The sequence below is a fragment of the Colossoma macropomum genome, unplaced genomic scaffold, assembly GCF_904425465.1.
Source record: "Colossoma macropomum unplaced genomic scaffold, Colossoma_macropomum, whole genome shotgun sequence".
Lineage (NCBI taxonomy): Eukaryota > Metazoa > Chordata > Actinopteri > Characiformes > Serrasalmidae > Colossoma > Colossoma macropomum.
The window spans coordinates 14,796,058-14,868,146 of NW_023494808.1; the positions used below are offsets into that span (position 1 = coordinate 14,796,058).

Genomic DNA, 72,089 nt, shown 5'->3' on the forward strand with positions numbered 1-72,089 from the left:
AATCGTAGTTATTCCTATCAATAAAAATGACCACTTTGTCCCAGATTAATCATACAGGTAGAATGCTAAAGTGTTGTTAGTTATGGCTCAGGAGGATCTTACTTGTCAGAAAATGATTAGTAGGCCACATCCAATTGAGTCCTGTGCATGTGTGCAATCACGCCTAAACAAATGAGATTAAACTCAGTCACAACTCGCTGATTATTTGGGCATGTGACTCTGTGCGTATGTGTGTAGGCTGAGCATGAAAGAGAGAGAAAGTGAGAGAGGCACGCACAACAAACCCCCCTCTAAAAAATGTAAACTTACCACTGCACCTCCACTCAGTGATACTTTGAGCTCTTTCACTTCATATTCCATATATATATATATATAATCTTCCAACTACCAACCACTCATAGACTGCATCCCTTCATCTTTAATAACAAGGCTCCCACACCCCCTGCTGGTTAACACACCTTGTCTTTCATGTATAAAAGTGAAAAGGCTGGACGTTTGCAAGCATTTAACAAAATTAGGGAAACTCACCATTTAAAGAGGGCAATTTATAACGCAATTACAAAAACAGTAATATGGAAAACAAGAAAATACATTTTAAAGCACAGTATCAGGCTTGGGAATCTAAGGAACAATTTGTAAAAGACGGATAGTTGCATGCTTTAACTATAGTCATTGAATTTATCAAGATAAGCAATTCAGCTTCAATGTACGGTGTAACACTGTATTTTTGAGCTTTTTACAATTTATAAATTAACAACGAGCCATTTCATTAACAGCAGGCCATTTTGATTCCACTTTACAATATCCCTGGAAGTTCACCAATAACAAAAACCCACATCAAAACAAACAAAAGACCAACTGATGCTTTCCTGACAAACATTATATCTGTTTTCAGACACAATCATACTGTCAACTGGAGCTTCTGCATGGAAAATAATTTTTAGTCTAGGGCTTGGTGTTTGTCCACAGGATGGTCTGTAAAACTGAAATGGCGGGGTACAATAAAAATATTTTAATATTCTACATGCTTCCATGGTGGTAATTTTTTTTTTTAGTAGGTGTCATTTGCGGTGCCATATCTTACCAGGTTGCCTAGTCTTTTGAATTGTGTGTTTTGTTAATACTTCTGGCTCTGCACTGCCTCAGGCCTGTACAGTTGAGATGGTAAGGATTTACAAATTCAAGCTTATCTGAAAATTTAAAAATTACCTGTGAATAGTTGAGTCCCCAATTCAAGTTGATACTGAAAATGTATGATGTCATATGTCTGAGTAAAATGACATTTTCTTAAAACATCCATGTCAAAATTATTCAATTTATATTCAGTATTGCTGACTTTTATATCATAGCTATAAAACTGGGCTCAACACAATTAAGCCTTTGGGATCTTTTTAATGACACTTAATTTGCTTCAGCTTTGATGCATATATATATAAATCCCACCCACACCTTCAGCAAACATGGCAAAGAAAAAGGATCTCTCATAACAGCTAAGACTAAAAATTATTTCATTTAACCAAAAAGGCAATGACTACTAGAAATTATCCCAGAAAAACTTGTTGGAAGTATCATAAGTAAGTTTAAAAGTCATGGTACTGCAGCAAACTTACCTGGACACGGAAGAAAGAGCAAAAATTCACCAAGAACAATCAGACATTTGAACAGAACAGCTGACAAAAACTCTCATATTACTGCCAAAAATGTGCAGTATGACCTGATGATGGCAGGAACAAAAGTATTAGTGAACACGATAAGAAGAACACCATACAAGCAAGGACTTTATACTCAGACACCTTGCTGCACTCCATTCTTGGCAATGTCATGGAATTTAGGCCTGTGGAGTTCTGGGAGACAGTTTTATGAAGTGATAAAACTAGATTAGAACTGTATTGATCCATAGATCAGTGGTATGTGTGACGTAATAAAAGCAGGGCATATGACAAAAAAGAACACCATGGTCAAGCATGGAGGTGGGTCAGTCCTATTGTGGGGGTGTTTTGCTGCTGTAGGAACTGGCAGTCTTGACCGCATGACTGGCATTATAGATTCTTTGAAATACCAGGCCATTTTGGAGAAGAATGTGATGCCTTCTTACTTTCCAGCAAGACAATGATCCCAAGCATACGTCCAAGTCAGCCAAAGCTTGGTAGAGGGATCGGTCCTGGAATGTCCTTGAGTGGCCATCTCAGCCCCAGGATTTAAATCCCACTGAAAATCTGGAACATAATAGCACAGAAAACCACAAAATTCTAATGAGCTGGAAGCTTCTGCACTTGTGAGATGGTTAAAAATTCCAATGAAGAGATGGCAGAAACTTGTGAGCATCTACCAGAAATGTTTATTGGTGGTTATAAAGTAAAGGTTGCTTACGATGATGAGCCAATGGTAGTTGGCGCCCCCTGGTGCAGCAGCATTCAACTTAAATACAGTTACTTTTCTGTGTTATATGGAATGACAAAACCAACCTTTAGATCAGGGTAGCTGTACAAAAAGGTTTTGACCTTTTAATAAAGTAGGAGCAGTGGTGAAATTAGGATAATATTGCTTCAACCTCAGAGGTTGGCCCTGACCTTCTGGGCAACCTTCACTCTTTTGGAAACAGCTAACAATTTTTAATGCACAAAGAATGATTAACGTCCTTGTACGTACCAGTAAGAGAATTGTGTCCCGATATCAATATTTGATATTTTTCATGTATGTGTCATACATAAAATGAAAAAACTGAGACTACATTTACCTGGATTAGCATTACGGAGAAATTTACCATTCATACAAATACAGTACAATAAATAAAATTCAGACAGCACAGTTGCTTAACTGCGCTAAATGTCTGCTAACTTGTTGATCTTTTCTGATCTTCCCCTTCTATCAAGTTTGTGTTTCCTGCTTTATTAAGTCCTCCTTGGTTGTAACAAACAGTTGTTAATAAAAAAGGGGAAAAAATTCAGCTTCCATAATAAAATAAATACGTCACCAAATATTGGATTGAAATATCAGCCAATCACCTGCCAATATTGATGATACTGATATTATCGCATATTCTCTTTGAAATAAGGGAGAACTGGTACACAGTCTGTTGGATACCCTTTCCCAGATTCTTATACAGTGTACAAAGTGTTCTAATGTACCCTAAATATAAAAATATTGGCTGTTTTTAAACACCTAGCACAGAGCTATTTCAAGCTAGACAATTTTGGAAATATGACTGCAAAATTGGAATAGCGCTTGGAGTTCTGCAGTCCCTTTAAGTAGTAGAAGTCTACTGATAATGGCTGGATCTGTCCGAACTCATAGCAAAGCCGGTGTATGAGGAGCCTGGCCACTTCCTACGTCCATGACGTACGAACAGCCAATGAGCTGCTTTACTCTCCAACCAATCAGCACTAATGCCAGCGTTCTGTTGCCCAAAAACCGTTTGCTGTAGAAAAAAGGAAACATAAAGGTACGTTTTCTTTGCTTTTTTAGTGCAATACATCCTTCTAATTTCGAAATTTAAAGGAAACTTTTAACTGTTTAGCTCCATTTACCCCCATTCATTGAGGACTTGCTCGCGGGCGCCCTCTGGCGTTTTGCAGTCCTGTTTTTTTGACGTAACAAGGGAAATACGAAGAGGTCCAGCTCCTCATGAACAGACTCTGGTTCAGCGAAGATGTGCTGATCACCAAACAATAAGTACCAGCATATTTAACGTTTTGTTCGATACGTTACGATTTGTTTATCTCCCTGCGGCAGGCGTGACTGAACAGACTTCTGCTATGAGTCCGGACAGACCCAGCCATCATCAGTACACTTCTAGATCTGTGGTTGGTCCAACCTGACGCTGTGCTCTGGATGCTATTCCTTATTGGTTAATCGTGAAGTGTGCTGTGATTGGTCCAACCTGACGCTGTGCTCTGGATGCTATTCCTTATTGGTTAATCGTGAAGTGTGCTGTGATTGGTCCAACCTGACGCTGTGCTCTGGATGTTATTCCTCATTGGTTACTCGTACATTCGCCCCGCCCGCTGAGCCTATTTTAAGGATTTAAGTTCCCTGAACAAATGTGAATATGTTAGACTGGTCCTTGTTGAAGACGTGACAACAGCGAACCAATATGATTAACTGGCGGGTGAGGACTTTTATTTTCCTATATCATGTAAGAATATGGTTGTCGTCTGGGTTAACCGTGTTGAACACCGTGTTTTTTTCTTGGGAGCAGTTCGCTTCTCCCTCTTCAGCCCAGACGAAGTTTGCTTATCTGTAATAGGGTCGATGTGGTCTGTGAAGTGTTTTGTATGTGCCAAGCCTTATCATGTATTTAAATATCTCTAAATCTGTTTATGTCTCCTACAGTAACATGAGCTAACTTAGCTATATTACTAGAAAACAGCACCATAGCTTTCGTGTCCTGCGCTCTGGAACACTGTATTGACTTAAATATTTCAGCTCTGAAGATGTATTAATTCCATATATCGGTATAATGTCAAGGAAAATGCTTGAAAACGCTTATTACACGTGTATAAACAGCTGCTGTGCTATACCGGACGGCGGTTCCCTGCCCCCTCCTCAGATTATATTCTCAGCTGTTCTGGACATTTCAAGAGAGGCTCCAAGAGTCAGCAGGAATGTGTAGATACAAAAGAGTTTACTACTTTTATTTCGAGTACAGTTGGAAGTCTTTTTTAGCATACTGCTTCGTATTCTACCAGGACTGCATTGCCACATGTTAGCATAGCTGAATATTGATCATTAATTGATTCTGGTTGAATATGCATAGGCCTGTAGTTGCTCAGGTGTCTCTAGTGGCGATTCTCTCCCCCTTGTCAGATTATCCTCAGCTGTTCTAGATATTTCCAGAGAGAACATTTCCTGTAATAGTATTTTGGTACTTGTTCTTTATTTTTGACTGTTTTTGTTTTAGGCTTTGGACAATGTTCCACTACTCTTATACATCCTGGCAGCTAAAACCTTGCTGCTGTGCCTTGCCTTTGCTGGAGCTAAACTGTACCAGCAGAAGAAGGCAGAAGCAGCCCTGAAACAGCAAATGGAGATGAAGAGAAAACTCGCTCAGCAAACACAGGAACTCACTGACAACAAGAAGGATGACTAAATGCTGGGGTGCATTGGAGAAAATGGGTCACATGGTAAGCTTTATTGAAGAGAATTATATATGAAGCGAATCAAACTTTAAGGGAACTAACAGTGCCATATTGGTCTGTCATTTTATTACATAATTGCCTGATTACAGTTATTTTTCACAGTTGTTAGCATTCACAATCCTGTGTTTGTCACAACAAGCAGAATGTGTTTCCGCTGTTGGGTTGTAGAATAATTGAATTGTTAATTGAGATTGTTTACATAGCAGTTAATCTTCATCTAAAATTTCATGCGTACTTATTTATGCATACAACAACCAGTCACCTTATTAAGTAGAACTCTGTCTATTTTAGCAGGTCCCTTTACCATATAGGTGCACTCTGTATACCTTGTTAGCCCGCTTTCACCCTGTTCTTCAATAGTCAGGACCACCACAGGGCAAATATTATTTGAGTGGTGAAGCATCCTCAGCACTGCAGTGACACTGACATGATGGTGTCGTGTTAGTGTGTGTTGTGCTGGTATGAGTGAATCAGACACAGCAGTGCTGCTGGAGTTCTAAACTTTAAATGTTAAACTCACCTACCTTGTTGGTCCACCTTGTAGATGTGAAGTCAGAGACAGTAGCTTATTTGTTGGTGCCAGTTTGTGTTGGTCATCCTCTAGTTCTTCATCAGTGGTCACAGGACGCTGCCCACAGGACGCTACTGGCTGGGTATTTTTGGTGGACTATTCTCAGTCCAGCAGTGACACTGAGGTGTTTAAAAACTCCAGCAGCACTGCTGTGTCTGATCCACTTGTACCAGCACAACACACACTAACACGCAACAGTTCATATTTCTCCTTCAAGTATCACTGGACAAAAAATAAGAAATTAAGTATTTATTGTGTATAAAGTCTTTAGTTCAGATGTCTGTGCTATTTGAGCTTGAATGCTCATTTTTCCATTTTTCAAATGACTGTGCTATCACGTGCCTTTGCTGTTGAGAGAAACTGGGGGGGATGTATAATTATATTAGTGAATAATATATTTTAATACAGTTTTTTAATAAACTATATAGCATATAATTTAGTAATTGTGCATTTGTTGCTCTCACTAACAGTAGCTTTTCTTTTTTTTTTTTTCTCCCAGAGATCTGCACCTACCTGTGTTGCCATGCTTCACTCACACACAAAAGAAGTGGTGCCAAACTTGTAGAAGATTCTGCAGATAGGACTGCAGCATTTAACTACTTTACCTACAGCTGAGCTAATCAGTGTGGTGTGTTTTTTATTTTTAGTGTCTTATTTAATACTATTTAATACCTCAACTTTGTAAATAAAAACACTTTTTTTGTACAGGTGTACCAATTTGTTGCTTAAATTTCCAGTGAAAAGGTTTGGGTAGGTGCTCCAGTTTTGTACATTTATCCTTCTAAATCAAATCTAGTATAACCTTAGTTATCATTGGGCTTCAGATAACACTAGATTTCCTAATCAACATTCACTAGTCATCAAATGACACACAACAAAACACAAAAATGCATGCATGAAAGAAAACCTGATAATGTTCAGCCTGTTTTGTTGTTAGGCCATGGTTTTCCAAATACATCATAACACAGCAGTCACTTATTATTTTGGCCATTCTCTGTTCCTCATGGTAGACTGATAGTAGCCTAGAGAGCTTATGGAAAATTGGGTCTCTTAATAAAACACATTTTTACCACCAGATGTCAACATAAAGCAGACTGCTTTGTCTTGTGTTAGGTCAGTGTTTGTCTCTCCAAGCCCAAGAGCACCTCATCATTGTTTTTACCTTTTTTTTAACCAGATTTAACTAATCATATCATTTTCAATTCTTCCATTAAAGCATGTGTTGGAGCAGGTAAAACAATAAATTCTGTGTATTGAGAGTGAAGTGAATGTCTACAAAATTAAATATTAATTTAATCTTTTCAACACTGCAATCATTAATCATAAGCCAGGGGTGTGGCATTTTGGAATAGCTGAGCTTAGTACCCAGGGTCCCTGGATGGAGGAGACTCTCAAGGGCTTGTATATAGTTGATGGAATTATCTTCAGACATTTACAAAAGATGGGAAGAAAGTCCACATAGCATTTGCACAGGGCCTAGAAACTTGACGAGTACCCCACCTAGAATCATCACAACTTTGAAATGAACAGCTTTTGAATGGTATGAATATGTGCCCTGGTTCCATTCCATTCTGGTTGTTTTGATTAGGTTTCCCAGTGCAAACAAATACTGATATACTGAGGGATAAAAATGACCCTGTATGTAATACTTTCGTTCCACACACTTTGCTGTATTACAATTTAGTTTGACACTATTTACATTCCAGCTCAGACAGTGTGGGTCAGGCCTTCACACTTACGGCCACTTCAGCCCTGTAAAATCCTGGACGCTCTATTGTGACCTGTTTTTTTTGTACTAAATACAGTAGACAGGTGGCTTTGCTAACAATGCTATGTGAGGTAGATGTCAGTTCAGCCATTGAACCTAATCATCTCATCATGTTCCAGTGCTGCCTAAACATGTCTCTAAAAGTGCATCTTTTCCAAAAACCTCTTGTCCCAATATTGAGGCATATCTGAACCAATCAAACCCATTCTTTTTATAAAATGGTTAATATGGATTTCATTGGATTAAAATAATCCCTTCAAACTTCATATGAAAAGCTAACGTGAAATTACTTGAATTCCATGACACTTTGTGCTCAGTTCAGATTTTTTTTTTTCCTGGACAGTCAATCAAACTCCTAATCTTCATTATACTACAGGGCAAACTTTTCCTCGCTATATATTGTTTGTGGAGTAGTGCAGCTTCATTAGGTGTATTGCAAAGAGAGAGTCAAAGCAACCAGTAACTTGATAAAGTTAAACTGATCATTGTCAATAAATCTGGAAGACTTTCAATAAAACCAACTAGTCTGTGCCTCCTTTGGCTTTCATAACATTGTAAATTTGACAGTGCATTGATTCTGCAAGATGCTGGATGCATCATGCAGGAATGTTGGACCATACACTTGCTGCACAATGCAATCATTTCTGTATGGCTGTGCAAACTTGCACCAAAATTTCTGGCTTATCTCAAAAATGTTAGTCAAGGTTAATATCTGACGACTAAAGCCACAAATACATGCCTTGTAAGATGGGGATTTCTGGGAACAGTCCCCTTTTTTGGTGGCCTGTCCCCGGCTGGAGCTGTGCCCAGATGACTGTGAATTAAAAACACACCGGAAAGTTCTGAGAAAGACCTGGCAGCGGAGCAGATAGGCAGATTCCTTGTGTTGTGCCTGTTTTGGCCAACAGAGGGCGCTGGCTGCTTCTATCTACTAACCACTTTTACCTCTTGCTCAGGGGTCGACTTCACACTTGGCAAACGTAGGGAGCCGCCTAGGGGCCCCATGAGCCAAGGGCCCCATTAGATACAAAATACTGTATGTGCTCATATTAAATAACCTATTCTAAAATATCCACACATTTTTGAAAAACATGGACTAGTGTATAAGGTGAATAAGAGATTATTTACATTATGGAAAAGAAATTCTTTTGTGTGAATTTCAGAGGGTTGAGGGGGAAAATCTAATAAAGTGATCCAAGTGCAGCAGAAAAACACAAAAAGAGGAAGAAAAGCAAAAAGCTTGTTGCTACACTCCCAAAGTGACCTTTGTTGTTTTAGTCAGAATAGAGCACTGCACAGACTGTATACAATGCCAGTGTTAATGTTAGTTTCATTTTTTTATTTAAAAAACTGGTCACCTTGGAAATCTTGGTCCCCACATTGTAGGATGGTGCCTCATCCTGCTGGAATAAACTGTAGCCATGAAGGGAGAAAATTGGTCAGCAGCAATGTCCAGATATATGCTGTGACGTTCTTCAGTGGCTATCACTGGCCCTAATGTGTGCCAGGAAAACATTCCACATACCACCAAATTGCCACCACTGGTCTATACCGTTGATGACAACAGGATAGTTCCATGCACTTGCGTTGCTAGCGCCAAATTGTGATACCTCAGTCTGCATGCTGCAAAAGGAAGCTTCTGAGGTGATATCATTTCCCCTGCTAAACCAGTCCAGTGCCCACAGGAGACTTTCATGTCCTTTGTTGGCAACGTCAGCCTCTGACATGGTTTTCATCTGATGCACACCAGATGTGATTTGCCCTTCATTCATTAATAATAATAATAATGTTACATTTATATAGCATCCTTCACAATCCCAAGGTCGCTTTACATAACAAAGGGGGGAAAACTCTAAGACTAAGCAGTGAAGGAGGAAGAAAAATGCTCATGAAGGAAAAGTCTTTAAATCAGATTTGAAGGTAGGAAAAGAAGAGCCTCACAGAGGGATTGAGGAAGAAAGTTCCAGAGTTTGGGGACCACAGCACTGAAGGACCTACCTCCCAAAGTAGAAAGTCTGGTGCGTGGGACAGTAAGTAAGTTATTACAAGAAGACCTGAGAGAGCGAGAGGGAGTGTAAAAGGACAGGAGTTCTCTGAGGTAGAGAGGAGCAAGCTTATGCAGGGCTTTGAAAGTGAGTAGTAAAATTTTACACTTTATACAGGACAGGACCAGTAGTCAGTGAAGCTAAGAGAGAATGGGAGCGATGTAAGCTGAACACTTAGCATGGGTGAGAATGCTAGCTGCAGAGTTCTGAATGTATTGTGGCTTTTGTATAGACTTTACAGGGAGACCAACAAAAAGGGAGTTACACTAATCAATACGGAACATAATGAAGGCATGAACCACAGTTTGTGCATCATTATCAGTTAGGAACGGGCGAAGACGAGCAATGCTACATAAGTGAAAGAATGCAGTCTTTGTGAGGAACTTGATATGTAGATCAAAATTAAGTGATGGTTCGGTTTAACAACAGACCATCAATACTAACAGAAAAATTGGGTGATTTTGATAGTAAAGATTTAGGGCCAAGCAGTAAGACTTCAGTTTTATCAGTGTTTAACATGAGAAAGTTATCATGCATCCAGAGCTTTAAATCAGAAATACGATCAGTTAGTGTATTGGGAGGGGAATCTGAGGGGGTATCATCAGCATAACAGTGAAAGGCCATGGCTGAATGATCTGGCCGAGCGGTGAGATGTAGATTAAGAAAAGTAGGGGTCCAAGAACTGAGCCCCAAGGGACACCACATGTAACTGGAGAGGTGGAGGACTTGTGTGGACCTAGTGTGATAAACTGTTGTCTGTCTGTAAGATACTACCTGAACAACTGACTTCATCAGTGATACCAATAGAGAAATGACGAGAAATGAGAACATCATGATTAACAGTATCAAATGCTGCCCTTAAGTTGAGGAGAAGGCGAATACTGAGAGAAGCACTATCAGCAGACCAGAGAAGATCATTAACCACACACAGAAGAGCTGTCTCAGTGCTGTGGTGAGTACGGAAACCAGATTGAAATGGCTCAAAGAGTGCATTATCACGGAGGAATGTCTGGAGTTGGGAAGCAACCACTCTTTCCATTACTTTAGCTAGAAAGGGAAGGTGTGAAATGATTCTGTGATTAGAAAGAGAATTGCATTCAAACAAAAAAAGTTGTGGTCCATTTGCACAATTCTAGACATTCTCCTTTAACTTCTTTGATCTGCAAACTCTTTTTGTCCACAGGATCCCCAATCACTTGTAATTGCTGCTTTTTGCACTGTTCTCAATAAAGCTTTAATTGACTGTGTGATAAACACAGCTATTTGGGAGATGCATAGTGCCGACTATTATGCCATGTTTAAAGCCATTACCTCATTCGTTTTGCACATTTTAGAACTTACTAAACACTAAATGATGCTAGAAATGCTGGTCTGCCTGATTTATACCACACACTGCCATCATGTAGGACATGACTTGTTTGAATGTACAATTTGTGTGAAAGTGGGTTGTACCTAATAAACTAACAACTCCGTGTATATTATGGCTTAGGTGCAGTGCGAAAAAGGCCATACGTAATAATCCGATATAGTTGTAGTCTGGGGAAAAATAACTAATGTATGTTCATATCAAAGTTCATTATTAAATATTGAGTATGACTGCAGTAGTGACTAGGCCACAGGTATGATATTATGGACTACATGCAACCAACATGAGGCTAACAACTTACAAAACAGGTTTCCTTGAAAGCAGTGAGCTCTATACTTCTAAGGGTATATTTGCTTCAGAGTTGGATATATAATAATATGTATAATACATTAGTTTGATTATACATGGAGCAGAGGCACCAGTTTCGGTGGCAAGCAAGTGAAATGAAAAGATCTCCATCTGTTCCACTGGAATCTCATGATTGACAACACATATAATATAGGCAACTCCATCTTCACTTAGCCTGCCTGGTTACTAGCATAAACAATTAGCAAGCAATAAAGCAAGATGATTCTGAAAAATAAGTCCTTGGCTGGCATCAGTTTGGTCAGTACTGTTTTATTAACAGTAGGCTAATGTTCCCTCTAGCTCATATTCTTGCAGCCTAAGAATGAGATTACTTCATTCAAGATAAATCCTAAAGTGTATTCAACAAATATGGGCTACATTCAAATACAACAAATACTGTATATACAGTATGCTAATTTTGCTGAAAATCACAGGATCCATTGTAAAATTTTCTTTATCCTCTGACATTGGTGATGACAAATGTAACCTCTACAGACAGTAAAGCACAACAGAGCAATGCAGATAACATAGCCAATACTCTGCGACAAATACTTAATAATGTTAGGTGTACCACATTATAAGGCTCTATTCTTAAAGTGCATAATATTCAGAGGAGATTGTGGAAATTTCAGTAACAATAACAACAATTTTGCAAAGACAAGAGTCAACATAGACAGAGACAACAGGCTATACAGATAATGACAATTAGCAGGCCTACATCAGTGGCCCCTGACAGTGTACAGTCAACATCCAGACAAGAGCACGTTTTCTGTGCTAGACAAAAACTTCTTTTTTTCAATTCAAGTGGAAAAGAAATAAAAACAGGCTAGCACACCCAAATGTCACTTTCTCAGTTTAGGTACACCCAAGAAACATTTGTTAAATGAAATAAAAACAGTCAGACCTCTAAACCTCTGGTTCCATTGTCATTAACCAGTATGAATTCAAACCCATATGAGATGATGAAGATGGGTAAAACTCCCTATCAGACACTTGCCCCCTGGCAGTAGGGAGGACAAACTGCATGACTGTATCTCCTGGTGCTTGCCAGGACAGTCAACTAGATGAAATGTCACAGACTTCCTCATTCACTGCTTGACAGAGGGGGCATAATCTGGGCGCCGGGTCTGGATGATTTTGGGTCGGGCACGCTTCCCTCCCTCTGTTTCTTCCTCACCGCCCGAACTATCATCCTCACACACATGGACTATCACACTGGGAGTGGTGGTGGTTCCAGTGTGCAACTCGTACTGCTCACCTGAAAAGGAGTTCATAAGCTTAGGTACAGAACTTCAAGCAAGGCTGCCCAAATTGTGTCCCGCAAGCCAAAATCGACCTGTGAGGATGCTTGATTTGGCCTGCGAGAAAATCACTTAAACCCCACCCATTCACCCAATGAGAGAACAAACACATATTTATGTTAAACTTATTAAATCCTCACTTCCTACTAAAATTAATTATTTTAAATATTATAGTAACAAAATATAGTGTGATGCTATAAAATACATTTTTGAAATTTTGATTTGATACCTGCCTTCTTTATTTTCATACCACCAATTTTATCATTTATTTTAAAACCACTTTATTTTACACAAGCCCTCCTTCCAAAAAAGACCATGGACTTAAGTTGGTGTGCTATTAAAGAACACATCTGACAGCAATTTAATTTTAGCAATTTCAGCCATTTCAACAGTGGAATCTTTTATGGAACCAAAAGTGGAATATCCTGGAGAAGCTTATATGGCGTGATGTAATTTTTTAACTACAAAATTTTGTGCACTTTATTTCTGGATATTGACCAGGCCTAGTAGATATGTCCTATATGCAAGCTAACCTTGCCTATCTGAACTTTGCTTTTTTGCTTGCGTGGGCAAACGGCACTGATGAACAGGATTAATGTGAATAGTGAAGGAATTTATTGTGAAATGTGCTGTGTTATACGTTCTGTAGTGTGTGTGAATGTGCTGAAGTTGTATTTTAGGCTGCCTATTTTGTGTTTCTCCTTATATGGTCATGTTTGTCAAACCTGTTACTTGTCCTGTATAAACTGGGTCTAATCTTGGCATCAGTCCAACTATAAAACTGCATCAGCCCAGTGTCTTACAGGCTGGCTGGGAGTCTGGAACCTGCGCGCGCAACGAATAAACTTCACTTGTCCAGACAACAGATCGAGTCTCCAGGGTTTGGATTCATCAATAGCAACTTAAATGATACAGAAATAAGCAGTAAAGAAGTTGCTAAATGAAAAGTTTCATTCACTGGCAACGTTATTAGAAGTATTTACCTTAGAGGAGTACAATTAGACTATAGTTCATCTTTGTCCAGTCACAGTTTTTGTTTTGCCATCCTCTAGCCTTTCAAGAGTCAGTTTCTGACCACAGAGATGCTCTTGGCTGGGTGGTGGACACTATGCCAGCAAGACACTGCTATGGGCATGTCAGTGTTCTATTGAGAACAGTCAAGCTACACAATGATATCTGGTCACAATCAGTCCTGTTGTCAAAAACTGACCAATGACGCAGGAAGTAGAAGGCGGCTGACGAATTGTGCATAACAACAGCCATGGACTGAAATTACAGTGAGTAGGGGTCATTGCTTATTAGAGGTCTGAAACTGGATTTTTGTGAAGCTGCTTGTCTGCAGTGTCTGTTGTTAAATGTGCTATGCAAATAACAATGAAATTAAATAACACATGGCATATGCATTTTTTTTTTTTGTAAAACTCATGAAGTGTTGTAAAACAATTACTAACCCTAACCCTGTCAAAATAAATCATCAGAATTTCAAACTCTATAAAACCACTTAAGCAAGCAATTCTGATATCTAAAAACAAATCTAGCCTCATAATTGGTGAAACCTCTGGATTATCCCCATATCAATAATAGTACTATATGTTGTACCTGGGCCGAGTTTGGAGACAGCGCAGAGCAGGTCATAGTTAATGACAGGTGTAGCATCCTGAGATTGCTCCCAGCCCACTGGAGGTGAGGCAGGTGGAGAGATGAGGAACTGCTTCTCTGGCTTTGGGGGCTCTAGTCGGGGACTGCCTATATGCACAGACTGACAAGAGAAAGAAAGCGGGTGGAGAGTGATAGGAGAGGGAAAGATAAGAAAAGATAAAATTACCTATACATATTCTGCCAAGAAATCACAGGTCCTGTTGTGAGGGCAAGCTTTACAGAACATTGGCAAAAATCCCTTTCAACCTAATGAGAAGTTGCAGATCACAATTCCTCTGTCATAATATGTAAATTAAATAAATCTCTGTTTAGAGTTGCTTCATGAATTTAAAAGGCTGGAAATGACAACAACGAATCTGACACCATGCTAACTAAAGCTCAATTACACAACAAAAAAAAAAACACACCCAACAACACAAATACAAAATAAATATAACTGGAAACTAGTAACACACTCTAAATGTAAGCGTTTTGACCAGAACTGAGATGTTAACAGTAATTTCTCATTAGGCTGAAGCACTTGTCCAATGTGGCAACAGTAGCAATGAAATAACTAATTTGTGGGCGAAGTGTGGATATGTCAGTTAAAAAAATGGTCATGAACAAATCTAATTTGCACTATTTTGCTTTTACTCCAACTGTAGTTAACTTGCCAATACATATTTGGAAAAAGTTTGTTTTATGAGTTTTGTACTGGAACTATAAGACTAATATAATAGAGTATGATATCGTCGCTCTCAGAACAAAACCTCCCAAATGGTCACTTTACAGGAGAAGAAAAAAAATATTCTTAACTTGTGATGGAAGTTGTAATGTAATCTTTAAATATAAAGATTTAAAGTGACTACATCTGGGGTAACAGTAAAACTGTAATTTTGATTTTTCAGTGAATGTTTCCTTTAAGCTAAATTCAGCTGTACCATGCAGAGTACAGGACACCGAGCCAATATTCCTTTTCTGTCATCTGTTGTGTTGTCTATAGCCAAGCTCTCATGACTCACACTGCTATGTGTAACACTTCAGTGTCTCAGTGAGAAGTGATAAATCATTTAAAGCTCTCCAGTAAAAGCGGAAAATATCACTCATTTTTGCTTATGTATCTTTCCATGGACTATCTGACTTCTGCATTAATGATTGTCATTTTTGGAGCTTAAAACAATCTAAAATACCGGACCTAAGAGCCAAAACACAGCAGTATATTTTCAATTGCTTTGGGTAAAAGGGGTAGGATTTTGAACTTATAATTAGCTGTAGGTAAGAATATTTCTTTACATTTTTTGATTTTTTTTTTTTTGGGAGGGGCGTCTTTTTAAAGGAAATAATAGAGATAAACTGTAGCCCTGGAAATGTCCACTGATACAAGCAAAAATATTTTAAGGCTTGTATATATTTTTTATTTTGTTTTATATTTTATATTTGACACCACAAGGGTGGTGTCGATGATGAGTAGTTGTATACTAAATATTTAACGTAAATAAAAACAGCTTTCCACATTTCTCTTTGTGGACTACAACCCTTTAATTGTATGGTTACCTGGGCAAAATAGAGGCGCATCTCTTTGCCATTAAAATCACTCTTGTGGAGCTTCACTCTGGCCTCAGCAGCAGCCAGTGCATCAGTGAAGTTGATGCGGACACGGCGGAAACTTTTGAAGAACTGGAAAGACGCACCGGCATCAAATTGTCGAAAGAGCGCCTCAAATTGGTCCTGAAGAACAGAACAAGACAAAAAATAAGCATGTTACAGTTGCAATGCTATGAAATTTTATTTTTCGTAAGTGGTTTGTGGCTTGAAAGTTCGATTGGAGAGAAAAACCTTTAATTGGTATACAACTTTCACATCATGTGAAGATTCATTAAACCGTGGAAAACGTGAAAAAGGTTCTCCATTGTATTACTTTGTCAATTCAAAAAGTATTGTGTTCATGATGACATAAGACAGACTGTTTGGGCTTCCTCCAAAAACAGCACAGAATGCAGGTTAGAAAAGAAATTATGTACATAGAGACAATCACATAAAGATAACATAAAAGAAAAACACCTTCGACACTTTCTACTTAAACAGAAGCATCAAAATATTATATCAAACCTTTCTTGCCTTCATTGTCATACATAATCTTACCTGAGTCTCTGGCTGGGTGAACACAGCACTGTCCACAAGTGTAGTCACCAGACAGAAACGATTGCACTTCGTTATCTTCAGGTGCATGATTGAAGGAACGCAGTTTTACACAGATTTGGTCTGCTTTGGTGGGGAATGCAAAGCCAAGCAGGTTTCCCAGTACAAATGTAATTGAAGGTGTATTTCCAGTAGTGAACCTTTGCTTTTAGCCTGGTCCTTCTCCTTTTTTATTCTTTTAAGATAAAGGCATAGGCTAGTGCTGACTTACTCCAGTTCTACATTCAGTATGTATTCAGATCCATACGGCCTCCCACACTCCACGTGTCAGCTAACAGAAGCCTCTTGTAGGATATGTGCTGCTGTAGTAGGTCACAGACTTAGTAGTGTCTGTTTGTCTGCCTCTGCTTATAATGGAGCTGATACTGTTGAGCACCGCCCCCCTCCCTCCCTCCTCCCCTCCCTCTTTCAGCCAACTAATACCCATGATTCAGCTTCACAAAGAGGCTACAGTAACAACATTTGGAACACAGGCTTCTGAGTGCATTTCCTGATTATTTTCAAAAGGCTAGGAAATTTGAATAATGCATAACAGCCTTGACAAATGATTATGCTGGAGGTAATGCGTTTATCAGCAAACTTAACTTTGGAATGTTCTTGACTTGTATGTGACCGCACATGCCTCTCCTTTAAAGACTAAACTTACAATGTATTCTTTTACTTGGGAATACTGCACTTATTTCAAACTGTACTCAGTACTTCTAGATATGAAACATACTAAATAATCCATGTACGTGTTTCACTTTATTTTTCTGTCTGCAATTTCACCATTCTGTCTCTTCTGTTGGTTTTCTTTAGCCTTTTTGCTTTTTAACGTGCTTCTTATGATCCAAGTAGTCCCAAACACGCTCAATAATGTTAAGGTCCAAGTTCTAGGGGGGCCAATGTATTGTTCTCACAACACCAGCAGCTTCTTTGTTTGATTTGCAAATTTTCTTTATTTTTGTCTGTTTCCATTTCTCAGTAAAAGCTTCTTAACAGCTAGTGTTGTCTTCCTACAGTGGATGGACAGACAAACACTTGTGGATTTTTTCTGATCTGAAGCAAGAGTGGAGCTTGGCTTACTCCTATATCTCAAAGACACTCTTTATCTGCTGCTGGTGACAGCTTTGGTGGTCTACCACGTTTTACAAGGTTGTTAGGAGTCCCAGTGCTCTATATCTTTCAATCTTTTTTGAACTCTTGTTTTGGAAACTCAGCTCCCCTTTTCTCTCTCTCTTTCCTTGATGCTGACTACTTCAACTGTGGTAGACAGTGAGCCACTGGAAATTAATGACATCACTCTGCAACAGGCAGCTGCTCTATAATCTTCCAGTGAAACCTTTCTCTTCTTTGCCAGCCTTTTTTCATTCTTATGAACTGTTCACATTGGTTAACACCATTGTGATATCATCTAGACTTTTGCATCTTTGTCATTTTAATCTAGTAACCTTTCTCTGTCCATCTTCCATTACACATACATTTCCATTCGTCCTCACTCTTATTGGCCAATACATCCAGCACACTTGTTTTTGGGTGGAGGGTAACCTAATTTGAATAATATGTGTAATTTTTCTCTTTTTTCCATCTGCAATAAATGGGCAGTACTGATGACCAGTTCAGAATGAATGGGGATAACACAAAGCCAAGAGCCATTTCCCTGTATTTTCCAGTCCAGAGGAGAAATTAAGCAGACATTACATCATTATTACTGCATATCTTTCTATATATACACACACACACACACACACACATACATACATACACACACACACACACACACACACACACCCAGCAGAGGTAGCAATCACTTTTTGGATCACAGTTTTGAATCTCATTTTTAAAGCATATTAATTGATATATTATTTTAGCGAGCCTTGACTTTATTTGATTTGTTGCTGTAGTGATAACAAATGAAAGCTGAAATCCAAATTGCTGAGATTTCCCGCCTCATTAGTGGTGCCCTGTCCTGCATACTAGCACACTAAATGGCGTGTAAAAACAGTGCATCAATACTCATTTACCTGCACTCATTACTGTAGTAAGTAAAGTACAGAAGTGTGTGGTTTAGGACGCGGTATTAGATCAGCCAGTGAGACACATTCAACAGCTGACCTGCTGTGCTGCAAGTCAGCTGCTCATTAAACATTTCCAAGCAAAGGTTTAAGGTATTTGTTGATTAAGGATGCATTTATTGCGGTAATTAATGCCTTGACTGAGGTAAGCTGATGTTGGCGTCGTATTCGCCAACTTTCGTAATTCGTTCTACATTTAAGGCACCTCAGGTGTGACGGGAGCAACATTAAAGGTGGAACGGAAAATTCAAATGAAAAAGCTGCCGATTGGCTAATTTCAGCTTTATATGTGTCTATGAGTTTACTACTTAAGAACCTTGGCAGTTTTGGTAGCCACTTTAAAAAACTTCTTCTTTTCATGTTTTTTGTGGTCATTCGGATATATTTTGCCATTTTCGTTTGGTCTTAAGCTATCTGCAGGGTTATAACTGTAGTAATGGTCAGAGTTACAGCTTGCCTACCAACATGGCAATGCGGTCGTCTTAATGACACAGTCTAATAGGAATTAATGGGCAGGTTTTCCCCTTTGGGGAAATTTTGGAACACTGCTGTGAGGATTTGATGACGTTCAGCCACAAGAGCATTGCTAAGGTTAGGTACTGATCAACATCAAATCAGGTACTGATCATTCACATACTCAAATACACCCACAACAATTAACAGATGACTTTACTCAGATGTATTTGAGTAGATAAATTATCAAACTCTGCCAGGCACCGGTGTTCTGACGAAGTCTGCTACCTTGTCAAAATTTCCTACCATACCGCACATTTTTAGGTAGCGCTCCACATAAAACTGTAGGTAGGATATTTTGATGACCTAAATTACCCTGTCAGAAAATGCTAACAGTACTGAAATCTATAGATAGGATAGGACTGGAGTTGAACAACCTTGTATTCGATGATGCTCTATCACGTCAGAAAACGCAGTCCCATTTCCCTGCAGCCCAAATGCTGGGGAGCTTTATACTCCTCTTGCTGACACTTGGCATTGGGCATGATTAGGCTAATTGCAGCTGCTCCAGCACATCCAGTTTTACTCTCAGTGCTTTTCTATAGAGATTATACAAGCTGTGTGTGCGCGCACAATTGAATGCCTGTGTCAGCAAAACGTGCACCTTATAGAAGCTGAACTCACTAATTAGAAGGGGAGTCTCGATACTTATGGACATATCTAAGTGTATCTAAGCATGCGAGTGCAGAACCACATTTCATTCAGTTAAAATTCAGTGTGTCAGCAGGAGTCTGTGTCTTTGGTGTGTCCTGAGCAAGAGCCCATTGTGAACAAACCCTCACCTCTGTGAGGAAACGGAAAAATGGAAATATGAAACCAAAATAAGGAGATGGAAAAAATGCAAAGTCGCAAAGGCATCAAATGGATGCTAAACAAACTGTAGCAGATATGGGACAAAAGGTGTTTGGCTCTTTGACAAGCTCTGGGGATATTTTAAGCCACTGAAAACACAAACACCCAAGACATTAAAGTCCAAATGCATAACAAATTATGTGAGATTTACACTGTTGGAGACATATTAAAAAAAATATCTGCATTCGTCTCTAGATCACTGTATGAGTATTATCACTTTTTGTGCCCCATGCAAATTTAAATGTGATTTCTAGTGTGAGTACACACAACGCACATAATAGCTGCAACTTCACATTGATTTGTTTATTTTGCTTTGTACTGTATTGTATTATTTTGTACTGATTGCAGGGATATTTTCTAAAATATTCACCACTGGTCGAGGAGTTTAAAATCATCGCCCAAGAAACTGGTAGAGAGATAAGGAATAATTCCAGGTCCTCCAGCTAAGAGACTTGTATATCTTTTTCCTTATAAAGTACTTTAAAATCTTTCTGTTTGTGTTGTTTAGTCTTTTTAGACTTTGGATTTACTGTCAAAAGAATATAAGTGATACTCGAGTACTCATGATTTTGTGATTTAACTGAACTGTTTTGCTTGTATTTGGGAGTATGTTATACTTTGCTTCCGTGAAATGCAAGTGCCTTGACATGGGCATGTTACTAAGGCAGCATTGTTAAGGACATGACTGAAGACAGAGAGGCATTCATCTCTAAATAGGTTAAGCTAATTTTAATGCTAGGTCTTAAACATTTCAGCCAAAATCTATTCCTTTATTGCCACTGATTTTCTCCACAGTTAATACTTGAATATCAAAATCAGTTTAAATAGACACCCCTATTGAAGATAAATCACAACAGTCCTAATTCTTCTCACAATACATCAACAGAGAAACAGCAAGTTGTAAATAACCCTTTTAGTCCGGCACTTAAAAGGGTCATCCTATGGGGAGATCTAAAGAGTAAAGCTGGTTCTACCTGAGGAACTACTTCAGATAAATACATTTTTACTTTAATGCTGCCACATTGCTATACCTCTGTAAGTTAACTTATCTAAATATCATCATCCTCACCTTATAAGCACCTATGCTCTTTTTTTGCTGAACGTTTCTGAACATTTCTTCAAAAATACAAAGTGCAACGAAAAGTGCACCTTCGAGTATGCAAACTCAAAGCAAAACACCCATACAAATCTACTGAGGTAAGACGAGCAGCTGCTGCCAACTACAAAGCCCACTTCACACATATGTTCACCTAACATCAAAGTCAAATACAGAACAAAGAACAAAGAGCTTGAGAGTACTGCAGCATTCAAACAGGTGCCGTATGCATGCTTGGGGGCTGAGTCAGTCAGAATCAAAAGGCAATCAGACACAACATACAGGTAGAACAATTTCCACATGTTCTCTGCTCACAGATAATTGATCGCATTGGTAGAAAATACCGTTTCCCACTTCTATTAGGTCAGCTTCTCCGTCTGCGTGATAGTTCTATGCTGCCATTATTACACGATTAAACTTGATTGAAGATCTAACATAATTGATAGAAAGTACCTTCTTAATCAATGTTTTGCATTGAGCAATGCTGTGGCCAAAATGGATCCCTGTGTGTATTTTGCACCAATACCACTTATTCCTTACCGATACTGGAAAACCATTCCAGGTGCCTAAGACTAATCTGTTTTTGTTTATCATATAATTAGTACTAAGAACCATATTTAACAGTAAATGCAAAATAGTTTAAGACAGAACCAAACAATATATGGATAAACCTGATGTCTGTATGTGTAAGCATGCAGCAGCTCCTCTGACTCGGTAAAAACCAGGCTGAATGTTGTTTCACATCCGAATTTCTTGAGTCATTTGTCTCACACGTGTGTTGAGTAGACTTGTGCTTACATCTCAGAGCGAATACTCTGTAGTTTAGTAAATATCAGTCATTCACACTGCCAGTAGTAGCAGCTGAGCCGTTTCTCAAAAGACCGCGAGACCCTGCTGGTGCGTGATGCAGGCAGGGCTAGTGGACACACAAGCCCGACGAGCAGGCTGGTATGCTACAGGCTAAACCAAGATTAAAGGCTACTATTACCCCAAGAGACCGGCACTTCCTTCCTTATGTCTCTCTAACGTTCGCTTCCTCAGTAACAACCTGGACAAACATTATCTCAGACTGTAAGTGACTACACAGTGGGTGATGAGAGATTACTGAAAGAAGCATGGCTCAACTGTTGAGGTAAGTCGCTTAGGTAAGCGTGTTTTACACTGATTGTATGCTGTATGTCTAGTGTATTTGTGCTATCGGTGAAATAGGAACACCCAAAAATTAGGAACACCCAAAACTACTGCCCTGCCACAAAATACTGGCATTACATATATAGCCATTAGCATTTTTAAATGCTACTTGTCAACTCCCACTGCTGACTTGTTCTAAAGTTCCTACTACTGGCATGCATGCATGCATCAGAAATTGCTTTGTGGTACTGGTCACAGGTATTGGTAACACCATCGCCAATACCAATAATGTGTTTAAATGCAACCCTAGTTTTAAAGCCTTATTACGTACGTTTGACTTTTTTTGCCTGAATTGTAAAATGTTGTGGGTAACCTCACTTCTAGAGATTCTAGGCCTTCTGGGGATTATTAATTGCCAATATAATTAGAAAGTGATAGAGGAATCAATCAATCAATCAATCTGCAAATCGGCATACAATCTAAAATATACAATAATGTCTTTTACAAGCTTTAAATGACTGTATTTAATCGAGAACAGCCAAAAATGTCCATGTGCACAAGTGCTAGTTCAGCAGTAACACAATTAGAAACCTCATAGAAGAACAAGCAAAAATTAGCATTGTTGTAGAGATGTTTTAATATTTACAGCTCAAAATATAGGCCTAGATTGACTGGCCTAGTTCAGCAGCGGTAAAACAAAACTGTAGAGTGATTCTGAAGACACTACAATTTCTAGAGATGCACTAATACCACTTCTTCCCTCTGATACCAATACCTCATCCTTGATACAGAGTACCGATACCGATAATAACTCCATCTAACCTAACTAGCTTATAAGTCCTGATATTTATACTCCACATTTTAGATAATTTATTTTATTGAACAAGATGGTTAAAAACACAACTGAGTATTATATGAATAAACATGTGCTTTTTGTCACTACTTAATAAACAAATATTCATCCTGATATAGCACAGTACTAAGAAGGCAGGGAATCCACAGGCCTTATCTTTTTCACATAATGTTTTAATCAAACATATGGTTTGTTATTCTTCAGTTGAATCAGTTCTTGTTGTTTGTCCTTTTTAAAAATTCTGATTAATTAATCATCAAAGTAATCAGTAGATTACAAATGTAATTGATAGCGACATCCCTATTATAGTTCAAATCAATTAAATTCAATTCACAATGCTGTCACAATGCCGCTATACAAAACTACAGCCACCCACTGAACAAGTGGGAGAGTGCTGATGGCACATTAAGATTAAAAATGAGTTAAGATTAAAATGTAGAGAGTGAAAGCTGATGCCTATCAAGTTTCCACACAGAAGGACAAACATAACCTAGACTTGTGAGACAGGACACAACAAAGGCTAGTAATATTTTCCATTTGGAAACAGAGCCGAAGGTGTAGTGTTACAGGAACTGTAATAAATAACCAGCACTCAGTACGTAGCACTATTATTGCAGTACATTTATATTTTGACCAGGTTCAACTTTTATAAAAGACAGTTAGGTGACATGAAGAAGCCATTAAATTTCACTGTTGTTCAGATATATACATTTCCTAAAGCTTAATATCATTAATAAGTTACAGTAAGGAGTAGTAATAAAGAGAACATTTAGATTTTATCTTAAATGTGAGGTGAAAACAGAATCTTGGATTTTATCAAGTGTTCAAGCATGAAGCATATCTAAATCAGTGAAATCTATTCTTTTCATTTACATCTTGTCACTTGCATCTGCAACTGCTACTTTCCTCTGTCTTTCTGAACCATCTCTCTACTCTATACACATGCAGCTAATATAGTAAGCTTCTGTTTTGTATTTATTCCACTGTGCAACGCAATTCTTGACCAGCTGTCCTATTAGGATGCTAAGAGCAGGCAGAAGAGGTGGAAAATCATGTTCCAAATGCTTGACTACTCAAAAGAATGTTGTGTATACAAAGATATGCATGACATGCTTTTCCAGAGTGTAGTGGAAAAAGACAAAGATGCTTAGTGCTTCAAAAACAACTAAGATAGTAACAAGTCAAGCAGTTCAGCTGTGATAGGGCCAGCCTTTTTAGTAGCATAATGAAGGAATGATGACAAGAGCTAGACAAGTGTTTATACATGCAGTGTTTTAAGCTTTTCATTTCCTTAAGAGATGCCAGAGAGGAAGTAGATTTAAATGGGGAATGACTAACCAGCTAACAAAGCCCAGGTGCTTTACAGTGACAACCTTTCCTTACTTTCAGTGGTAAAAGATGTGATGAGCATATTGAACTTAAAAATAGTTTGGTAAACATTTATATGGAAAGCACCTGGAGGGGTGTGCAAAATGACAAAAATATACAATGACCCGCCACTTCATTAACTACACCTTCTTGTATGAATGCATTGTCCATTTTATCAGCTCTACTTACTATATAGGTGCACCTTGTAGTTCTACAACTGCAGACTGTAGTCCATCTGTTTCTTTGCATACTTTTAATTGCCTTTTACCCTGTTCTTCAATGTTCATGGATTTCATGCCCCAGGGGCTGTAGATAGAGAACCTTGTGAACCTTGTGAGACAGCACAAAGCACTCTATTAGGCTCTAAAAACTTTACTGACGCTAACAAAGTGGCAACGATTGGTCAGAAATGATCTAAACCAGGAAAGAACTTGCTCGTCCAACCCAACCAATTCTTTAAGCCTATCAACTAAAATATCATGCTCAATGGTGTCAAATGCTGCACTCAGGCCCAACAGCACCAGGACAGGAACAAAGCCACAGTCTTAAGCCAACAGCAGATTATTAAACACTTTGGCTAGTGCTGATTCTGTGCTATGATACTTCCTGAAGCCTGACTGGAACACATCATGCATCCTATTCCTACTTGGAAAAGAACAGACTGTTGGACAACAATTTTCTCTAAACTTATGGACAGAAAGGTCCTGTTGGAGATCAGATAATAGTTGGAAATATTTAAGGGGTCAAGAGTCGGTTTCTTTAGAGGTTTAGCTACAGCAAGCTTGAATAACTTTGGAACAGGGCCCAAGCTGAGTGACAAATTTAGGATGTTAAGTAAGGCTCCCCCAATCACTGATAATAATTCTAGGTGCAACTGAGACGGAATTGAGTCCAGAGCACATGTTGATTGTCCAGAAGACAGCGTTATGGAATGGGCCACCACCCAAATAATACCTACTCCTGACAGTTGAAGAACAAGACAAAGCATTTACATTTACGGCATTTGGCTGACACTCTTATCCAGCGCAACCTACAATCGTTTTACACAGGTAGACGAAGGTAGTGTTAGGAGTCTTGCCCAAGGACTCTTACTGGTATAGTGTAGAGTGCTTTCCCAGGCCAGGGTTTGAACCCCAGTCTATAGCATAAAAGGCAAAGGTGTTACCCACTACATTATACCAAAAGTAGTTTGTAACTGTAAAACTACAAAGTGCACCTAAATGGTAAGTGGAGCTGATAAAATGGACAGTGAGCGCAGAAACATGAAGGTGTACTCAATGAAGTGGCCAGTCGGTGTAATTTCACAACAATTCGATAAGTTTTCATGGTACACAATAGGCATTACAACATAACCACAAGTTAAAACAAACTAAATAAAAAAAGCCAGCAGTGCCACTATCAAAAACTATGATTTTATTCAATAGACAACACCAGAAATTCTTATGATCGCTTTGTAATTAAACATTTAATTAGTCTTAATTATTCTTTAATTCTGACTTTATCTATAATATTCTCAGAAAAGCATACAGTGACAATGTCACATAATTAATCACAATAACAATAAATATTGTCATACTCTCCTCAAACAATTAAAAGAGACTTAATTCAACAGGAGGCAACCACACATGCAGCCTTCTGAAGAAGTAAATATACTCCATGAAAGGTTTTTTTTTAACATATTTGGTGCTAGAGATATCAAACCTCATTTAAACAGTGTTGATAAATAAAGGTCAATTCAACATAATTTTGTCATCTTTTATATAATTGAAATAAACAGTAATGCAATTTTCTTTTGTCTTTTCTTTTTGTACAGTCCTATGTCTGGAAGATCATCTACAAGAAGAGAAGATTTAAATCCGCTTCCAACTTGTCCGGGCCAGACTGCCCCAGCAAATTTAACCCAAGAGCAGAGCATGAGAAGCTAAAAGAAGTCTCTTAAATCCCCAAGGGATCTGCAGGTAGCTCTCGCCACCGTTGATGTAAAGGTGGAGGCATCCATCATTAGAAAAAAACTGCACAAATTTGACCTACATGGGAGGTGCGACATGATGATGCCTTTGCTATCTAAAAAGAACATCAGGACTAAAGTTTGCTAAAATCTAGGCAAGGACTAGGACCTTTGGCACAATGTTCTACGGACAGATGAGTCAAAGATCAAGTTGTTTGACCACAGTACCAGAAACTCTGTTTGGTGGAAACCAAAGAGAGCATCTGATCAAGCATATAGTAATGGGCACTGTGGGAGTCACCAGTAATGAATCATAAAGCAGAGTGGTATACAGAGTCTAAAGATTTGAGAATAGTTGCGGCTGCATATCTGTAAATCACACCACCATAATCCAGAATAGACAATGGCTTCTTTCCTCTTGTATGCATTGGGAAACACATTCTGTTTCGATACAGGAAGGTTTGCCTCAGTTTACATGTAAGCTTGTTAAAATGGTATTTAAAAGTGCATGACTGAAATGGGCCTTTAAGATTTAAACAAATAGCATGTAACCACATTTACACTGTTGTATCACTTGGTCCTCACAGCCTCAGCCTGGCTCTTTAATCCTGAATTTAATTTTGCTGCTGTGTTGCTTACATCATACTCAATATTCAGAATGAAACTGCTCTCTTTGAAATAGATTTTTTACAGCATGTTTTTAGGCCCAAGCCATCTATTTCTGAGACTGCCTAGACGGATTCATCCACAAACCTCAGAAAGGAACATGATGTGCATCTTGAAAAGGAAATGCTAGCGGATAGATCAATGCCTGAGCTACTGCAGCCTAGCCAATAGACATCACACTTTGGTCTGGAAGTTTAGTGTTTCTCTTGCTTTTACAAATTTAGTCTAACTTATCAGCTACATATCAAGCAGTTCGCAAGCCGAATTCACATTACAGAAGGAAAAACACTAAAACGCAGTGCTGTGGAGTTAGACACAAGCCTAGTCAGTGATTAAACACAGAAACACACATTTCAATGCATAACAAACCACGGCTTTCTTAATATAAACACTATGGAAAGAAGGAGAAAAGAAGCTATAAAACACACCAGCCTGTCCTCTAGGGCAAATATGAGCTTGCTTGGTTCAAAGCGAATGGCCACTGACCTCATTGTGACTGGAAAAAGCATAGCAGGGGATTTTGTTCACTAGAGCAATTGAGGTCAAGGATATTTCTAGAGCTTTGGTATGTATAATTCTTATAATTATACGTCCCTTTCTACCAAAACAGAAAGCATGGCACCAATGGAATAGCCAGAAATTTATACTCGGTGTACAAAACATTCGGGGTGGCAACCTTATAACCTAATCTGCTACCACAAAGTGTATGTTCAGGTTTGAGTTGTAATGAAGCTATTCCAGAACAAGCTGACCTACTGCAACATGTCTATTCCAACAGTCAGTAACACACAAGTGCACTATATTTTATATATATATTAATATATTATTAGTGACATTTTATCTTTTACACTGCCAGACTTAAGCATTTTATGGTCAGCTATTAATTTACACAGGACAATGAATGTAATCCACTAATGCCCTAATGTACTAATGTGTTTCATAATTATTTACACACCTGTGACCTCAATATCAAGTTCATGCACTTTCACTAAAGCATAAGCATGATTCACCCATCTTCACACAAATTGCAGCCTCAGTTCACCTTTTTACAGTTGACACAGCTTAAGTCTGTGGGCTGATGCAAATATTATTGTATGTATATTTTTCATGTACATACAGTCATATGCAAAGGTCTGAACACTCCCCATCAAATGATATGTTTGTGTTGATTTTCTAAGTGACAATATGTAAACACATCCTGTATAGGAACAAATTTGAATAAGAATAAGACATTTCTCTGCAGATTTTAGTGCACAAATCCTATTTATCTGTTCAAAGCTGAGAAGAAATACGTTCCTTGGGATACATTTACTATTTTAAAGTAACAGGCAGCAAAATCCTCAGATGAGTCAATCAATGGGCATAAACCATATACCGCTTCAACTTCTCTGGAGCAACTCAATGGAGAATCCAATGCACTGTGCCAAAGAAAACGTGGATCAAGCAAATCAAAGAAGACCTAAAGAACCAACAGCTTTATCTCCATCAACCAAGAACATTAGCTATGAATCATAAAAGATGAAGAAACATTGTCAACCAAGTTCAGAATCCTGTGTGTATCCAGCAGTGTATTGGTTACGAGATCGCCCCTGTCCAGACGCTAGCTAGGAACTGATGATGATGAAGATGATGATGATGATGATGATGAGTCAATCAAACTTAATCATAAGTTAATAAAAAACATTTATATTTAGTGTGTGACACTCTGGATAATTAGCGTGACACACACTCATTTGCAAGACAAATCAAAATCTCCATTTCAGCTAGGGGGCTGGACATTTACCAAGAGCAAAACCTTAATGAGTTTGTGTTCAGTGAGAGGAGCCATGGCTCGCTAGTACAGAAAATATGTTTTTTACTGTTATAAACAAATTAAAGCAACAAAATATGAATTTACTACATATCAGATTGAATGTGTCTTATTGCCATCTTTTTTAAAATAAGGTCACTTTTATCATCTAGCTTGTTCAGTGTGTGTCTATCAAACTTTTGCTTTAGTTTGGTTTGTTTTGCTCTAATTTAAACATGCTAGAAGAGTGCAATGTGCAGCTGTATTATCTACTTGGTATTGGCAGATGTATCTGATACAGATATAAAATGACTCAGATTGGCGTTGGGGACAAAAAAATTGGCCTGGACATCCCTATTCTGAAGTTCCATTACTGAAGACTGTAGGAATCTGGCTGAGGTTTCAAACAATTATCAGAAGCACTCCAGATCCACAAATGTTGACTTGCCACACAATGAAGCTTTTATAAACGTCCACACCATCCCCTGTCTTAAAGTTCAATTACTTGAATACCTGCATGCTTCTTTTTTACATTTGAATGTACTTGAGGATCAATCTTACTTTTTTGCATTTGATGATTAACTGCATGTCATGGCTGTTATGAAAACTTAAACTCAGTTGAGCCTAAATAACAAGATTACTGAAGGGTAGAGATTATGATAATTTTGCAACTGATATTCATTTGGTCTGTTATTGAACAATTTGTGTCATTCTGCCGCAGCTTCACTGTAATGGTAGACAGAATGGTTAAAAATATGAGGCATCTTGTGTTACAATAATATGCTGACTCTTGCAGGCGATGTGGGGTATATTATTGTTACTCCGCTTAATGGTGGGGCCAGTGTGACAATATTTATAATTATCGTGACAATGTATGTCACTTTATGTCCAAATAAGCTTTCCTTAGCATATATGGTGGCTACCAGTATCTTCATGATTTATTATGAAGACACCATAATTAGGCCTGTTTAATTGGAAATAGTACAGCTCAGTATACAAAAACTACATCAAAATCATATTCAAATTCGACAGCATTTTCACATTTTTTGTCCTATCAAACCTCAGTATCTAAATATCGTGATGCAGACCATGTATCGTGAAATTATATTATCGTGCACCCCTAACTCCTCATGGGCGTCATATTTGGACCAGTACCTGCTTCCTATGTCCACGAACAGATGATGATGATTCATTTCACAGTTAACCTGTAAAGCTGTCACAGAAGAACAGCTACTGCCTAGTGGGTTGTGAGGTTTTGGTGACTAAGCGGTCTGCAGCAGGTCACACGGGTTCAACATTAAAGACGGATCAGGGTAGCTGATGTTTACCGAGCCGCAGTGGCTTACCTTTAAATGTCTGGCGTTGAAGACCTCTTCAGGGACTTTGCATGCGATAAGCGCGTTGGGCTGCTCGTTCACCTGCACCTCGGCTGTGGCCGCCCCTTCTCCCTCTCCGTTTTCGGGCTCCTGCATGGCAGATGGAGACACGCTCGGCGCTGCAGTGATGATGTCTGGCGTCAAACGGAGCGGAGAGCTGCGCTCATGCCGTGCTGCTCCTCCGCTAACAGCCCTCCGCCGCAGTGGAGCCGCGGTGTTGTCGTGCGACAACAAAGCAGTCCGACATCAGCTTTACTAATGCACATTACAAGACGCCCATGCAGCCTGAGATAACAGCGCAGACCAGTTGCTGTGATTATTGCCCTTTTTTGCGTGTAATTGTGAAATGTTTTCAAACTTTTAAAAGCAAAGCCCAATTGGATCGTTTTTCTAAACCGGAAATGACGCCTGCTACGCTGGAAGGAAAACAGCTGATATGACGTTCTGGTTTCCGCTGACGTACGAACACTGTCAGACCGCGTCAGTTGGTCAGTCTACCTTTTCGATGTAATGAAAAAAGGACGACGAGTAGTACTACAAACTGACCAGCGCGACAGAATTCGGCCCAGTGTTGGGCGGACTGTGCGAATGAGGTCGGTTTTACTACAATGACCGTTGTGTTTACTACAATGACCTGAGTATTTCAGGGCTGTCAGTCGACGGTGGCTCAGTAAGTGGTTGTCTGGCGCCCTCTTTTGGCGGTAATCTTTAATGTACTGCAACCTCTGCTGGAAAAAATAAAAATCATAGAAACCATTGAAAGTTTCTGTTGGCTCCTGGTGGAGTCCATTAGTCAGTATGTGTTTTCCTGATGGGTTGTTATCACAGTGTAAAGGGTTTAATAGGTGTCCAGATGCCTTTGATGTAGAGGTGGGCAATATGGCAAAATATGAATCACAATACTTCATTTTTCCGAGATTTAATATGTTGGAACAGACAAAATACACACACACACACACACACACATATATATATATATATATATATATATATATATATATACTAAAATACTACTACTAGTACTGCTACTACGGCTGATGATGCTAATAATAATAATAAACCTACAAATAATGTTTTTTATTCAGTGTTTTACAAACTGTACTGCAGTACATCCAATTAAACAGTCTAAATTATACTCAATTTGTAATGAAACATGTCAGTGTTCTTTAAGTACTGACAATATTCACGACTCTCTCAGAAAAATGTATTGTGACCTAATGTATCACAATAAAGATAAATATTGTTATATTGCCCACCTCTAATTTTATTTCTTAATGGGACCTAAAGGTGTCCGACAGAAATTAGTAGACATTCTAATGGTTCCAGGCGTCTTTTTCAGCAGGGACAACCAACCAAGTAAACGAGAATTGCTGCCTTGTAGCTAAATCTGAAACTCAGGCTTGCTTCTCAGATTGAACAGGAAAGTCAAAAAGGCCTACCATATGGTTGTGCTTGTGCTTTTGAGATTTGTGACACAAATGAAGCATATCCCTTCTTTTTCTGCATAATTAAATAGTTACAGCATTACAATGTACAATATTACAGTATATAATATTAATGTGAAATGCGCCATTCTAGATAAACTTTGAGTCTTTGTTCACATTGGTGGTGACGTGAATCAGACGTCAGAAAAGGCTAACTCAGAGAGAGTTATTATATGAAATGTTTACAAATACATTGGCTAATGCCTGAGATACTGTTTTATGTCAGTTTTGGCCTAAAATGTATTTTTTTAAACCATTCCTGACAGAAAGCTTCATGCAGGTCACAAAATACTCCACACTATTATCAAAATTACACATAAAAGCTGGTCGATTTGGAAAGTAAATAAAATGGTTATATAAGCATTTCAGACATTGTAACACCTGGTTTCTATCATGACTCTAAAGAAAAATATTAGGTATTATTAGGTAAGGACCATGCTCTCAGACCAATCTGAATCACTTTGTTTACTTGTTTACTGACATTGGTAGCTCAACAACTGAACTCTTCAGAAATTTGGAAAAAATAGTGGAAATCCCCTTTAAGTGTCAGTATGCATGCAGAATATTTCAGAGCATGTGGTATTTATTTTTGATGCACTGCAACAACCAAACAAACAGTTGTTTCTGCTCCTAATTTCAAGGCTGTTTCCTCATCACTGATGACTTTGTTTCCAACAAATCACGAAAGCAGAAACAGGGCTCATGCCACCTAAACACACAAGTGTTAATTTATTTTCGTCTTACAAAATAATGTCTCTGGGGTGAGTGGGCCTCCAGGTAGGATGCTGCTTATGGCCTCCAGATGTTTAGAAACAGCCCTTGACTATTCTGAAAGTCAATAACTTCCTTCTAAAGTTGAACAGGACAAGTACTTAAGGGTTGTCCTTGTGGTCTAATTCTGAGATTGACACAAATCTATATCCCTACATTCTCAGAAAACTACTACTGGGACAGTCTCTCTCTTGTCACTTGTGTGGTATCTTCAATACCTTTACTTAGAGAACATAATTGTACCACATTTCATTTCAGTTACGTTTTTTAAAGTGCATGGACTCTGTACACACTGTCTTGACTCTAAGCTTTTATTTTATTGTTCTGTTTTAAAGTATTAGGTTATGAAAACATACAAATACAAACCTTTCCTCCAGGAAAAAAACATATACAAAGTACACAGTTAGACCTTAAGAGCACTGTGAGGGTGCACAGAATGAATCAGGTTCCTCTGAGACATTCCTAGACTTTTCCTTTAAAGAGTGAGGGCTTGCAGATTGTCTACCATGGCAAGTTGGTTAGGTGGAAGGCGTGTCCTGCTCTTTAAACCGATCAGCCTGGGTCAGCCTGGCTCCCAGTGGAGCGGATTTAGGAGAGCCAGCAAGTCATGTGGGGATCAGGATCCGAAATTCACCATAATCCTCCGGAGAAAAGGGGGGTAGGTAGACAGAGAGAGAGTAAGCCCTAGTCTGTGCAGGAAAGGCTCAAGGACTAGACTGGAGAGACATACAGTGTAGTACAGGACTGAAGTTACACAGTTTTAGTGCACTCTCAACATTCTGTAGGGATTCTCTGTTTGCATTATGGCCCAGGCCAAAAGTGACGTGGGTCTTGACTCTGAGATTTCTAACGACACAATCATCCACTCGACTGTGGAACCTTGTACGGACCTGGACCACCGAAGCAATGAGGAGGAAGAGGAGGAAGAGATTGAACTAGCAGAGGAAGTGGATGAGGATATTGGCATGGGAGGTGAAGATGGCACAACAGAAAAGCAGACATGTGGCAATGGAATGTTTCCACTTGGCCAACAAGAGGAATCTAAACTGGCCCTAATCATAGTGCATGAAAACGAGGGTGCTTGGGGCAAAATGGATGTGGAGAGCACAAATGATGCAGAACCTAGAGAAGAAGCTCCAAATGAGGAACTTAAGGAAGTGGTAGAAAAGACAGAGAAAGAGCTGGAACAAGCTGAACACAGAGTGAGTGAACTAAAGGATGAGACTGAACCAAAGGATGAAACTGAACCAGCTGCTCCAACTGAACTATATTCTCAGGTAGCAATACAAACTCAAAATGAAGCACAGACTATTGCTGAAGTTTTGCCTGTAACCAACAAGGAAGGCGAAGAACAACCAGTTTTAGTTCTAGAACAACAAATTCAGGAGGCAGAGCCAAGCCCTCTACAAAAGCAAGAGGACAGGAAGTCAGAAATTCTCAGTGAAAACGCAAATGAAAAAGGTTTGGTGAAGATGGAAGAGAGGTCAGGTATTCAGGAGCAGGCTGAGAAGGGACTTGGGGCAGAGACAGAAGTGGAACAGGTGATGGCATCCTTAGAGGTAGGAATGATAGAGAGGCAGACACCAGAAAAAAAGGACAGGCCTAATTCTTTGTTCTCTGTAGATGAAGCAATGCAGAAAATTGATGATGGTTCAAATGTAGTTGAAGGGCGCCTGACTGAGGCCACTGTTGATAATGTACAAGAGGATAAAGTAGAGCAATCTGAAGGGCAATATAATATTCCTGCAGCAAAGGAGGTTGAAGAAGAAGTGGTGGTGGATGATCAACCAGCTGTGTCTCACTATTTTGATGTAAAACAAGTGGAAGATAACGAATCTCCACAGCCAGAGAAACAAGTTCCTGTTTCTTTGAATACCAAGGTAAGTAATGTTGAAAAAGAAATATTACAATTGCTAGTAAAGCAACCAGATTTGGCCACCAGTGTTGAGGTCAGAGATATCCCAAAGGGGCCATTACAAGATTTGGAAGAGGTTACAGTAATAAGTAGAGATGATGGAAAGATTAAAGAAGAAAGACTGAAACCAACTTCATCCAGTGATGGAGTTGAAACAAAAGAGGGGAAAGTGGAAACTGATCTTGAACAACCTTTGATTAGTCATCTTGGCAAAGAAAAACATAAAGAGAGTAAAACTGAGACGGTTGATGATGAGGTTGTATGTGATAAAGTTAGAAAAGAAGCAGCTATACCAGAAGTGTCTTTTTGTGAAGCAGGAAAAAACTGCCAAGAAACTCAGAAATCACCAAAAACCTTTCAAAATGATGATGCCTTTGAGAGCGATGGCAGACACATGCCTGAGACAAGACAACCGGCCACTATAGGTGAAGTATCAGTAAAGGACAAGATTGGTCAGGAGGAAGAAGCTAATGTCACAGTTCAGCAGAATCAGGACAGCATTAGTCCTGTTGCTGAACCTGAGGCTACAAAGAACGAAGAAAAACCACCACGACAGGTGGTTGAAAAGATGCATGATGATACCGGTCTGGAATTAGCTAAAGAATGTGAGGAGATAGTAATTGAAGACACACCGCTGATGGTGGATAGACCAGAAGAAAATGAGGAAGAGAAGGTTGAGATGGATGTAGTGAAAGAACAGGACAAACTTAGAGATAATGAAGCACATAAGGAGGGAGCAAACTGTAAAAACATGGAGGATCAGATAGGCATCATAGTGGAAAGAGTGACTGAGGATATAGGTGCGCTAAAGCAGGTCAGTGGGGAGGGAGTGTGTAATGAGATAGAGCAGCCAGGGAAGGGAGTGTGTAAGAAGATAGAACAGCCAGGGCAGGTCATGAAGGATGAGCTAGCCTCTGTGGTGGAGAGGAGGAGCAACAAGCTAGTGCTAGAACAGCTGATGAGAGTGATTGAAAGTAAGCAGAAGGCAGCAGAGGGAGAGAGCACAAAAAAAGAACAGCCAAGTCCAGTCATCGAAGTGATATCAAAAGCTGCACAGGGGGCCGAGTGTAAGGGGATAGAACAGCCCCAACAGAAGGCTGTCATTGAGGATGAGCCAAAGAAGAGAGGCCGAGAGGGAGGGCGTAAAGTGACGATACCTGCTTGGTTGATTGCCAGCGAGACCTCGGAGGTACAGGAGCCCCCTAAACCTACTGGCAGTCGCCCTAGAAACATTAGCATGGAACGTGAAGGAGAAATCGGTGTCAAGATTAAAGGTCAAGAAGTCATGGTGGAGAATGGGGTCCCTGGGCCTGCGCTAGTGAAGGAGGCAGCTCAGCTGAAGAAGTTGCCCCAAACTGTGATGCAAGAGGAAGTTATGGATCCTCCAAAGATGAGTCCAGCTGAGCGGATGGAGGAGAAGATTTACAGTACTGATCCTTCTGAATGGGAGATCTCTCTCTATGTGAAGGTACTCTCAAACATTACAGTTAAAGAGTAAAATCATCAGAGTAAAATTTAGCCTGTTAATACACACTCTTGAAGACAAAGGCGCCAAAAAGGGTTCTTCGCCCCATGCCATTATTTTGTAAGAACCATGTTTTGTTCCCTAAAAACATTTCAAAGTATAGATAATTTAGAGAACCATTTTTGTAAATGATATGTGTGAATTTAAACTTTATAAAGAACCTTTTTAAAGTTTAGATATACTTCACATAATGTAAAGGTTCCAGGAAGAAGTCCACCCCTGACTTGATAAAGAAGCATTACATTATATAACACACATCTCTATTTCAGACACAATTGTTTTTGGAACCAAAAGTGGTTCTTCTATGGCATCACTCAAAGGACTCTTTGTGTCACCTTTATTTTTGAGAATATAGAGTTAAATTGATGAGGATGGTGGCGTAACTGCTGGCAATGCAGACAGGTCATTTGCACTATGGCTTGTGTTGTGTAACGTCTTAGTTGGGCCCCTTATATCACTACTTACACAATTTTACAATTATAGGTAACTCCGATAACTTTAACCATTAGCCTATGTTAGAGCACCATTTTCATTGAGATAGCAAAGAACACTCAAATTACATTTATTTTTATTCATTCAAGATCATTTTCATAAGAGGGGCCTATTAATGTTTTTTGCACTGGAGCCCTTAAGCCCATTGATGATACCTGCTGTATAATTCGCTATTCCAGAAAAAAAGATCAGTTAATCAAAAATTTTTTTGAAAAACTAAGAAAGAATGCTCGTTTTTATTGTGTATTTCAGTTACATGCAAGATGCTGTGACACATCCCAGCAACAGTCAAATACAGTTTTATAGAGACAAAGTTTAACATAGCAATAAGGCATTATTTAATTATTTAATTATTTAATATCATGCTTTAGTTGGAACAGAAGTATTTTTTATGTCTTTAGTGTCCATATTAGTATGCAACCATTTCGCTGTATTGGTTGTTCCTCTTACTCAGTAGTACACAACAACATATTGTTGTTGACACTGTGTTACTGTCTTGGTCAGTTGTCATGCTTATTTGTGAGTCAGACACTAAACTACCTTGGGGGTTTGGGGTATCCAGCCAAAAAAAAAACCTGAATTACATAGTTTAAACCAGGGGTGTCCAATCTTACCCACAAAGGACCTGTGTGGCTGCAGGTTTTCACTCCAACAAAGCAGGATCTCACATGATCAGCAGTTTAAGGCTGAAACCAACTGATTAAACAAGTGGAGTCAGGTGTGCTCCAGCTTGTTTGGAGTGAAACCCTGCAGCCACACTGGCCATTTGTGGATAAGATTGGACACCCCTGGTATCTATAACTATATGACTGGCTTCCCAGATCCAGATTAAGCCTAGAGACCAAGGCTAGACTTAATCAATGTATAAGAAAGCAGCCTATATAGCTTAAGACAAATTTTTAGTGGCTTAGGATTTTAAGTAGAATGTAATAACATAAGGTCTTCACTTGATTTCTATCCAGAGTTCAAGAGAACATTACTATCTAGCCTTTGAATTTTTAGCTGATGGGCTGTTTTAACAGAAAAACAGAATGATAGCCTTCAAGTTAAAAGCTATTTATAATTAACTCTTTTTCATTTGAATTGCTTCTTACTTCTAAGTTGGGCTTCGTATAATAAGTGTATAATTGGGTTGTGAGATATATTATATTATTTTGGACTCCTTGTGTTCCCCGATATAAAATTATCTTGCTAATTATAGAATATAAACTGTTACAGATTTCTTTTTTTATATACATACTTTCATACATGTGCATAAGGGCTATCAAAAACTTTATATTGTCATAGATCATTCAGATTCAGTATAGTTGAAGTGAGCTTGATGTCACAAGTGGAATGTGTACTGAAATGTTCCATTCAAGTGGAGGAACTTCAGTAGTATTTACATCAAATTGCTGTTTTTCCTTAAATAATAAGACATTCACAGTTGAATTAGTCTTGCATAGTTGTTTATTTTGTCTTATGTGGGCAGAGATAGTTCTCTTATGTTCTTAGTATCCAAGCACTTTTCATAAGTGCTGCCACAGCGTTCCATTCATAATAGCTGTTATTTTCGCAATTTCTACATAGGTGTCACGTTTGATTAACTATGAAAAATACTAAGCAGACTAAACATACAGTCTACAATAGGTGTAAAACAACTAGAAGCAAAAGCTATTTAGAAAATATGATGATTGCTTTATTATATTCTTTTATGTTCAGGATAATGGCATAACAAAACTAGGTGAATGGTGGAGCATCATTTGCCTTAGATGGAAAGGAGTCATACCATGTTATTCATTGTATTTTGAAATTTTAATATAACCTTTTCAAAATGTTAAATGGCATTGAGCCATAGAATAGAGTATCTGACGAATTATCTGCACCCCTGTTTATTCTGGTTTTGGTGTGATCTTTGAAACTGAATATGATTAGTGTCTAACTTTTGTTCTAAGTGTTTTGAAATGTATTTTATTTTTATGACAACACTGAATGGAAAAGCATAAGTATACAAAATATTACTCAATCATAGTAATAATAGTATCTGCAATTTGTTACTTTCCACCCTCACTTAAAATACAGCTAACTCAGCGTATTCCTCAAGCACATTTTACATTATGCACTTTTTTGTTCGACTAGATTTAATAAATACACTAAACGTGTACTAGAAATCAGCTGTTATATTATGATTGTTGTGATACACAAAGACCTACATCTTTTATATAAGAATGTACATAAAAAGCAATTGGCAGAATGAATGAAATCAATGAATGTTTGAAGCTTAGAAGCTTAAGGAGGATCTGTGATGGTTCACAGATCAGCATAGCAGGTCTTGAGAGTGTATTTTCATGTGATCTCATACTAATCTTCTTATCTCATCTTGGTAAGACATCCATCCAAATCCTGGCCCACTTTGACTAATTAACATGTAGGGAGAGCTAGGTATGGAAGCGCACTCCCACTAGGTAGATTAGGAATGCTGATTCCTGCAGCAGTATGTCAAAATGTTGATGTATTATCTCAAAATAATGACTTATTTGCCCAAAATAACTAGTTTCTTTTTTGAATTTTAAAAGTGTATTGTTTTTACATGGTCATTATTTTGAGATATTAAGTCAACAATTAGAGAAAACAAGTAATTATTTTAACATAGTAAGTCATTATTTCATGATACTGTGTCATTATTTTTGACATAGTAAGTCACTATTTTTTTATTTTAAGTTGAACATTTGACATACTGCTGCCAGAAACAGAACGAGAAAAAGAATAGGCAATTCTCTTCTCCTCTGCCTGGCAGGAATGGGCTTCAGCATTAAGCTTATAATGTAAAAGTTATTTATAATGAAGAGTTTTTACGCTGTAATATAATGACTAGTGCAGGTCATTTTTCCAAGATGCGCTTTGACTTTTATCTGACAATATACACACAAATACTGTTGATTTAGCTGATGGTTTACTTATGTTTACCTGGGTCAAACTTTGTATCACAACAGGGAAAATTCAAGGCTAGTTATGTTGTAAGTAGTCAATGAATCAAAGCTAATGTTAATCGGTCATTGATTCTGCACTCAACCTCTACAAGGTTCTCAAATGTCTCTTGTCTTAGACATAAAGTTCTTGGCAGCATTTACATTAGTTTGAGGTTCTATACACTTGGTGGAAAACAGTTAAAAAGAACTGAGTTGTTCTTCTATGGCATCACTTCAAATAACCCTTTTTGACACCTTAATTAGAATGTACTGCAGCGTGAGTAATTATTCATTAAAGAGGAATTCCTCACATTTCCCTGAATTTCTGAATAGTTCATTCACTAAAATGTTAACAAATTCATTTAGAGTGGAGAAAGAGTAAGAAATTATGCTTTGTAAACAAACTTAATGACACAAATTTCTTTACAAACGTTGGCAATGGGAACCAGGGGTCACAATGTCTACAATGTAAATATAGCCATTTCATTTACTATCCAAAATGACTAGTGAACCTACACGTGTCTACCGATTTTTAATATGTAATGTTGATAATGGCACGAAATGGCACTATTTGTCACAAAACTGTTGTAAAACAAAGTCTCAGTCTTTAGGCAACATATTCATATGCATTTCAAGTAAAAGCTTCTGTGAACCACATCTGTGAACTATTGTGAATCAGCACGTTTCTGTGGAACAGAGCATTTCACATCAAACCACTCTGAATGGTTGTTTCATTTAAAATATACTTATTGCACATTCTACACTTTAAACATGCTCTGTCTTCAAGAAAACACAGTATGAAATTTAATTTTCAGCCTGTAGGGGTTCCTTCCACCAGTTAAAAAATGTTAGAGCTAAATTCCTGTGAAATGAAAGTGGCTGAGCAGTAGGGTTTTAAGCCTAGTAAAAATGTCCTAATAAACCTCCCCTTGGGTCTGTGCAAAGCGGTTCCCAAAACAAAGACGTCTATTGTCTGAATTTATTTGTTTGTTTATTTACCTATTTATCTTATTTATTTTAGCTTGGAGACAGAACTGACATTAAGGCCTCCTTTACAGCCTTGTTAGCTGTTTGGGGTCATGCACAAAACAGCCTCATCCAACTGTCACAAAGTAGTGTTGCTTAAGATGAACGATGAATCAATGCAATTAGATGACTGTTTACATAACTTGGAAACTATGTTGGCTGCCAGCAACTCTGCTTTAAGAACTGTACACAGTTCTGTACAGTTAATTTATGTGCCTTTGATTTGGTTGTTGAAGATCAGCCATTGAGAAGTCCCATTAAGTGTCCTTGCAAAATGCTCAGAAGAGTGCAGAGTTAATCTCTCTATTGCTCTGCATGCCTCTAAACTAATCTCATTAAGATGTTTGCTGGTCTGGACCTGTTATGGGATGGAGTGGTTGATTGTGGGGGTGGGGTCTAACCCTTTACATAAGAGCTCCTGCTAGCAAAGGTCTATGTGTGAGTTTTGCTGTTAGCAGCTATATTGAACGGGAAAAGCCCAGGTGTTGAATTAACTTTTACAGTATTCAACTGTATTTATTTGTGTCCTGCTGGATTTACATGGACACTTTAGGTGTTACTTGAACACTATAGGTGTTAAGCCAACGCTGAGGATTTTGCCACGTGCTCAAATGAGCTTGCCACTGACACATGGATAGGCAGGCACTGATTGAGATTTTCAGCCTCTTATGACTTAAAGGCATTTTGAAAGAGTTAAGCCGCTGATCCATGATGAGCCTTTGTTACCTCTAAGTACACAACACATAAAGAACACATAGTATTTTTATGAATCTGAAGCATGCTTTCACAGAATAGATTCTAAAATTATAAGGAAAGAAAGTCTCCAGTGCCCCCATTTGGTGACCCTTGGTTTGACATAGAATGGCTCATTTAGCCACCCTCCCCCATTGCTCACTGCACCTGTTCTGTACCCTAGAGTTTAGTGTACCATTTTTAGACTGTCACTGCAGCTTGCTTAACCTTGAGCGTCAAGGCCTCACAATCATTTCTTCAGCCTCCAGTGATCGTAAACTTGTGTATTTATGATCTTTTCCAAACACTGTTATTGCCCATTTCAGTTTTAACAAGCCCTCGTCCACTTGCCCTTGTCATTTCCCTCAGGGGAATCCCTGGGTGCCATCTTAAGGGTGCCATTACTTTATTAGTTCAAGTGAAGGGTGTAAGATGAGGGATTAAGTGAACGCAAGTGTTGACTTCAGCAGCAGAACTTGCCCAAAAAACACTGTGATGTGACATATTTCCTTTTTCAAACCTGAAAATAATAGCGGCCAAAGCAGTAAAGTACTTTAAAATGCTCAAAATTTCAAACACATAACATTCAATTGCTGGGCTATAAGTTACAAACTACTCCATCTCTTACACATAACTGCTGATACAACTTCATCAGTTTCATCTGCTAGCTGGCTAGTAAGCATGCTAAAGACTAACAACAACAAAAAAGAAAAGCGCTACACTACACTTCAAGACCAGGTTACTTACAGACAAAGCAATGATTCACATATTTTTTTTGATGTTCAATTTTCTCAAAAAATGTTTTGCATTGCAAAGTTTGCATGGCTAACGGGCTAGTACGTTCAGTTTGAATCCGCTCCTCACTGTTCTATCCTCCCCTTATGCCGTGAGTGGCCTCTTGTGTAATGTAGGTGTGACACAAACTTTAGGTGTGATACAAACTTTACATCATATGGATGTTCATTATGTTTTAAAATAATTCTTACACATTCCTTGCACATCTCACTTACAGCAAAGATTGTTTAAATGACCCATAGCATTGAAAATAGAATGGATTTTTCATCACTTTCTTGATATTAAAGTGTTTCATGTAGTATGTAAACTTTCAAAACATACTTTTCACTCCTCAGTTTTTACAGTCCAAGTATGGAAACCTGGCTGCAAAAACATCCCATTTTGAATTTACTGCTTCAATGATATGACATATGATACAAAAAAAGCATATGGTCCCAAAAAAAAAAACAAAAAAACACACACACACACGCGTGCGCGTGTTTACTTATAATAGCCTAGTCAGCCTACAGGAGTTTAGCCCCACCCATTCTTGCTCAAGTAAGGAGTGTTTCAGGCCATTTTGCTTTAACATGAGGCACAATACAAGGCAGCCAGTTAGAACAGAGCTCAATTATATATCAGTTTAAAGACACAATAACAATGGTCAAGAAAAAATGAATTATATATCATTTTTGGTATATAAAACCACATTAATGTTATAAGTGGACATATTACATGTTAACGTGGTAAATGTAGGATATGGGCCCTTTAATAATAAACCATCCTGCTAGGAATTCTGGGTGACTACGCCCCGTACTCTGTTATTGTTTGTTGTTATATACATTGCCTGAGACATAATTTTACAATAGTTTCAAGAGAAAGTTTTAGCCTAAAACATTTTTATCAATCCTGCATTGTAGAGAGGTCCATGAAGTTTTACCATTGTTTTAACATTATCAATGCTACATATATGGTCACAGAAGACATGTAGCTTTGCTGTTCTGGAAAGTAAATATAATGGCTATATTTGCACTGTAGACATTGCAACCTCTGGTACCTGTCACCACCACTGTAAAGAAACCTTTAGAGTTGGTACATTTCTCTGCAGTGCACCATTTCACATTAAAATTATGAATATGTACATCTCAACAATTTATTTATGTCGAAATGTTTTAAAATCTGTGGAATTAAAAGTAAGTTGGTGTAGCTTTGAAATTGCATTGTTGCAGTGTAGTAAAAGCAGGCCTATTACTAGGCTGTGATAGAGCTCCTGTGTGTCTATTTCAGTGCAAAGAGCTTTGAATTCCACTTGCCTACATGAAATGTTCACAAGACTGTAGCTCATAAACAAGCCAACTATTGATGTCTGTATGCAATAACAAAGACCAAGTGTTTTATTCAGGCATCTAGCTGTCTCAGACAGCATATTTTAGCCCATTTCACATGGGAGAGCATTAGAGCATTAGAACATACAACATAGCAACAATAAGAAAAATATATATTTTTTGGACATTGATCTTTCATAGTATAATAGAAAGGATGGGAGTCTTAATTTTTGCAAAATTGAAAAACTATTCCATACGGAAATGGTAAAATTTGGGATCTGTAAAAGGTCAGATGTGAGGAAGAAACAACTTTAGTGTGTCCTCTAATGACTTTAATTTTGAAACCTTGAACAATGGCTTGGTTTGATATAGCAGCTAAAAAGTTTGGATTTCCCACTATTGAACTGTTTGTGAAGGTAAGACGTTCCTTATACTGAATACATTAAGTAAGACAAGGGTCGTTTTTATGATTTTTTGCCGTCAGACATGCATAGGCTTATTTGACTTAAATGAAAGGATGGACAAAAATGGTTTGCAAGAGTTTAAATGGAAAGAGATGCTTTTCCCTGGGAATTTGTCAAATGGTAATACACATTAAACCTACATAATAAAGTGGATCTCAGAGGAGCTCTAATGAGAATCACTTTCATCCCCAGTTTATTGAAACATCTAGCAAGTTGGGCACAAAATGCACTACATTTTGCTCTTGCCCTTTTTTCTGAATGTTTCATACCACTGTGACTTTAATCTGTTTAGACTGATATGATTACAGAGCATTTCTGGGTACAGTTACAATGAGTTAAACTTTAGCAGAACATTAAATTATCAAGCTGGCTATATATATTTTTGAAAATTTGTATGCTTTTTTGACATGACCTAAATCTCTTTCAAAAACACAGAGTCTGACAGTTATTTGGAAAATTTAATTAAGCCAATTGTTATAAGCCTATGGTTACAGCAGTGGGTGGTCTGACAGGAGGCTAAGCTGTTTTATACTGCCCTCTGTTCACATAAAGGTTTTAAGAAATTTAGGAAGCTGTGTTTTTTCTTGGGGTTACCGCTCAAAGTAAACCTAAGTAAATAAACAAGCTAGAGATCCTACACAACATGTTATCTCTAAAAGCTCAAAATGTCTAGAATGAATAAAAGAGTATATTTTTTTTTACTCAAACACAGAATCATCTGGGCATGAAGAACTGATTGATATGTTGGCATATAGGCTCACACAAATTTACACCCAGTTGAATTTATTGACTATGACTTGAAATGCAATATCTGGGAAGGTCTCTCTGAGCTGAGTGTTATTGCTTGATGGTATATCAGGGTGGTAGGAGGGGGAGGTGAAACTCCTTTCCTTTAGTCACTCCTTCTTGATCAAAGATCACAGGAAACCCAAAAAAGTTTTCTTTTAAATGACATAGTGAATCATGCTTAATATGACAAGAACAAAAAGGTCAATTTTCAGATTTCAGGTTGACTTTAAGACATGACAAAAACATGGCAAAAATGTAAATTATGCCTTTTTTACAAGACTGTACCCACAACAACATTCCATTAAATTCAAACCATAATAAAATATGTAATCTTCTGTTTATGATCTAAAATTTGGGATTACCTTAAGCACCTTAAAGCTTAGGATCTGACTTCTCACGGTTACCTTTTCACTGAGATTGTACTGTATTGAATTTTGCAGGCAGGAAGTGATGGAGAAAGTATTGGAAACTGTCCTTTCTCCCAGAGGCTTTTTATGATCCTTTGGCTAAAGGGAGTCATTTTCAATGTCACTACTGTGGATCTCAAGAGGTAATTTCACTTTCTCTCTAACTGTCTCCAATTTTGCAAAAAATCTGAATGAACACTCTGTCCCAGCGATATGAGCAGATCCTGTGACTTGTGGTGAATTATGTTTGTGAGAGCTTTGTTAGATGTGCTGATTGACAGATTTGTTGATGTGCATCGTGCAGGAAACCAGCTGACCTGCAGGACCTTGCCCCAGGCACCAACCCACCTTTTATGACCTTTAATGGTGAAGTACTGGTGGATGTTAACAAGATCGAGGAATTTCTTGAGGAAAGGCTTGTGCCACCAAGGTACTGGGCAAGATATTAAATTCTCCTGTTCATCCAAATCTTGAAAGATTACAGTGCTGTTGTCATGAAAAAGAATGCTGCTTCATTGCCCAATTTTTGGTCTTCTGATTTACCTTGCTTCTAAAGGTACCCAAAGTTGGCTGCCAAGCACCCAGGGTCAAACACAGCAGGAATAGATGTATTTGCCAAGTTTTCTGCATATATCAAGAACCCTCGGAAAGAGGCAAATGATGGTAAATAATTATGATCAGCAAGATGGCTAGCCATTCTTTTGTAATCTTTAGTAGTCCAGTTTTCAAAGTTTTCAAAAAAGTAAGCAAATAGTACTGGGCAAAACTCAGAGACTCCGCTTCATTTAATAAATTTCCAGTCAAAACTGCAATTAAGGTATGCGCTTTTCAGCATCAGGAGAAAAACAGAAAACATATTCAACTGAAAATTGCACAGAAGCCTCAACAACTAAATATAATTTACATTTTTTTCAGTATTCAGAGTGCAAGAATTTAGTTTTATTGCAGCTTTCATACTTTTTGCGAGACTTGCTTTCAAAGAAATTGGCAGGGATATTTTTTTTTCCACAATTACAAAGTCTTAGAAGTTTGTTGTATTTTGCTCTTCTCACAATCCAAGTAATCCCAAATGCATTCAGTTATCTGGGCTGGCTCTGGTCTGGGCTCTGGGGTGGACAGTCCAATGTTCTGAGAACATTAGCAGGTTCTCTGTTTGTTCTTTTTGTCTATTTCCTTTTCCCAGTATCAGCTTCTTGGCAGCTACACATACTTTCAGTCTCATAGCAATCTTGTCTCAGTGAAAGGATGGATTTTTTTTCAGATCTGAAGCAAGAGTGGAGTTTGATTTTCTCCCATCTCTCAAACATTAAAGCTTTAGGTACTATTTATCTTATGTAACTTTGGTCTTGTACAATTGTTAGGAATCCAAATTTCTCTGTTTCTTTTAATAATTTACGCTTCCTTGTATTGTATGTATTGGATATATTTTCATTTTCTTTCTCTTATATAAGGGGATTATCTTTTATCTAATTCCTTCAGAAATATCTCTTGAAAAATAAATAACTTGTACTTAATAGCCATATTGACTGGAAATAAAGTAAACCATGAGTGGTCAAAGACTTTTGCATAGTACTGTATATGTCTTTGTTATGTTTTAGAGTCTTGTTCTTGTTTATTATTGCTTAGGCTTGGAAAAGGCTCTATTGAAATCTCTGAAGAGATTGGATGAGTATTTACAGTTTCCTTTGCCAGAGGAGATTGATGCCAACAGCACCGATGACCCAGCACCATCCACACGCAGCTTCCTAGATGGACCAGACCTGACTCTGGCTGACTGTAACCTACTTCCAAAACTACACATTATCAAGGTATTTAATCCTATTCTCTGTGATTACACCACAGAGTGTTAAAGTGGCAATCCCCAGCACCCACTGATTTAATTCATGAATGGCTTGACAGTCTGTCAATGAGTTGGATCATGTGTTTTGGTGCAGAGGATGCCTCTTTCAGCTGGCTCCCTAGTGTCCATTACATCAGCATAATGGTAATTGTCTTGAATATTTTTTATGAATATAATGAAAAACAGCTTTTTCTCTGTAACTCTGATATCAGATTAACTAAACACTAGACACGGTTGGCTTTCTGTTTGTGAAATGTTGTGTTGAGCTGCTAGAGACCAATGAGGGGTGAGGGGAGTGAGAAGAAACCGAAACAGACAGCACAACTACAGCTTTCTTGATATCAAAAATCATGTTAAATCCAGTTCGCTTCTGTTTTTGTGGGGCTGTTTTTATTCCAAAGGCTCTGGACAACTTGTTTGGATACATGGTATCACAGTCTCCATCAAGTACCAGCAGATGTTACATCAAAACCTGTCTGCCTCAGGCAGAAAACTTAAATTGGGCCAATATTGGCACCCCTGTTAAACATGAGCAAAACAAGCTTTAAAACATCCTTTATTACTTGTCCTTTTGATCTTTTATTCAAAATACTAGCAAAAATATAAGGTTTTTTGACATACAGTGACAGAAAGAACAACCTAAATCTTACTATGAAATAAATATTTGTCTTTATACCTATGTGTCATCCCCACTGTGAAGTATGGTGGTGGATCCGTGATGTTCTGGAGCTGCTTTTCTTCCAAAGGCACTAGACAACTTATTCGGATACATGGTATCGTAGACTCCATGAAGTACCAGCAGGCATGTTACATCAAAACCTGCCTGCCTCAACCAGGTAGCTTAATCTGGGCCGTGGTCTTCCAGCAGGACAATGATTAAAAGCACACCTCAAAATCAACACAAAAATGGATCAGTGCCCACAGAATTAAGGTTTTGCTAAGGCCATTTCAGTCCTCTAACCTAAACCCCATAGAAAACCTGTGGAATCAGCTGAAGAGGAGATTCTACAAGTATGGTCCTCAGACTCTAAAGGTCTTTAAGCATTATAGGAAAAGACTCAGAGCTGTTAACTTTGCAAAGGGAGGCTACAAAAGTATTGAATGAATGGGTGCCAACAACTGTGGCACGCATAGATTTGAGGAAAAAAAAATATTTAATAAAAAGATTTAGCTTTTATTCTTTCAATCATTGTACTTTAAATAAATGTTAGATTTTGGTTAATATTTTAAATGAAAGATCAAAAGGATAAGCAATAAAGAATTTTTATGCACCCCATTGTGCTCATGTTTACCAGGGGTGCCAAATTTTGTGGAGGGCACTGTATACTGACTGGGTACATCGCCTCCAAAGTTACTGGTTTTAGGTATTTGATTTGGACACAGTAAAATGTATTGTAGGACATGTCTAGAAACATGTTGCAAATTCATATCAGATGTCTCCAGTATTTGTATGTTGACTTTATATATATTTTAGATCATGCACATCTCACCTCAGACATGAGGAAACGTGTTACATACAATTCTGATGTTTCTTAGTCACTGTATTATTATACTTTGTCTCAGATTGTTGCGAAGAAGTATAGAGGTTTCGAGATTCCAGCTGATATGAAAGGGATTTGGCGCTACCTGAACTCTGCCTACCAGAGAGAAGAGTTCATCAACACCTGCCCTGCAGAACGAGAGATTGAGTTTGCCTACTTGGACGTCGCCAAAAAGATCAAATAAATTTGGCATAAACAGATGTACACTCTTAAAAATACAGTTGCCATAAATGATTCTTCAGAGCGATGCCACAGAAAAAAAAACACTTTTGGTCCCCAGAATTAGGGGTGTAACAACACAAAATGTATCATAATGTATCATAATGTTTTGTTGTATCATAGGTAGTAAGTTAGCTTGTGGCTACTCTATTAGCCGGGGGCTAACATATTCACTTGCAGCTAGAGCGTTAGATTGGGCTCTTGTTTAGTGTTTCTGTACTTCTAAGAAACTCCACAGTGCCATTCTAAATCTCAATTGTTGTTTTATGCTCTAATAGTTTGAAAATGGAAATATTAATATAAGGCAGAGGTCACCAACCCTGGTCCTGGAGATTTACCTTTCTGTGAACTGTAGTTTCAACCACAATCAGCTACACCTGCTCCAGCTAATTCATTTCTTCAGAAGTCTGGGTCAGCTGAATTAGTGTTTGGAAACGGAGGCAGCATGTTAGATGTTAGAGAGTAGATCTCCAGGAAGAATGTTGGTGACCATTGAGACAGGGCTGTTTTAAAAAATGAATCAAGGCACTATGTCATATCAAACCCCATTTCTTGTGAATTCTGTGAATTGTTATGCCCATACAAAGAACTTTTCAACTGACGGTCCTTCAAACAACCACTTTGTAAATGAGACCACATAATTCCACATAATGTAAAGAGTCTTCAACAAATTTTCCCAGAGCTTTATGTCCAAGAACCATTTAGGAACCTTTATTTTTAAGGTGTACATGTGCAATTTAGCGGCACGGTGGCACAGTGGGTAGCGCTGTCGCCTCACAGCAAGAAGGGCCTGGGTTCGATTCCCGGCCGGGTGACCAGGGTCATTTCTGTGTGGAGTTTGCATGTTCTCCCCGTGTCTGTGTGGGTTTCCTCCGGGTACTCCGGTTTCCTCCCACAGTCCAAAAACATGCAGTCAGGCCAATTGGACATGCTAAATTGCCCCTAGGTGTGAGTGAATGTGTATGTCTGTCTGTCTGCCCTGCGATGGACTGGCGACCTGTATCCTGCCTTCTGCCCAATGACAGCTGGGATAGGCTCCAGCACCCCACTGCGACCCAGAAGGATAAGCGGTTTAGATGATGGATGGATGGATGGATGGATGGATGTGCAATTTAGATTACTGTGTGAATTGGTATGTGTGTATGTGAATGAGAAAGCATGAGTGAGAGAGTGCACTCACTGCTGGGGCTACATTGTTAAAAATACTATATTGCATGTTCTGATTAGTTAGGCAGTTTCTGTAGGCATTTTTATGTAGAGACTAAGGTTGCTGTCTTTTTTCATAGTCAATGGCAGGGCCAAGTTAAAAACATTAGGTTTTGCGTATAGTACTAAGACTTGTCAAGTGTCATTCATCTTGTTATTTTTCTTCCAACGTACTAACTCAAAGTACAACGCCTTGATCTCTGTACAAAAGTACTCTCATGACCAATAAATCTAGCCAATTGATGCATTTGTCTCGCTATTTGTTCTGTTTTAGTATTTGCCTGCATATTTTTATCTGAAGCTAGAAGTAGGTGCAAATGAGTATATATATATATATTACTTCTATGGTCAGGCCTAGACAGTCATGTATGTTTTCTACTTATATTTCATGATAATTGTCATGCATTAATGCAATAACTTGGTTCATTTTCCTTATTACTCTTTTATATTAAGGTGACAGCTCTACTGTATTTCGGTTTCTGAGAATTGATTATTTCTTTGTGTTCTACTGTTTTGTCTATTAAATCTGAGAGAGAAAAATACTTTTTTTATTACTTTGCAAATGCTTGTTAATACCTACTTCAAGTCTGTAATCTTGTTGGAATGAGCTTTGAAATGGAGACTTTAATTAAACCGATTAAAAACATTTTCAAAAGCGTTTTGTGTATTTATTATCTTGTTTCCTTGACCCTCTAATCATGAGAGTTTGAGCTTTGCTTGCAGTTTCTGTCCCATTTCAGTCCCATTCGCTTTTATTCTGCCTGTATCAAACCTAGTGTGGAAAAAGAGAAGAGAAGACAGGACAAAAGGGGAAGAAAGGTCGGCAGACACGTTGGATCCAAATCTCTCATCATTCCTCTACTTATCCTGCTGATTTTCTCTTTTTTTTCTCTCTCGACTGGCTCTCCCATAGACTTGGAGAACCTTGTTAACTGGTTGTCGAGGTGACCGTGTTAGCAGTCCTCTGAACAATCAAATCACTTTTAAAGCCATAATATCAACAGCTTGGCTTTATGGGTTACTAAATATACTTTGTCACCACAGAGACCTCCACGAAGAGAATCTGGGCTAGAGCTTGAGCAAACATTTAGAAAATATAAAAAGGGCTGAACAGGAGGAAAAGAGCGGACTCAGTTTACACAACACATACCTGACCTCTGTGAACCTCTCAAAGTTCCTTCATCATGTCACAATGATCACCAAGAAAGGGATGTACAAAAATAAAATTCTCTTTATTATCGGGGCTTTTGTTTTTGCATGCTTGTAAATTTTTATTGGATGTCATACAGCGGTCACTTGCAGATGGAGGGGGGTTAAAAAGGTTTCGTGCAATAAGCATACACACGTCACGGGAGGTCAAGGGTTAAGTCATGTTACTGATGTGTCAGTGTAAAGTGCCCTTAGAGTTGCTTGCTTATGAGCATTAGATGTTGGCAGAAAGTGTGGACAATGGTGAAGCTTTAATTCTGAGAGCAGTATTTCCAGAAACAAACTGTAAAAAGAAAAAAAAGAATAACAAGTCAGTATAATTACTTTGCCTTAAGTGGACATAAAAATCAACTATACTAAGTTAGCTATGCATGCAGCTTATCATATTATGCACGCTGTTACCTTAACGACCTGTACAGTGAGCTTAATTTTGTCTCACCCCTTTTGTTGGTTTTCTTGGGAGTTGATGGTAAGGACTTTTTGAACGTTTTCCCATTCAGGAGTTTGGGATCGGCTTGGTCAGTGCTGGTCCTTGGTGACGTGCCACTGCTGCCCACAGATGGCACAGTAGTTGATTTCAGGTTCCCCTCTGTCACTACCTGTAATGATGACAAAAAAATCAGAAAAAATATTTTAAGTTATTTAATAACTTAATTAATGTTAGAATAGTTAGGTATCCATTAATGTGTATAATCAATTTTACATGAACATACCATTTTACTCTTCTTTCCTGAACTTCGACCATTACTATTACCTTGAAACAGACCAGAAAAGATAGTCTTACTCTTTTGTACCTGGTGAGGACGAGGTGCAAGCCATTGGGGATCCAATTTTGTCACATGGCAAATTAGATAATGCAGTTTAATAGTTACTTTATTATCAATATATTCTCAGTACAGCAAAATTATTTTAACATCGTCAGGTGGAAGTATAAGAAGACTGTGAATCAGAGTTTGGGTTTGCTATAAAAAAATTGTTCTTCAAGCTCCCCCTTTTTCTTTACCTCTAGGTATGATAGTAATGCGGCTGCTCAGTGTGCTATTCATCGACCTATGAAGCTCCTCAAGAGCACTCAGCATCTTCCTTATCTTCTCTCGTCTATCTGGGCTGCTACTGGACATACTCATCTGCGCCCTCTTGGTCGCTTGCAAAGTTTTGCTTTGTTTATTTGAATGAGTTGTCACAGGCATTAGTTTCAGTCGTCTGTAAAAACCTTCTGTTGTGGTGTGCTCCTTTGTTTCAGAGTCATCCATCATAGAGTGTATCTTAAGGCCTCCATCAAAGTTGTTAGTTGCTGGCACAATCTTCTCTTGTTCATCTGAATCGATTGTCACTGAAGCAATTTTCAATTGTCTGTCTAGACTGTTAGTTGCCACCATGGTTTTGTCCATATAACTTGGACTACTTGTGGTTTTGTCTAATCTATGTGAAGCTCCTACTGTCTTTCCGTGCCCATTAGAAAACATCGTCACTGGTCCTGTTTTCAGAAGCTTAGCAAAACTGCCTGTTGCCGTCATCCCCTTGATATCTGGACCACTTGTCCAAGGGTCTGGTGATTTTTGGTCACCTTTGAATAATAATAACTTCAATAAATAAGTCACAGGGCATCAAACAAAGTAGTTTTGATATATGTTTTAAAATTATATTCAACACAACCGTTCACTGCTATTACATATTACGTGCCATTAATAATAATGGATTATTGGAGCTTAAAAGATTTCTAATGTACCCAGAAAAAGGAAAACAGGCCTGGTACTCAGTACATGGGGACAGAAGTCAAAATATCTTGAAAACTTTCAAAAGAACTTCTGAACCTTTTCTGTTTCACCATACTAGAGGTAGACAAAGACAAATTGCTTGTACACACTCATAAGAAGAAATGTACATACAGCCTTGCTGACGGTGGCAGTTGCTATGGGAAATGGCAAGACAGACCTGATGGCGTCACAGGCTAGTTTGTGGTCATGAATGCACATCATGACCTGTTCTTGCTGAAAATGCCACTTCATAAAAACTGCTTGGAGAGAACCTTTTTCAAGGTTTTTTACAAATACTCTATTCAAGCCATGTAATTTACCTTAGGTTCTTTATTAGTACTCTAGAGCAGGGGTTCCCAAACTTTTTGCCTTGGGGGAGCAAAATGTGTTGTTTGTGGTCGGCCAAGGACCAAAAAGACAATACACAAAAAAGAAGGTAGGTAGGTTCATTTCATAAGATTACACTCTTGTGTACAAGAGTTACACATTTTGTAACTAAAATACTTACTAAAATGCTTCATATAATTTTAAAACGTAAATAAGAATTTAATAAATTGGTATGTATGGTATGGTATAAAAATATTTTTGTTCTCTTATTGGGTGAAGAGGTGGGATTTGGGTAACTCTCTGGCCAAATCAAACATCCTCACGGTCCAGCTTTGGTCCTCCCATTGGGTAACCCTGCTCTAGAGAGCCTTTGAAAGATATACTGCAGTGGCCTTATTCATCTATTATGTAATCCACTCCAAATCTTAATCAATTAGCCAGTTTGTGCCAAGAAGTCTCGTTTCCTGTCCTGGAATGATAGATTTATGATACCACACCACAATGAAACCTTGGGCCATTTAAGGCCATTCAACATCAGGCACCAGTAGTATATTTGATGTCTAGGGCCTGTGCCTCTCCCTGGCAACAAAACTATGTGAAAATCAAAATACTACCACCTCATATGTTGAATAGCCTTTAATTCGCTAAACTATTCTCTAATCTTGAAAGTAATGGTTAAGGATGAGAACTGATCACTTAGGCAGGCAATGCTTTCATTGGACTTCTGTCCACAAGTACTAGAAAATTATTAGTAGATGTTTCCAAGAAACTTAAAAAAAATTAAGATCTTTCAGACTTACCTCTATTTAATGGCACCTGTTGATGATCTGGTGCCTCTGAAACCCATGGTGCAGCATCCATAGCTGGAGCTGAAATCAACAGTGTTACTGCTGTCATTAGTTTCAGCATCTCTCTCTTCTGCATGTCTGCGTCGTTTAGATATGCAAGTCTAACTTTTTTAACTTAGGATCCTCTAGCTTCCTCACACCTGGCAAAAGCACTGTCTACAGCAGAGTCTAAATTTTAGTTTTTATAGATTCTGTTCTTAATATCTCATCTGTTCGTGTGAAACACACACTTGCCACACTTGTTATGCTGATGCGCCCCTACGATCAGAAGGCTTGTCGAGTGTGGGGGCTATGTCAGTGTTCGACTTCGCTTTCTCTATCAGCACGCAGGCTCCATCAGGCATTTTAAACCAGACACGGCCTGGGTGTGGAGTCACCACCTGCGTTAGCACCGTCCAATCCGGCCATATGCCCCTCCCTGCCTAGGCGGGGCGTCGGTGTGACATTTAGGACTGTGTTTGGCGTCGGGGCCCTCCATTGTGAAGAAGGCAGCAGGCAACGGGCCCTTCTGCGTCAGAGGCCCTTTCTCCTTCAGCCCCTGTGCAAACACATTAAGAAGCGCCTTATCATTGCTTATACAGCAGGGCGCCTGGTCACTCGGTCTTCCACCTCCAAATAGAGAGTCAAATCCAAACAACGTGTGATGCATGTGTCCAGCAGATAAAATACATGCATCCATCTATAAGATTTGATCTGATTACCATTGACTTAAATACATGCTGTATGTAGTAAAATGAGTTATTTCACATTACTTCACCTATTTAATTTATTTATGTGAAACAACGAAATTCACACAACCAAAATTCCAAACCTGTACTGAAAATAATTTTAGATTGGCCCTGTGGGTTCTACACTGCACCAAAGAATATGAAAAACCAGAGAAGTGATCGCAGTAGATGAGAACTAGAGGTTGTGAACCAGACAAGCTGCAGCATACTAAATGCTCTGTAGACGAGGAATGCCTTATGGAGGAAGGCCTATAAGAAGACCATTTCAATAGCCCAGTCTGAAGGTTGAACAAAAATTTCAGCAGTCTCTGCAGTGAAGAAGAGTCATATTATTCCGATGTTGTGAAGAAGGTATCTGCAGGTTCTGGTGGTAGAGATGTTATGAGATCATAGAAGTTTTGTCTAGGTTTATGCTGAGATTGTCTAGATTTTATGCTGAGGCCCCTTCTAAATAATTGGTATGCTTGGTAAAAATGAATAAACAAGGACACAAAAAAGTATTCTATTGTAAAACTGTTTCCAAAAAAGTTGGGATGCTGTGCAAAATGTAAATAAAAACAGAATGCAATAATGTGCAAATCTTTCAAATCCTATTTTTAATTAAAAATACTACAAAGGCAACATATCAAATATTGAAACTGAGAGATTTTATTGTTTTTTGAAAAATATATGCCTATTTTGAATGTAACTCTAGCGAGACATTTCAAAAAAGTTGTGACGGGGGCATGTTTACCACTGTGCTGCATCACCTCTTCTTTTAACAATATGCGTTTGGGAACTGAGGAGACCAATTCCTGTAGTTTTGAAAGTAAAATGTTTTCTCCATTCTTGCTTGATTTTAGCTGCTCAATGTTTCATAATGTGCCAAATGTTTTCAGTGGGTGACAGGTCTGGACTGCAGGCAGGTCAGTCTAGACATCTAGAATCTTTTATTACAGAGCCATACTGTTATTATACTTGCAAAATATGGTTTGGTGTTGTCTTACTAAGATAAGCAAGGCCTTCCCTGAAAAAGATGTCATCTGGATGGCAGCACACATTGCTCCAAAACCTGTATATATCATTCAGCATTAATGGTGCCTTCATAGTTGTGCAAGTCACTAATGTCATGCGCACTAATGCACCCCATACCATAACCAATGCTGGCCTTTGAAGTGTGCATTGATGACAAGCCGGATGGTCCCTCTCCTATTTAGCCTGGAGTACACGGCATCCATGATTTCCAAAAAGAATTTAATTTCAATTCATCGGACCACAGGACACTTTTCCACTTCACCTCAGTCCATCTTAAATGAGCTCAGGCCCAGAGAAGGCGGCAGTGTTTCTGGATCCCGTTTATACATTGTTTCTTCTTTGCATGGTAGAGTTTTAACTTGTATTTGTGGATGCAGTGATTGACTGTGTTCACGGACAATAGATTTCGGCAAGGTTCCTGAGTCCATGCAGTACATTTCCACTACAGAATCAGGTTCGTTTTTAATGCAGTGCCACCTGAAGGCCCAATCCAATATTGTTTTTTGGCCATTTTGGCTTCTTCATACAGAGATTTTTCTGGATTCTCTGAATCTTCTAATGATATTATGTACCATATATGATATAAGAGTTCTTTGCTATTTTATTTTGGGAAACATGCAGTCTTTCACAGAGTGGTGCACCCCTCGTCATCTTTACTTCTGAAAGACTCTTTTTATACCTAACCATGTTACTGACTTGTTGTAAATTAATCTAGTTAGTTGTGATGTTGGACCAAGTGTTTTTTTTAGCATTGCACAACTTTACCACTCTTTGTTGTCCCATTCCAACTCTTTTATTATGTGTTGCAGGCATCAGATTCAAATGGGCATAAATAAAAAAAAAATACAATTTCTCAGTTTCAACATTTCATATGTTGTCTTTGCTCTATTTATATATATATTTTATAGGGTTTAATTAATTTACACATCATTGCATTCTGTTTTTATTTACATTTTGGACAGCATTACACAACTTCTTGGAAATGGGGTTGTATACTGTATTATTTATCAGTTTGATCTTGTGCTGAAAATATGACTAAATTCTAATCACAATAAAATAAATAATCACAGTACCACACACTTAATAAATGTCAATATAACGGCACTGAATATTCTCCTGCAATCCTGAATGACATGTATGGATTCCTGTAAACTAAAACTCTCCAGATCCAGTCAACTTAGGTGGAATCACCTCTTCATCTCAGCCCACAGGTTTTCAAAGAGGTTTAGGTCTGAGGACTATGCTAGTCACTGGAAAGGTTTGATTCTGTGGTCAATCAGCTTTTGAAATTATGGATTACTGTCCTGTTGAAGAATCTAAGTATACCCTGTTTCAGCCTCCTAGCAGAGGTAAATGTAATTTCATTAAATTTTCACATCTTGATAGAGCCCAAGACGGCATGTGTCCCAAGCGAAAAGGCCTCAGAAGAAAAACAGCCGTATCACAGATCCACCACAGAACTTCATGTCAAGGATGAGTTTTTTTTTCTGCATGACCATGCTTCTTTTTATGCCTCAGGCGTTTGTTGGCAGAAAGCCATATCATTCTCATCTGACCATCCTATCAAAGTACCAGTGGTGATTATTTTACTGTAGGTGACAGCAAAGGCTTCTTTTTCTGTCGCAAATTATTGGTTGGCAGGGAGGTGGTGTTTATTTGTAGCTTTTGAGACTTGGTTTTGAGCCCAATATGCAGCCTAAAGACCTGCAAATGTTTAACTCTGATCTTTGAAGAAAGGTTTCCCTCTTTTTCTCACAGGAGCAAAATATGTTTTCAAGTATTTAGTGAGAGTCAGTGATTACCCTCGAATAGTGAAAAAATGTGAACAGGGACCAGGCTATGCTAATACCTTGGTAAAAGCAAGGCAATTCAGATTTAGAGTGCTCCAAAATTGTTAGAACCCATGGGTGAGAAAGTGACTGAAGTTTTTATTTTACAGGAAGTCTCAGTCCCTATTTGTCTGGCTCTCTGATGTCAGGAGAGAAGGATGTGGAATCTGGGCTGAGCAGACAACAGAAGAGACAGAGAAACGGAATGGGATGAATGGAGTTTTTGAAAGCCTGTTGCTGGGAAGGCAGGACTTAACCTATGAGTATTTAGTGATTCATTACCTTTTTACACTTGAATACCAACTCACGCTCTACAGTATGTGTCTGTGTGTTTACATAGCTATCGTATAGCTCATTCTTATTCTTGATTAGTGTTCCTTGGTCCTGGATGTGGATCAAAAAGAAAAAAGACAACTGACTGTAATTCCCATAGCAGTGAAAAGCACTTCTGAGCAGAACTAGGTGAAGTACGGTGAACTCAAAAGGTCTTTGTCGTAATTTTACAGATGCCCAATGAAATGACAAGAATACGATACAAGGTAAGGCTATTAATATGAAAAGAGCTTGGACTAACTAAAATGCTACATAAAGATAATGGAGTAAGATGAAACCAATGTTCAGAGGAATGCTAATATTAACCAGGTAGCCGGATGCTGCTTACTCAGACTTGAGTAAAGTATCTCTCAGACTTATTGAGGGCTGAGCCATTCAAAACTAGATCACTGTACACGTTCATGTTGAGCTATACAATATGTCCAAACGTTTTTAGACACATGCTCATCCAGTGTTTCTTCTGAAATCAAGGGTATTCAAGGGACTTTGCTCTAACTTTGCTGCAATAACAGCTTCTACTCTTCTGGGAAGGCTGTACACTAGATGTTGGAACTTTGCTGTGTGAATTTGACTGCATTCAGTGCCACAAGAGCATTAGTGAGGTTAGGTATTGATGTTGGATGATTAGTTCTGGATTACAAAAGCTACTCCAGCTCATCCCAAAGCTATTGGATGGTGCTCCATCACTTGGTTTCACTGCTTAATGGCCCAGTGCTTTATACATCTTTTATTTCTTTATTTATTTCTTTAATTATTTTTTATTTATCCTTACTTTATTTTATCTTATTTATTAAGTTACTATATTGTTATAATTTTCATGGTTTATTGCCTTTTTTACATTTACTACTATGATTATTATTACTTTTAAGCATTTATTATGTTCTTACTATTTAATTTCTTAATGGCTACTTCTCAGTTGGCTTGGCTACACTGTAAATGCGGGTCTCCCTCAATGTACTCCAAGTTTAAATAAATGTTGATTGATTGATTGATGCCTCTTGGGATGTTGCATTGGGCATGGTGACCTCAGGTCCATGCGCGGTTGCTCCAGAATGTGCAGGCAGCTCACTGGCAGTTGAGCAGAGTGTTACCCTTTGTAAATTAGTTTAATAAAGCCAGATATACGACTGTAACCAATCTAGCACAGTTTCAGCAACACATTTTCAACAAAATCATTTTATATTAGGCTTAGTCATTAATTTTTTCTTCTCTCAATTGCTTGCAATAATTGTCTTAGTTTATTTTACAAAAGCCTGTGTACATTTAAAATTTGTCTGAAGAGATTTAAAAGTAGTTAGACCATGGATGCAGGACAATAACATGAGTAGCCCAAGGGTAGACCAGCAGTAGCATAGAGTCAGAGGGATGCCAACCTTATCAAGCTAGTTGACTGATATATACTTGCTATCTGGGTGATTCATCAAGCTAATTGTCAGCTAAGTTAGAAAAAGCTAGAAAAAGTTAGAAAAACTAACTACTTAGCTAATTGATCTTAACATTTTTCTGTAATACTATTTGTCATTGATTTTTTAGCAAGTACAGTAACTTAAACAGGGCGAGATCTAGGCTATTGATCGACCTTAGAATGAGGCAGTGTGCCGAAGTCTGCAGTGTTTTGGCCCATGAGGGCAAGAGCCTGACACGTGCTTTACATGGTGAAACTTTTATGCAACTAGCTGGTAGTTTTTCATTTTGTTAGTTATCTGAGCTTTTATAACAAACAAATGTGAGTTTATCAGACTAATATTTCTGATGTAACATTAATGTAATGTAACCAGCAATCATAACTAGCCAGCTAACAGTAACAGCTGTTTAAACGGTTGCCTGTCCCACTTTTTGTTTTTGGTTAGCTTGCTGTTATTGTGATCTATGTAGCAAGATTATTTATTTTCTTCTCTCCTGACGCCCCCTAATTTTACACAGAGCACAGGGATCAAATGATGATGAACATGATCAACATGTAGCGCTTCTAGGACAGTATCTTAACAAGTCAATTAACCAGAGGTAAGGGCAGCTGTGACGAACAGAAAGATTAACAAGTTGATAGTGGGTCACAGCAATGGCATTTTAGTTACTAAGGAGCTAGCACAGAAATGTAGCCACATAGCTCACTAACTTCACTTGGATGTGCATCCTATACTGAAGGGGTGTGGGGGGTGGATGGGTCATTCCACGGCTACTCATCTAGGCCCTGCTAGGTCACGTCATAGATTTCTACAAAACATTTAAGAGAATACGTAAATTTAATTCATTCATCCATGCATAAAAGCTGTGCTCCAAATAGTTTTTACATTTTTAAAGTTTGCCCCAGTTAGGTTTAAACTAATTGTTAAACTGTGTCTTTCAGTCAGTTCCCAAAACTATTTTTAACTTTTTTGCATCTTACATTGAAATTATTCATTACTGCATGCTATGAGCTCAAAATGGCTTCACAACTAAAATTTGGATAGATTTTAGAGAATATCGGCACGTTCAACCTCAAAACATTGTGCACCGTTTTTCTACAGTTTCCGGGTTGAATGACATGTTTTGTTTAAATGGGATTCTATGTATGTTTTCTCTTATTTGATGGGAGTGTCAGAGGTTTTACTCAATCAGCAGCAATGTGTATACAAACCCTGAGGTATTGAAAAGGCAGTGCACACAAATTCTAATAAAGTCCTTTACAAATGTGGCCGCTGCAGCTTGGTGTATGCAAATGCTGAAGACATTAGAAGACACGTCTATGATTTTTCAGGCTGAAGGCAGCACATATGTAGCCCTATATTGTCCTCATCTAATCTTTTTTTCTTCAGACTTTTCTGGTCATATGTTTTTTTTTTAAATTGATATAGATTATTCAGAGATGAAAGATATAAAAAGGTCACCCTGCTCCAAAAAAGATTTTTGTCATGGATATTAATGAGGTTTCCTGTCAGTACCTAGGCCAGTTGCCATGGGACAACTCTAAGGTTTCTTTCAGGAAAAAACTGAATTTTGTGATTTAAATGATATGATATCATGAAATGTGTTTAATCCAACCAGGACATGAACTAAGGTAAAAAGGTCAGTTCAGATTTCAGGTTAACATAAATCAATACTTCACGTCAAAAGTCATAAGTAATCATGGTGACTCTAAAATATATTATGTATGTATTATCCAAGAAAATTCTTTAAAACTATTTATTTTGACAGTAAATGTGTTTTTGCCAGTTAAACACTATAGAACTTCGTAAGGAATACAAACAAACATAAATACAGTTAAAATAAATAAATAAATAAAAAGGTCTCGGTATGCCAGGGGCATAGCATAGAATGGCGTGTCAGGTAAGACCCAGAGATTTTGTCAGGGTGGCACACTGCTAGGAAAAAAAAACTAAATAAAATACTGCTACTGCCATAAAATGACATTAAAAGTGATGTGTTGGTTTCCTGTACATGCCAAAATCTAGTCATCATTTTCACATGAATAAATGGGTACATAAATATTACTGCCAAAAGTAAATGAAAAACAAAATTGATCACTTTCTTTGGTGCACAACTTTAAGAAAACCGTTTCATGTAGACAGGCCATAGAAGTTATTCATTTAGGCCATTGCTATATGTGAATCTAATGGTTAAAAAGCTAGCCAGACAGCATTGAGTAAAATAAGAGACAATAGGCTGGCCAACTTTTAGCACAAACTTATTTCACAGATGGAATCTAGCCTACAACACATGCATGTATTCACCTGTAAAAAGTAAACAGTTAGGATGAACACACAGCAGCCCTGCTGACCCAGTGCACATTCACTTGCCTGTCTGCTGAGCATTAGCCTATCACAGCAAGATATGGTAATTATTAAATGCAACATCATCATACTTTCATAACTGACTGGTAGCTACTTCGATCATTGCAACACGTAACCATTCACAAAGGGCGGGGGACTTTTTTGATTGGTGACTGCTTTATCAATGATGGCTGTCTCATTTTACGTAAAAGGGGTGGCCAGAAGGGCGGGCACGGTTGTGCCTCTGTGGAGTGCTCCAGTCATTGTTTGTTCATGGTTGTGTTCAGTTTAATTGCCAGTCATGAAGGACCGATTAGCCAAATTAGGGACTGGAGGTAACTACAAATACTAGGACTCGGGATCTTTGGAAATGGTTAAACCAGTGGTTTCCAATCTTATCCGCAAAGTGTTGGTGTGGCTGCGGGTTTTAATTCCAAACAGGCAGCAGGTCACCTGATTCTACTTATTTAATCAGTAGGTCTCAATCAAACAACTGATCATGTGTGCAGTGAAAATCAGCAGCCACACCAAAATGTATGGATAAGATTGGACACTCCTAGGTTAAGCTAACATACTGATAAAACATAAAATCACAATGTATTTTTATATTTTTTATATATATTTATCAAAATGTTAGTATGGTTTGAAGAATAAATGCTTACTGCCCAGAAAATGGCTTTTTTTGTCAGATTCCTAAGATCTTTCTCAGTACTGTTTTTTGCAGCCAATTACTCAAACTGCAGTACACAAAGCTGACAGTAGATGGTGCTCTAGTACAGCATATGACATTTCAAAAGCATAGCCCTATCTAAGGTGGGAAATAGCTGGAAGAAAAAAATCATATTCCAGGGATTCTGGTTATGATTGTTAGAGAGTGCTTTTTTTCCTGAGAAGTTCTATTTTCATCTCTTTGAACAAGGGCACAGCCTAGATGTTATGACCATACAGAGTAAACTTAAGAGAATGCACTATTGCGAATAAAGCAGAGTGTTTGGGACAGGTTCTAGATTCAGTTTGTGTTACAACAGTAATTTTGTATATGTACCATTTCTTAATATCTTTTCTCAATAGAATTCAGTCACTGTATTTTTTTAATGTGTACACTATTTATTAATGCTAATTCTTCTGAGGATTTTTAAAATGACTTCTACCCATTTTTCCCCCAAGTCAGTCATTACCACTTCCACTTGCTTGTTAAGTCCCCACCATCCCATAACTCTATTAAGCTGGAAGGGTGAAGGCTACGCTTACTAAGAGACATGTGAAGACCAGGTGAAGTGTCATTGGACAACTCAACAGGCTTGGAAGAAAGTGCTAACTACCAATTATACTGTTTCAGCTAACATCATTCTGAGTGATTGGGGGGAAAGAGGGAAGGCCATAAAACCCACCCAAACAAAGTGAGGCCAATTATGCTATCTTGGGCTAACAGCCACAGATGGCTGTGCCTCTGCCGGGGATATGGTATGCACAATGCAGACATAAAATGTGATGTTTGAGTTTTTGGATATCACAGTGACAAGATGACAAATAATGAATTATAATTCAAATAGTGTACAGATGCTGCCTATTTTTATATTATGCATGATGCTAAAAGAAATCTTACATCTCCATTAAAATGTATGTAATTATGTGTATAAATATATATTTTCATATATATTTAATTTCTTAAAATGATCCTTATGTTGATGCAGGTTTCATGACACATTTCACACATTTTACACACAACATTTGAAGTAAGAATAGTCATCCAGTTTAAAGTATTTTTATATATTAGTAGTTCAGGATTCGAGTAGTGTTTTTGCTGTGTACAAGTGTGTTTTGTAATTGACTATCTGAATAATTAAGTTCATTTTTAATGCTCTCAACACTCTGTGTACATCACTCTGGTGGACTTGTGTGAGGTTATTTGTCATGACAACTCTAGAAATGCTAAATATGTGATTTATCCACTTTATTTCCCCTTCCAGGGATACAACTCACAATCTTCAGACAATGTAATGTATTATAATACATATTATATGTAATGCAAATGAAGGCAAATGAAATAAAGAAACTATTGCTAAATTGGGTTCTCCTTGTCAGTATTACCCTGTACATTTATCATTTGTGCTTTCAAGATTATGTCATGCTGATATGTAGATATCTATTTACCTTTACATACATAAAGTCTCCCTTTGAACCTTAACTTGGTGGTGCAGGAAGTAACAGAAGAAATAAAGAAAGGATGAAAGAGTGAAGGAGAGGCAGGATGGACAGTGGGGTGGGGTGGTGGTGGTGGGGAGAAGGTCAGGTCCCAGAAAAGAGCGATTTGTTTTCAGTGAAACTGGAGAGCCCACCCCCACTTACCACCGGCGCAACCTACAGCGGAATCAATTACCACTTGTCAGGATGAAACCCAAGCCATGCAACACAATAAGGGCATGACCCAAGGAGTGTGTGTGTGAGAGAGAGAGAGAGAGTGTGAGAGGGAGAGAGAAAGAGAGAATGAGAGAAAGATAAAGTTAGAGAGAGTGAGAGAGAAAGAGAGAAATTGTGAAGGCATGAGGTTACAGCCAAAAGCCAAAACTATTCTTCTGTACAAATGAAATACAGGAATAAATTATATCTAGTAATAAAATACACATACACTCAAAAAAATGACTCTTTGAATTTACTTAATTTTTTTCGTCATGTTGCATGAAATTAAATTATCTACATTCAGATATATAATTTGAGTAATCATTACCTATAAGCAATGTCAACTTCACTATATTTTGCAGGATTTACTTCAATAACTTAAGTAACTTTAACTAAAATTAATCATGTTCTTTCTACTTATGCAAATTATGTAGATTGTTATAAATACTTTAGTTAAAACTCAAATTTGATGCATTTCTGATGACATTTACTCTCTGCTTGTAAGTTGTCAGCTTAATTATATCTTGTAAAATTTCCTTGAAGTGTAATTTTAACTAAATTTAATCATGTTCATGCTATTTCGTTAAATAGTTACTCCAAAGAGTTACTCATTGTTTATTATGTACAACCGCTTAATTATATCACAGAGCATTTATTCATGTACAATTTTAAACGTTAATTTTCACAAATTAAACTTCAACTACACTTATTAATGTTCCATCTATTTAAACACCTGGTCAAGACAATGACTATCATGACAATAAAAAAAATTACAGTGACTTTATTAAGGTACATCAAATGCACATGCATGTTAGGATCAACTAAAACACACATTTGCTTTACCACTATAGAAAAACGCTGAATACTAAGTAACAAAACAAGACTGTAGACAAAATAAAGCAGAGTATTAAAAATAGACTAAATACTTCTCTGAAAGTGCACAGGTATCAATACATTACTGCTTGTCTTGCAGGCAACACAAGCTAAAATGCAACTTTACATACAACAATAAGCTTCAAACAGAACACTGCAATTATAAACACATTCACCTAAATGTGTGTGCCTTTAATCACAATTAATTAAGTCTTAAGTAATGGCCCAGAATTTGTGAAACAATGAAGTAACATTCAGTAATTATGTATAACACCAATCTTAAGTGCAACTTTACAACAGCAGATATTTAAAACAGAACAGCACAATAAGACAATATTAATGTTATATGACTTTATACAATATCCAATTGTCAACAATGATCAAAATGCCCCAGAAATAGTGCCTACAGAGTACAACCTTCTTGCCAAAGCACTGCCTCTAGTTAGCACAACCTTATTGTGCTTGTTAGACTTTGCAAATTTAGGGTGAAAATTTATAGAGCTCAAATTGTTCAAAAGGCTACTTTGTACAGTTTTAGCAAAAAAGACTTTTAACTGCATGCTGTTTTAAGACAAATTGTTCTTAAACATGACCAGGATCTTGACATGTTGTATAGAAAATCATTGAAATGTCACTGAATTTTAAGAGATGCTGACAAATACAGCCATTCTTGTTTCATGTGATTTAAGCGTTGTTCAAAAGTCCATTGCTTTTCAATCAAAGTAGAAGCTAGTGTGAAAAGTTCCATATATTTCCAGAATGGACAACCTACTTTGACTATCCCAAGATTTTGTTCTCCAAACCAAGAATATTAGGGGAGAGCTTTGCACCATCCTTTGGCATGAGCAATGTACAAATTCATAGCAGCATTTCTGCCCACTGTGATGAGCCATATTCAGTGCACAGATTACTCCAAGCATTACTGCAGTCTGGTGCAACTGATTTGATGTTTCCTACAATAATGTTTCCATCAGCATCAACGTCTTCATATTCTCCAAGAGCTCCACCCTCTTCTGATGACATAAATGCCCATTTCAGTGCTGTGCTGGTCTCTCAATAGGTTTTCACCATGAATGTCCTACAAATTAAATACTGTTATTAATACTAAACTCCATTGTTCTCTTGCTCCATAAAGAGTAAGTTCAGTTTATATCCCATTTGAGCTCTTCTAAATACTTCCAGGCACCTCTGACAGTTTATTAACATCAAATATTTATTTTATGATGAATCTAAATAAAATCAGCCCCCATCTCCACAAAACTCCGTTCAATAGTAAAATGCACATTACAAAATGGATGGTTCTGGTTCACCCTTCTTATACTAGCACCTACAGTCTATGGATGGTGCTAACATACTAACACACCAACGCCACGTTTCGATTTGGATTTACTACACAGATGGGAGGGGGCTGATTTTATTAAGCAAAAGTTATAAGCAATTAATATAAGAACCGAGTTGCCTGGAAGACACACACAGTATTTAAAAGAGCTCAAATGTAAAATAAGATGAATTTACCTTAGTTAGAAATTAGAATTGAATTAGAATGATGGTGATGTGCTCAGGTCACATACTGACTTACCCTGTACTCCTTGTTAAGAAATCCATCATCATTCAGGTGCGGACAAAGAGCTTTTATGATGGCTTCTCTTTTATGGTGGACATTCTTCGCCTGCACATATTGATTGCACTTGTTAAAATATACCTTCAACTGTTTAAAAAAAAAAAAATGGTACATTAACTTGACAAGCGTACAAGGAACAGGTAAAAGAAACATATGAACATCAAAATCCCAATCATCTTAGAGAAAATGATTACTAATTTAAACAATAAAACAAATAAATAAAAAGTAGCTTTACAAAACAAATAGCCTCATAGTTAAATATCTAATCTGGGTTATAGAAAAGCACTTACCAGAGACTTAGAACATGCCAGAGAATCCTTTAAAACATGGCACTCAACAACCTTGTTAAGCCTTAACCTATAAACAAAGAGGACATTTAAATATAATTAAATGAAAGACCATGTTAACATTTTATCTTAAACATAAGCTTTACTTTAATGTTTTATCACTTTACCTTAATGTTTTATCTCACCATGTGGAAGGACATAACAGTGCATTAATTTAGCTGAAATTTAATAGTTTTACAATAATATATTATTTTACTCATATTTAGCTATTTGTTTTAATTCTTCAGGCATTATTTTAGTTTGAAATCAACTATGATATTTAAGTCACATCAAGGTTCTTTTAATCAATATGGCTATCAGGATTCCCTGTCTAGGGTTTGTGCATTATTGAACATCAAAATCAATGTATAATAATTACTTATACCACTTGGCACTTGAAGACCATAACGTTTAACATAAAGGCAGTTTGACTAAACATAAGGTAAACCCCATTTTGGTAACAATGACAGAGGGGTTACATAAGCAAAAGACATGTGTGAGTGTGTGTGCGTGTGTGTGTGTGAGTATGTGTGCACCATCTCATATACAAACTTATATTCTGATTATAATAATGAGCAGTGACACTCTGCTGTTATATGGGCAAACATAAACCTCTTTTCCACTACAGGGCTGAACAGTTATCGTAGGCTTGCTAATTAACAGGATAATGGATTCTATTATGCCGAACTAAATCTCCACTGACAGTTCTGATAGAGCAAAGTCGAGTGATTGGTGTTGACGGAACAGAACGCTGACATTAATCTTAAACCTGCTTCATGGTGCTTGTAGCCTACTACCTAGGTTAAGTTAGCTGCTAACACTAACGTTTGCTTAGCTAACTAACGCTAGCTAGCTGCGCTAACGGTATCAGAGTCCATGTTGGAACAGCACGTTGCAAACTGGGTTCATCGAACAGAGCATTAAGTGTTAAATGGACAAACGTTGAAATTAAACCAGTTAGCTGATGTCTGTAACCTACTAGCTGCTAACGCTGTATTTGCTAAGCTAACGCTAGCTACAATAGCGTTAGCAGGCTCCATATCCAAACCCCAGGCTCGGTGGAGCTAACCTAGCTAGCTAACAAAGGCTGAAATTACACAGGTTTGTGGACACCTAGTACCCAAATATCACATCCGAAATCACAGGCGAAGCGAGCACAGCCTCCTCCGCGGGAAAAGATTATTACAGGTCACGTCAAGGACACACAGCTAGCTAACGCTAGCTAGGTCTGTTCACTTCGAATATGCGTTGAATCGAGCCCTTCACAAACTTATGCTATTCTAGTCGTCCCTTAACTGTACGTTTTCATCAAAGTTATATCCAACGCTGCGTTCTGTGCATCTACAACCATCTAAACGATATTTTACCGTGTACTTGTACGATGACACAGCAGCTAAACGCACTCGTCTGCAGTGAACTTCAGAAAATGGCGCCGTTACTTAGCTAGGCTAGGTCAACAGTACCGTTAGCTAACGGCTGTGTTCATGAGCCAACTTAGTGAGGACCTCAAGTGACCTCAACATGATACTTATGAAGGACACATTGAATTAAAACACTGACCTTTACAGTTAAAACACTGCGGTCAGCTTTAGTGAGTTTAGTGATTATCTGACTGAGTAACGTTACGTGTACTCCGGATCTGCGTCGGTTTAAACTAACCTGGCGAATTTTAAGACATGCTAAGTCCTCCCTTAACCTTACGTTTTTGCCAATATTTTCCTGCGTAAATGTCATGAACATGTTATGTCCATAATGACAAACAATAGACAATCTCCTACCTTGTGAATGTAAGAGGACAGAATTTTCTCAGGTCAGCCAAATCTTCTCAGAGACGAGGTGTCGAAAATGGCTGCCGTCAGCTGGGGAAAAGGTTGTGCATGCGCGGTTTCTACCCCTTGACACAACATAATTATTTCTAATTCACTTTAAGCATGTTTCATATGCTTAGCTTACCGGTTTTCAGCATTGCTTATTATTATTTGGTTGAAGCAAAAACACATTTAAATTGAGAAAAACATGCACAATTTTATTATGTAAAATTTACTAAGGGCCAAGTTCATTTTTTTCAGTGTAATTGGGGGTAGCAGACAGACAGAAAGAGAGAGAGAGAGCAAAAGAGAGAGATATTTGGATCTGATTCTTGGACGTTATGCTCAGAAACTGCGCACAAAAACTTCAACATAACAAAAACAAACTAATTTTCTATAATTTTTTTTCCACTTTGATCATGTGAATACACAGTTTTTACCACTGTATGTGCACTTAAAAAATAGAGAGAAAGAGAAGTTGATGTGCATGAATAAATTTGATGTCATTCTCTGTGTGTTTGTGTGTGTGTGTGTGAGTGGCTCTCTCCTCGACCACTGGGCGCTGAGGGCAGCCTGTGTGTTGTCACTCTACACCTCACGGACGCTGTGGCTCACCAGAGGCCAGTGTGGTTCAGCGAGGGTTTGGAAACGTCTGAAACCTCTAACCACAGGAGCAGGCCGGCCACCCAAGCCGTCAGAGCGTGGGCAAGAGCCAAAAGAGGCTAGAGCTGTGCCATTCTGCTGCCGGAGCAACTGCAGCTACTGTACAAACCATAGTGTTACATTAGACTCTGGGGGAAAAGTGTTACTGTTGGATGGTGATTAGCTGGATATGTAATCAATAACCTCATGCTTTTTTGGCAATTAACAACTCAGTTGCTTTTCAATTTGTGTCAAAAATGAAGATTTCAGCAAACTGTTTCATACATTTCCCTCACCTTCCAAAGATTTCCCAAAATGGCCTTAAAATGAATGTTTTATACTTTCCTTCTACAATGTTGACTTTCTCAACATTGTCTCAATAATGTTGAAACCCTAGATAAGAAGATGACTTTATTTAACACCAGCTTGGCAGACAGCTAAACAGCCTAACAGGCTCCTCCAATAATATTCAGAGTTTTACACCAGAAGTCTACACTGTCTCCACAATTCTTGCTATTTTACACAACGTTGAAATGCACTGTGACAACACAGCAGCAACGTTGTCACAACCTGCTAGAGTCTATGTACATTCCATTACATTGTAAATTACGTTATATGGCAACATTACTGAATAATGACAGTCTTGTTCTGACATTGTAAACAGCACCACCTTTTGATAATGTTGTAGCAAACACTGTAAGAAAGTAGACAACCTTGTGACAATGTTGTGTGCGTTTTGTCCACATTTGCTGTTTTCCAGTAATGGATAAGTTAATACAATCAGCAGTTGTCTTTATTTAATTTACAAATTAAATAAAGTCTTTGTAGATGATTTGAGAAGAGCTATTGGCTATTAATTGTTAAATGGCTCATTCCTCAGTTATTTCCCTCATCAGTGCAACAGACTCTAGATCGATCAAAGTTTATGCTAGTGCAATGTTGTTAGGCACTGTTAGCATAATGCTAGCATGACATCCCATAGAAGTACTAGTGGAAATGAGCATTATGCTAAAGGTAAATGTCTTAAAAAAAGCCATTTACAAAGTGAAGTACTATTTATTTCAAATTTGCTTTTTTGGTAATTACATATTGTACATGGAAAGTGGTGGTAGAGTTGATCACACAGTTCATGCATATGCAGTTTAAGGCAGACTGAATCGCTAAATATTGCCAAATAAGTGTAGCTCTGAAAAAAGGTGGTTCAAAATTTATCATTATGTAATAATGTAATAATGTTGCATTGACACAAAAGTATGTGGATAATGTTTTTGAATAAAAAATAAAATGGGAAAATACTGTGCTTGGCCTGAGGGACATTTTCTAAGGGCTGGTTCCCCAGACCCAGATTAAGCCTAAGAGATTTTTAATGGTGAAACACAACTAACAGTATAGTTTCATCACATGTTTAGGAAACTGGTCCTAAACATTGTGTCGTGCCCACCACTGAAGCATAGCAAACATTCTTTATATAACACATAAATACATAGTAAGAACTGTACTTATCAAATACATTAGCAATTGAGCAATCTACCAGTTAACTTCACTGGTATACTTAAGTGATCAAAATTTTCAAAAACTGTGTATTTTTAAAAAAAAATGTGTGCATTATCATCATGTAAACTGCCAACTGATCACTGCTGATTTTAGCTTATTATTTTCCAATGTATTATTATAATTATTATTATTATTCATTTATTTATTTTAATCCAGTAATTGTGACATACCTACATTTTACATATACATATAGTGTTATCACTTTTTAACAGCCTTGATTGTTACTTGTTACTGTATCAGAAACATTTTGCAAGAAAGCACCACATTATTTCATATATTGGTGTAACAAAATATGTACCAAATGGACAAAATACTACTGTTAAGAGTACAATTATATACAAACAAACACTCATCTAGACCTATGATTGGGCCTTCTGCCATATCAGCACTGCAAAATGCAATGATGATAACATTGTGCAGCTACACAACAGCATGCCAAACTTCATATCAGAATGCTATACAATTACAGGAGATTAGATAAGACCACTTTAATAATTATGCATATTATTAGTCAAAGACATAAGTCATCATGGCTACCTATTACAAGTGTGATGACAGCATCATACCACATTCTAGTACACTATACACTACAATAACACATTCCCTTTGGAGCCAGTATGATCTGAGCAGTCATCAAACTGACCACAAAATGATAGGTGCTTGTCTTTCATCTCTGACCTGAATATGACAGATTAGTGAAGGGGGCCAAGATGGTGTCCAACGAGAAAACATCAAGGAGGAGTGGAAACGGACGGATGAAAGGAGAGGAGTGAACTGAGGAGAGGGCTGAAAGTGTGGATGGGTCCTGAAGGAAATCGAGGAGGACAGTACAAGTGATTGGTTACTATTAGCAGACTCTAATGGGTGTGACATCGATAAGGACTGTAACTTGATCGCGTGTTTTTTAGTGCTAACTGCTGCACTCCCGTTCAGCCATCAATCATTATCGCACTCGGACTGGGTTCCCTCAGCTCGCTAAATATTTAATAAGCTTTAAAAAAGAAAACAGGCGGAAAAAAAGAATGCAAGAAAGAGAAAAAGAGATTACCTCACTTTTACCTCCCTCTTTTGCTTTTGCTCTTCTTTTCAAGGACTTTTATACATTCGGTCTTTTTATTTTTGCCATGGCAATGTTTGATAGATTTCTTTCAGACAGAAAAATGCAATCTTTAACAAAATCACCTTCAACGTTCATACTTACAGCAGTATTTACCAGACTTTATTCAAAATGCTAATTTAATCTAAGAATGCACTAATATGGTATTTCTGGGCCTATGCCGATCTCTGATATTTTTCATGTATGTATCTGCCGATGCTTGGATTAGCATTAGAGAGAAATATAGCATTTATCTCTATAGGGTAACAAAAAGGAATGCAGATATATGAATAAAATGCAGACATAATTAGCACAGTAGCCCAGTACTGAATAAACCTCGAGTGTCCAGTCTTATCCATAAAGGGCTGGTCTGGCTGCAGGTGCAAACAAGTAGGTGTTCATCTAATTCCACTTGTTTAATCAGCTGGTCTTAGTTCTCAACAACAGATCATGTGTGCTCCTGCTTTGTTTGAATGAAAACCCGCAGACACGGCAGC

General features: G+C 38.0%; 4 protein-coding genes and 1 long non-coding RNA gene across 10 annotated transcripts in view; 2 read left to right on the forward strand and 3 right to left on the reverse strand.

The window, feature by feature from the left end:
- Positions 1 to 3,975: 3,975 nt before the first annotated feature.
- Positions 3,976 to 6,414, forward strand: LOC118798405 (small integral membrane protein 11A-like). The gene is made up of 3 exons (XM_036557840.1): positions 3,976 to 4,108; positions 4,901 to 5,123; positions 6,209 to 6,414. Exons 1-2 carry the CDS (start codon positions 4,094 to 4,096, stop codon positions 5,087 to 5,089), a joined length of 204 nt encoding a protein of 67 aa, XP_036413733.1. The 5' UTR covers positions 3,976 to 4,093; the 3' UTR covers positions 5,090 to 5,123; positions 6,209 to 6,414.
- A 5,072-nt stretch (positions 6,415 to 11,486) lies between these two features.
- On the reverse strand, positions 11,487 to 30,534 carry rcan1b (regulator of calcineurin 1b). 2 transcript variants are annotated; one of them, XM_036557519.1, is made up of 4 exons: positions 29,991 to 30,534; positions 15,730 to 15,903; positions 14,137 to 14,296; positions 11,487 to 12,494 (listed from the first exon to the last, which is right to left on the reverse strand). In XM_036557519.1, exons 1-4 carry the CDS (start codon positions 30,114 to 30,116, stop codon positions 12,325 to 12,327), a joined length of 630 nt encoding a protein of 209 aa, XP_036413412.1. In that variant the 5' UTR covers positions 30,117 to 30,534; the 3' UTR covers positions 11,487 to 12,324. The 2 variants fall into 2 exon arrangements, with proteins under 2 accessions (XP_036413412.1, XP_036413414.1); XM_036557521.1 differs by lacking the exon at positions 29,991 to 30,534 and adding an exon at positions 16,318 to 16,430.
- Positions 30,535 to 35,440: 4,906 nt separating this feature from the next.
- LOC118798039 (chloride intracellular channel protein 4) lies at positions 35,441 to 48,987 on the forward strand. Of its 2 annotated transcripts, none has more exons than XM_036557351.1 (6): positions 35,441 to 35,658; positions 44,706 to 44,815; positions 44,977 to 45,102; positions 45,229 to 45,335; positions 46,299 to 46,480; positions 48,076 to 48,987. In XM_036557351.1, exons 1-6 carry the CDS (start codon positions 35,476 to 35,478, stop codon positions 48,235 to 48,237), a joined length of 870 nt encoding a protein of 289 aa, XP_036413244.1. In that variant the 5' UTR covers positions 35,441 to 35,475; the 3' UTR covers positions 48,238 to 48,987. The 2 variants fall into 2 exon arrangements, with proteins under 2 accessions (XP_036413244.1, XP_036413245.1); XM_036557352.1 differs by lacking the exon at positions 35,441 to 35,658 and adding an exon at positions 42,446 to 43,428.
- Positions 48,988 to 50,833: 1,846 nt separating this feature from the next.
- urp2 (urotensin II-related peptide) lies at positions 50,834 to 53,899 on the reverse strand. The gene is made up of 5 exons (XM_036557290.1): positions 53,572 to 53,899; positions 51,691 to 52,254; positions 51,401 to 51,441; positions 51,127 to 51,286; positions 50,834 to 50,970 (listed from the first exon to the last, which is right to left on the reverse strand). The coding sequence occupies exons 1-5, from the start codon at positions 53,693 to 53,695 to the stop codon at positions 50,939 to 50,941; spliced, it is 921 nt and encodes a 306-aa protein (XP_036413183.1). The 5' UTR covers positions 53,696 to 53,899; the 3' UTR covers positions 50,834 to 50,938.
- A 10,538-nt stretch (positions 53,900 to 64,437) lies between these two features.
- The window catches only part of LOC118798428, a 20,403-nt gene continuing 12,751 nt past the window's right edge, over positions 64,438 to 72,089 (reverse strand). For 2 of the 4 annotated variants that reach the window (XR_005006012.1, XR_005006011.1), the window contains 3 exons: positions 66,457 to 66,523; positions 66,125 to 66,214; positions 64,438 to 65,623 (listed from right to left, as the gene is read on the reverse strand). This is a non-coding gene — a long non-coding RNA (uncharacterized LOC118798428). Of the gene's footprint in view, positions 65,624 to 66,124; positions 66,215 to 66,456; positions 66,852 to 68,270; positions 69,494 to 72,089 lie in introns of those variants that run through there. The other 2 variants (XR_005006013.1, XR_005006010.1) reach the window with 2 other exon arrangements.

Bases quoted from the DNA above. Each gene is read 5' to 3' on its own strand.
- LOC118798039 (XM_036557351.1), top strand. From the start codon at position 35,476: ATGGTGGAGAATGGGGTCCCTGGGCCTGCGCTAGTGAAGGAGGCAGCT. The intron at 35,659-44,705 runs GTACTCTCAAAC...TGAATTTTGCAG, and splicing joins AGATCTCTCTCTATGTGAAG to GCAGGAAGTGATGGAGAAAG. The intron at 44,816-44,976 runs GTAATTTCACTT...TGCATCGTGCAG, and splicing joins ACTACTGTGGATCTCAAGAG to GAAACCAGCTGACCTGCAGG.
- rcan1b (XM_036557519.1), bottom strand. From the start codon at position 30,116: ATGCAGGAGCCCGAAAACGGAGAGGGAGAAGGGGCGGCCACAGCCGAG. The intron at 15,904-29,990 runs GTAAGCCACTGC...TCTGTTCTTCAG, and splicing joins TCAACGCCAGACATTTAAAG to GACCAATTTGAGGCGCTCTT. The intron at 14,297-15,729 runs GTAACCATACAA...TTCTCTTGTCAG, and splicing joins TGCGCCTCTATTTTGCCCAG to TCTGTGCATATAGGCAGTCC.
- urp2 (XM_036557290.1), bottom strand. From the start codon at position 53,695: ATGCAGAAGAGAGAGATGCTGAAACTAATGACAGCAGTAACACTGTTG. The intron at 51,287-51,400 runs GTATGTTCATGT...TCATCATTACAG, and splicing joins CAGGAAAGAAGAGTAAAATG to GTAGTGACAGAGGGGAACCT. The intron at 50,971-51,126 runs GTGAGACAAAAT...TTCTTTTTACAG, and splicing joins CAAGAAAACCAACAAAAGGG to TTTGTTTCTGGAAATACTGC.